Genomic DNA, 72089 nt, shown 5'->3' with positions numbered 1-72089 from the left:
TTCCCGGTCAATTACGGGCTATTCCAGGCTGCCGGCAGCTGATGCGTTTCTCTGACGATCTCTCGGGCCGAGCACTAGCCCGCCGCCTCCTCTGTCCCCTCCTCCTCCTTTCGCGTAAGCAGTAATCAGGGAGACTAGAAACAAAGTTACCGCTATCAAAGCCGTCAAAACCACTGCCTTTGATTATCGTTGAGATTGGAGTTTTTTACTGTCACCTCTTCATAGGGGGTCTTCTCTGTGCTTTCCCGCAATGCGATCTACAGTAAATTGCCGCCTCGGTGTTCCGTAACAGCTTCTGCAGCGCGGACTTTCCGAAGAAGGGGAGCTCAGTAAGGGGGCTCATCTCTCGCACATCCGACTAGCGGCCGCCATCTTTGCCCAAGGTTACTCCCCCCAGTCTGAAGCAGCCATCCTAAGTCCAGGCCACATCCTAAGGGGTAGCAGCTCCCCGACCGATGTTGATGATATTACACCAACCTGGACAAACATCAGACAGGTCATCAACACCATCTAGCGAATGAGGAATGATGGTGCGCCGGGGCCCAACGGGATACCTGCGCCGGTCTTTAAACAGGCATCAGAGTTCTTGGGCGACACTCTTAACACCGCTGTTCAACTACACTTATCTGACCGCTATAATCCCCGACTCCTGGAGGGGTTCTATACTGTTTCCAATCTTTAAAAAGGTGAACGCTCAGAGCCTTTGAACTATAGACTCATCGCCCTGCTCGACTTGGAGGCCAACGTATATGCACACCTACTACTTAGCGATCTAGAAAAATGGGCAGAAGAGGAAAATATAGTACCTACGTACCAAACTGGCTTTAGGTCTAAGGCATCTACAATGGATAATGTCCTGGCGTTAGCACATCTCTCAGTCAAGGCAACCTTGAAGAACCATCCCCCACTATTCTGCTGCTTTGTGGACTACAGCACAGCATTCGACAAAGTGGACAGAAAACGCCTTTGGTGGAAATTAGAAAAGTGGGGGATTCCACCAAAACTTTTAAAGGCAATTATGTCATTATATGAGGCCACTTGGGTGCGGGTTAAAACAAGCACTCGCACTGTCACTCGCAAAATAGCCACAGCAAATTGGCTGAAGCAGGGGTGTGTGCTCGCCCCCATCCTATTTAATCTATATACCGCGGATTTGGGTGAGTCCCTAAAAGGTGCCAGTCTAGCTGCCCCCAGACTAGGAAGACTGAGGCTACCAGTTTTACAGTATGCTGATGATACAGCCATTATGGATCACATGAAGATAGGCCTACAAAGAGCTTTAACAGCCCTAAACAGCTTTAACATCGCCAACAGCCTGACAGTCAACAAAGGGAAAACTAAGGTGATTATCTTCGGATCCTACCATCAGAAACGGCAAGCACAGTGGCAGCTGGGAAATGATCAAATTCACTCTGTGGCCTCTTATAACTATCTGGGGGTCTGGTTCTCGGAACGGGCCAAAGCAAATATCCATCTCAATCAGCTGGCCTCGAAAGCCAACAAGGTAACACATTTGCTAAGACAACTAAGCCAGAACCTCATCAGCCCCACTGCAAGTCCAATACTGATAGCTTTAAGAGCAAAGCTTCTTCCTGCAATTTCCTACGGACACTTGGCCTTCCCTGGGAAGCTGGACGCCCTTCTTAATTCCGCCCAAGTCAAGGCTTACAAGTCAGTGTTACATATACCAAGGTCTGCATGAAGAACTAGGCTGAAACTGGAGCTTGGCCTAGCAAGGCCAGATGTGATCAACCAGGGGGAGCTTATCAAGTTATATCTAAGGGTACTAAAGGCCCCAGCTTACTCCTTAAAACAGCATTTGAGATCTATTTTTGAAGACCCAGTATCGACATGGCACACTAGGCTGGTAAAAGCAACTGAAGCTCTTAAATTAGTGGAAGAAAATCTCACGCGGCAGGATATCCCGCTGAACGTTTGGAAGAGAGCCATTAACAAACAAGTATATGAAATCTCTTTCGAACTCGATTACAACTCCCTTCGTCGAAGCTCTACTTTGGAACCGCTAAATAAGTCATACCTAGTGGGCAAAGCACAACCATACCTAAGCGAGGCCATTTCAACACCGGCCCGAACCAAAATACTAACCATGAGGCTGGTCACACTTGGGATAGTAAATTTTAACCCCGCTTGGGCCAATAGAGGGGACCCTACATCCTGTAGGCTATGTACATACAAAAGGGAATCCTGGCTGCACCTACTTTGCTGCTGTCCTTATTTCAAGAACGATCGCCGGCGACTGTTGCGCCCGATCTGCCTCAATCAAAGCAGAACAACATGTTCGGAAGCATCAGTCCTGTGTTTGTCAACCACCACCACTATGACATTAGCAAGACTGGCGAAATTTGTTCACTAAAAGCCCACAACTATAGCACCTCGTCATTCAGGAAGTTGACTCCAAATGCAACGGATCAGAGTTGAAGTGAACTTGCTATGTAGTATTATTGACAATGTCACTTATACGCCCACCTACGTAAGAAAGTAAAGACTTATTCCCATGCCTATAAGGCCGGGAAAGGCCAACCAAATGGGACCAAGACTGGGGGTGCCGTACCCTTCTCGGTTATTTTTTTTATCAATCTTTTAACCATTACAGACGAGCACCTTTCTTTTTTTTTTTAAACAACCAAAAGAATGTTATTGTTCTCTGCATTTTCTATTTCTACTGTAAAGATTTTAATTAATTGTACAGTTAATAAACAAACAAACAAAACTCCAACTCCACCCTTTAACTCCACCCTCCAACTCCACGCTCCAACTCCAACTCCACCCTCCACCCTCCAACTCCACCTCCACCCTCCAACTCCTACTCCACCCTCCAACTCCACCCATCCAACTCCACCCTCCAACGCCACCCTTCAACTCCAACCTCCAACTCCACCCTCCAACCTCCAACTCCACCCTTCAACTCCACCCTCCAACTCCAACTCCACCCCCAACTCCACCCTCCAACTCCACCCTCCAACTCCACCCTCCAACTCCAACTCCACCCTCCAACTCCAACTCTACCCTCAACTCCAACTCTATCCTCCAACTCCAATTTCACCCTCCAACTCCACCCTCCAACTCCACCCTCCAACTCCACCCTCAAACTCCAACTCCAACTCCACCCTCCAACTCCACCCTCAAACTCCACCCTCCAACACCACCCTCCAACTCCAACCTCCACCCTCCAACTCCACCCTCCAATTCCAACCCCACTCTCCAACTCCAACTCCACCCTCCAACTCCAATTCCACCCTCCAACTCCACTCTCCAACTCCAGCTCCACCCTTCAACTCCACTCTCCAACTACAACTCCACCCTCCAACTTCACCATCCAACTCAACCCTCCAACTCCAACCTCCATTTCCACCCTCCAACTCCACCCTCCAACTCCGACTCCACACTCCATCTCCAGCCTCCAACTCCAACTCCAGCCTCCAACTCCAACTTCCCCCTCCAACTCCACTCTCCAACTCCAAATCCACCCTCCAACTCCACCCTCCAACTCCACCCTCCAACTCTAACTCCATCCTCCAACTCCACCCTCCAACCCCACCCTCCAACTCCAACTCCAGCCTCCAACTGAACCCTCCAACTCCAACTCCATCCTCCAACTCCAACTCCACCCTTCATTTCCACCCTCCAACTCCAACTCCACCCTCCAACTCCAACTCAACCCTCCAACTCCACCCTCCAACTCCACCCTCGAACTCGAACTCCACCCTCCAACTCCACCCTCCAACTCCAACTTCACCCTCCAACTCCATCCTCCAACTCCACCCTCCAACTCCAACTCCACCCTCCAATTCCACCTCCAACTCCACCCTCCAACTCCACCCTCTAACTTCAACTCCACCCTCCAACTCCACCCTCTAATTCCACCCTCCAACTCCAACTCCACCCTCCAACTCCAACTCCATCCTCCAACTCTACCCTCCAACTCCACCCTCAATCTCCACCCCCCAACTCCACCCTCCAACTCCACCCTCCAAATCCACCCTCCAACTCCACCCGCAAATTCCACCCTCCAACTCCAACTCCACCATCCAACTCCACCCTCCAACTACAACTCCACCCTCCAACTCCACCCTCCAACTCCACCCTCCAACTCCACCTGCACCTGCACCCAACACCTCCACCCTCTAACTTCACCCTCCAACTCCACCCTCCAACTGCACCCTCCAATTCCACCCTCCAACTCCACCCTCCAACTCCACCCTTTAACTGCACCCTCCAACTCCACCCTCCAACTCCACCCTCCAACTCCACCCAACTCCACCCTCCAACTCATCCCTCCACCCTCCAACTCCACCCTCCAACTCCACCCTCCACCCTCCAACTCCAACTCCACCCTCCAACCTCCACCTCCACCCTCCACCTCCACCCTCCAACTCCACCCTCCAACTCCACCCTCCAACTCCACCCTCCAACTGCACCCTCCAATTGCACCCTCCAACTCCACCCTCCAACTCCACCCAACTCCACCCTCCAACTCCACCGTCCAACTCCACCCTCCACCGTCCAACTCCACCCTCCAACTCCACCCTCCAACTCCACCCTCCAACTCCACCTGCACCTCCACCCAACACCTCCACCCTCCAACTCCACCCTCCAACACCACCCTCCAACTCCAACCTCCACCCTCCAACTCCACCCTCCAATTCCAACCCCACCCTTCAACTCCAACTCCACCCTCCAACTCCAATTCCACCCTCCAACTCCACTCTCCAACTCCAGCTCCACCCTTCAACTCCACTCTCCAACTACAACTCCACCCTCCAACTTCACCATCCAACTCTACCCTCCAACTCCACCCTCCATTTCCACCCTCCAACTCCACCCTCCAACTCCGACTCCACACTCCACCTCCAGCCTCCAACTCCAACTCCAGCCTCCAACTCCAACTTCACCCTCCAACTCCACTCTCCAACTCCAAATCCACCCTCCAACTCCACCCTCCAACTCCACCCTCCAACTCCAACTCCATCCTCCAACTCCACCCTCCAACCCCACCCTCCAACCCCAACTCCAGCCTCCAACTGAACCCTCCAACTCCAACTCCATCCTCCAACTCCACCCTTCATTTCCACCCTCCAACTCCAACTCCACCCTCCAACTCCAACTCAACCCTCCAACTCCACCCTCCAACTCCACCCTCGAACTCGAACTCCACCCTCCAACTCCACCCTCCAACTCCAACTTCACCCTCCAACTTCACCCTCCAACTCCATCCTCCAACTCCACCCTCCAACTCCACCCTCCAACTCCAACTCCACCCTCCAATTCCACCTCCAACTCCACCCTCCAACTCCACCCTCTAACTTCAACTCCACCCTCCAACTCCACCCTCTAATTCCACCCTCCAACTCCACCCTCCAACTCCAACTCCATCCTCCAACTCTACCCTCCAACTTCACCCTCAATTTCCACCCCCCAACTCCACCCTCCATCTCCACCCTCCAAATCCACCCTCAAACTCCACCCGCCAATTCCACCCTCCAACTCCACCCTCCAACTCCAACTCCACCGTCCAACTCCACCCTCCAACTACAACTCCACCCTCCAACTCCACCCTCCAACTGCACCCTCCAATTCCACCCTCCAACTCCACCCTCCAACTCCACCCTTTAACTGCACCCTCCAACTCCACCCTCCAACTCCACCCTCCAACTCCACCCAACTCCACCCTCCAACTCATCCCTCCACCCTCCAACTCCACCCTCCAACTCCACCCTCCACCCTCCAACTCCAACTCCAACTCCAGCCTCCAACTGAACCCTCCAACTCCAACTCCATCCTCCAACTCCAACTCCACCCTTCATTTTCACCCTCCAACTCCAACTCCACCCTCCAACTCCAACTCAACCCTCCAACTCCACCCTCCAACTCCACCCTCGAACTCGAACTCCACCCTCCAACTCCACCCTCCAACTCCAACTTCACCCTCCAACTTCACCCTCCAACTCCATCCTCCAACTCCACCCTCCAACTCCACCCTCCAACTCCACCCTCCAATTCCACCTCCAACTCCACCCTCCAACTCCACCCTCTAACTTCAACTCCACCCTCCAACTCCACCCTCTAATTCCACCCTCCAACTCCACCCTCCAACTCCAACTCCATCCTCCAACTCTACCCTCCAACTCCACCCTCAATTTCCACCCCCCAACTCCACCCTCCAACTCCACCCTCCAAATCCACCCTCCAACTCCACCCGCCAATTCCACCCTCCAACTCCACCCTCCAACTCCAACTCCACCGTCCAACTCCACCCTCCAACTACAACTCCACCCTCCAACTCCACCCTCCAACTCCACCCTCCAACTCCACCTGCACCTCCACCCAACACCTCCACCCTCCAACTTCACCCTCCAACTCCACCCTCCAACTGCACCCTCCAATTCCACCCTCCAACTCCACCCTCCAACTCCACCCTTTAACTGCACCCTCCAACTCCACCCTCCAACTCCACCCAACTCCACCCTCCAACTCATCCCTCCACCCTCCAACTCCACCCTCCAACTCCACCCTCCACCCTCCAACTCCACCCTCCAACCTCCACCTCCACCCTCCACCTCCACCTCCACCCTCCAACTCCACCCTCCAACTCCACCCTCCAACTGCACCCTCCAATTGCACCCTCCAACTCCACCCTCCAACTCCACCCTCCAACTCCACCCTCCAACTACACCGTTCAACTCCAACTCAACCCTCCACCCTCCAACTCCAACTCCACCCTCCAACTCCACCCTCCAACTCCATCACTCAGGAACACCACCACATCACTCAGGGACACCAACACATCACTCAGGGGCACCACCACATCACTTATGGGCACCACTCAGGGGCACCACCACATTACTCAGGGGCACCACCATATCTCTTAGGGACACAACCACATCACTCAGGAACAACACCACATCACTCAGGAACACCACCAAATCACTCGGGAACACCACCACATCACTCCGGGACACCACCACATAACTCGAGGACACCACCACATCACTCGGGGGCACCACCACATCACTCTGGGAACACCACCACATCACTCGGGGACACCACCACATCACTCGGGGACACCACCACATCACTAGGGGACACCACCACATCACTCAGGGACACCACCACATCACTCGGGGACACCACTACATCACTCTGGGACACCACCACATCACTCTGGGACACCACCACATCACTCGGGGACACCACCACATCACTCGGGGACACCACCACATCACTTGTGGACACCACCACATCACTCGGGGAAACCACCACATCACTCGGGGACACAACCACACCACTCAGGGACACCACCACATCACTCAGGGGCACCACCACATCACTTAGGGACTCCACCACATCACTCAGGGGCACCATCACATCACTCAGGGGCACCACCACATCACTCAGGGGCACCACTCAGGGGCACCACCACATCACTCAGGGATACCACCACATCACTCGGGGACACCACCATATCACTCGGGGACACCACCACATCACTCGGGGACACCACCACATCACTTGTGGACACCACCACATCACTCGGGGAAACCACCACATCACTCGGGGACACCACCACATCACTCAGGGACACCACCACATCACTCAGGGGCACCACCACATCACTTAGGGACTCCACCATATCACTCAGGGGCACCATCACATCACTCAGGGGCACCACCACATCACTCAGGGGCACCACTCAGGGGCACCACCACATCACTCAGGGATACCACCACATCACTCGGGGACAACACCATATCACTCAGGGACACCACCACATCACTAAGGAATACCACCACATCACTCGGGGACACCACCACCTCACTCAGGGACACCACTACATCACTAAGGAACACCACCACATCACTCGGGTACACCACCACATCACCCGGGAACACCACCAAGTCACTCGGGGACACCATCACATCACTCGGGAAACCACCACATCACTCAGGAACACCACCACATCACTCAGGGACACCACCACATCACACAATAACACCACCACATCACTCGGGGACACCACCACTTCGCTCGGGGGCACCACCACTTCACTTGGGGACACCACCACATGTAAATGTAAATGTGTAAATGTAAATGTAGTATACTTGTAAAGCGCACAGCTGCCCCAGCAACGGGGCGTCCCGGCGCTGTATAACTCTGGGGAACCCGTCCTGGCTTTCCCTGTGGGATGGTCCCTTGCTGGGAGTCCCCAAGGTGGAGCCAGGCATCCCCGGAATTGGTGGGGCCGTTGTGGAGATTAGGCAAGCTAATGCCCAGAGTTGCCGAGTGGAACCCCTGATTAGAGTAAGCACCGAAGCGAGAATTATCGAGTCCGCTGACCAAGGTCCACGACCCTGCCGCGTCGGGAATTGAACCCTGGTCCCAGGCTGACTTCTGCTCTCAGGCCTGCCGCCTCTAACCATTGAGCCACACTACTCCACTCGGGGACACCACCACATCACACTGGGACACCACCACATCACTCTGGGACACCACCACATCACTATGGGACACCACCACATCACTCTAATACACCACACATCACTCTAATACACCACCACATCACTCAGGGGCACCACTCAGGGGCACCACCACATCACTCAGGGACACCACCACATCACTCGGGGACACCACCATATCACTCAGGGACACCACCACATCACTCAGGGACACCACCACATCACTAAGGAATACCACCACACCACCACATCACTCAGGCACACTACCACATCACTCGGGGACACCACCACATCACTCGGGGACACCACCACATCACTTGGGGACACCACCACATCACTCAGGGAAACCACTGCATCACTCAGGCACACTACCACATCACTCGGGGACACCACCACATCACTTGGGGGCACCACCACATCACTCAGGGATACCACCACATCACTCGAGGACACCACCACATCACTCAGGGACACCACCACATCACTAAGGAATACCACCACATCACTCGGGGACACCACCACCTCACTCAGGGACACCACCACATCACTCGGGGACACCACCACATCACTCGGGACACCACCACATCACTCAGGAACACCACCACATCACTCAGGGACACCACCACATCACACAATAACACCACCACATCACTCGGGGACACCACCACTTCACTCGGGGGCACCACCACTTCACTTGGGGACACCACCACATCACTCGGGGACACCACCACATGTATGTATGTATGTATGTTTAAAATATTTTATTACGCGCTCTGCTACTACAGAGTATCCTGGCGCGATATGTGAGCTAGAACAGAGCCTGACCAGAGGGAGAGGAAGAGCAACTAGATACTGAGTTTAAAAAGGTGGGTTTTTAACCCTTTCTTAAATTCTGTCAGTGTCACTGACGCTCGCAGAGAGAGCGGCAGGGTGTTCCAAGATCGGGCTGTTTGGACAGAAATGGACTGACCACCCAATCTCACATATCTGAATTTCGGCATGTCCATCAGGAGGAGATTAGCTGATCGAAGTGCACGGCGAGGGGTATAGAAAATGAACCTTTTGTGCAAATATTGTGGTCCCTGTTGGTGCAGGGCACGAAAGGCCAGGACCAAAGATTTGAACACAATACGATGGGCCACTGGAAGCCACATCACACTGGGACACCACCACATCACTCTGGGACACCACCACATCACTCTAATACACCACACATCACCCTAATACACCACCACATCACTCAGGGGCACCACTCAGGGGCACCACCACATCACTCAGGGACACCACCACATCACTCGGGGACACCACCATATCACTCAGGGGCACCACCACATCACTCAGGGACACCACCACATCACTAAGGAATACCACCACACCACTCTGGGACACCACCACATCACTCAGGCACACTACCACATCACTCAGGGACACCACCACATCACTCGGGGACACCACCACATCACTTGGGGACACCACGACAACACTCAGGGACACCACCACCTCACTCAGGGACACCACCACTTCACTCGGGGACACCACCACATCACTTGGGGACACCACCACAACACTCAGGGACAACACCACCTCACTAAGGAACACCACCACATCACTCGGGGACACTACCACATCACTCAGGGACACCACTACATCACTAAGGAACACCACCACATCACTCGGGGACACCACCACATCACTCGGGAACACCACCACATCACTCGGGGACACCACCACATCACTCGGGAACACCACCACATCACTCAGGGACACCACCACATCACTCGGGGACACCACCACATCACTCGGGGACGCCACCACATCACTCGGGGACACCACCACTTCACTCGGGGACACCACCACATCACTCGGGGACACCACCACATCACTCTGGGACACCACCACATCACTCTAATACACCACACATCACTCTAATACACCACCACATCACTCAACCCAACCACATCATCACTCAGCACCACAACAGTACTGTCCTTGCTTGCTACCTACAAGCATTGCCATAGCTTATAGGACTCGCATTAGGAAAGTGTAAGCTATTGGCTTTGTGAATAACAATGCTATTATTTTATATATTTTCACTTTTTGTGACGCAGCAGTGTCGTAAAAATATTGCCATGTTGCGCCATATTTACGTAGTGACGCATCTAGGTAGATGTGTCACTTCGTAAACCCCTGCACTACATTATACCTGCGCCAGATATAATGTATGCAGGGTGGGCGTAACCTCGCAAGAAAGGGTTGTAGGATTGGCGCAGCGAAATCTATGAGATTTCGCTGTGCCACTTCTAGGACGCCAATGCGTCAAAACCTTACGACTGCCTCGTGGAAGCCGTAAGGGTGACGCAGGCCCTTTCACATGGGGCTTGTCCCATGTTAAAGGAACATTGCTGGGGTTGCGTCAGGTTTCTGACACAACTCCAGCAATGTGCCACTTTTTGCGCTGACAGATACGTCAGTTATACGGACATATCTGTCATTCCTTGCGACATGATGCGTCATATTATAAATATGATGCATCATTAGTGTCGCAAGGAGGGTGCACTGAGAAGTGGCGCATCGCTGCTTTCACGCAGCGATGGTCCACTTCTCATAAATGAGGCCCCCGATGTTTTCATGGCTCTTCTCAAACACAGGCTCTTTGAACTACTTCCACTGAACTATTTTCTATTCTTGGCCTGTTGTTAATTTGTTGTTGGGGGGAGGCGCAAAAAAAGTGTTCGGAACAGATGGTCATTCAACCTGCTGCCGCTCAGCATAGCCCACATGTCAATTGTCACCTATGCCAACTGCAATTCTTTGCAAAGGGTGGCACTCTAAAGGAATTTTAGTTTACATGTTTAAGCCACGCCCTAATTATATAGGCCGCGCCCCTTTCAGGCACCCCACATGTTTTTTCATCCCACTTAAAACTCTGCCTCTCTGTAAATCCGAATGACTATTTCTGCATTGTGGTATGTAGTTCTTTTAAATGTAATGAGAGCCTGGGCGCATCGGATTATTTCCCGATTAAAGCGCTGCTCTTTCGGTGGAATCAAATCACGGAACTTCATGATTAAAGGTTTATTTACAAGAAATTGTGTCATTAGTTTAATCTTCCAAAACTGCCCACTAGGTATATGGCTACATTTTACTATTACTAACTGTCATTTCTTTTAAAGATGTTAAAAAGTGCCGAGCCAGCCAGGAGTCGAACCTAGAATCTTATGCTCCGTAGGCAGACGCGTTATCCATTGCGCCACTGGCCCGCTGCTGTCTGGCGTGGACGGATGGGGTACTAGACCCACACATATGCGGTCTGGTATATGGCTGGCAATGTGCACGCTAGAGAGGTTCAACAAGCTGGAGAAATTATAGCGCTTTCACATAGCGCTTTCTCATTAAGGAGTGAAGATAGTAGCAAGAGTCGAATACTGAGGTGTCTAAAGGGATCACTCACAGAATGTACGGCCAAAGAAAGTCACAACAACTTTGACATGCTTCTTTCTGCTCAATTGGGCAATTGTATATTTTGTCCGCGGCTCTGATTGGGTCAAAGTCTTTTCGATTTGGTCAGGCAGCCAATTCAGAACTGGCGACTTAACTAGTTCTTTTCCGCTTCAGTGCAAGTCCACAGGGCGGTGTTGGCGGGAAATACAAGTGTTTGCGCACAACATAATACATCGCAGCTGGAAAGAACAACTGTTCCGCAGACACAATAAATGTATTTTTTGTTCTAGAACCGTGGCCACGCACCAGTATCTCAGATGTCCCGTTATTCTGCCCAGTTTCAATGGAATAAGTCACTTGCAGCTGCGTCCGCGACAGCCATTATGAAGGCCCGTGCCTTCGAGACCACGCTGGTAAAGGTGCTTTTTCAAAAATTCACTAGCATTTGTTGTTCCATGAAAATATTGGACCCTTTGGCAAATCGACAGATATCTGTTTTACAGTTAAAAACAGACCTCTCGAGAAACTCTGAATGGCCCACTTTTAAATAAAAAATATTGGCGTTAAATTCCTAATATGTAATTTAATTCAAATGCCTAGCTGTTTGTGTAACGAAGTTTATTATAATATCACACAGGACGGAACTTCATGGTCTAACAGGAGTTATGTAGTTTCTTCTAATGTTTATAGATCATTGTAGTGTTTATATTATTGGTTGAAAAAATTTATTCCTATATTCGAGCCAGCCAGGAGTCGAACCTGGAATCTTCTGCTCCGTAGGCAGACGCGTTATCCATTGCGCCACTGGCCCTGTGAAGTTCAGATAGTCGAAAGACAAATTATGGCCTAGTCTCAAGAGAGGTGATATGAACTCGTGTTACAGTAAGGGTGTAGCGATGCATTCTACAAAAGAAAACACACAGTTCTAGGAGCTAAGTACAATATCAACTCACTTCAAGTCACAGCTCTGAAGCCACCCTATAGGTTTGTGGAGCTTCAGAGCCCTGCTCTCTCTACTGCTTTGCAGAGATGAATGCTGGAGCCTGACATTTTACAATTCCTTCCGTTATATATAACAATATATAACATTTTGCAGTACTACATTACAACTATGAACAAACTACTATATGCTATACACAAACCCATGGCTCTGTGCTTAGCATAGTGTGCCGCCTGACTGGTATTTTGCTGCTTCTGTCATTGCATTTAGATATTCCACTAACATTACACCAACAACAAGCAAGGGTTATTGGCTTTGTCATTGGTTGTTAGCTGCATAAGATAAATAAGCCCCACTGGCTCGACCTCAGTTCTACAGTCTTTCAGATACCGTGGCCTGCCAGAAAGCATCCTGTTGGCCATGCACCTGTGGTCACACAATGAAGGGAGCAGGCGCTGTAAGTATTGGTTGGGTACTTCCTTTGGTAATGACTAGGCCACTGACGCCAGAAGCGCCAGCACACATCCCACTGATATGTAAGCACGTGGGCTACTTTTCTATAGTGCAACTCTAGCTACAAGGCAATGTAGTGCTGCACAGGAGCAGAGCTTAATTTGTATTAAAAAAATGCAAATGCCAGTGGCCAACATTTTTCTTAGGAACCACTCTACCCAGTTCCACCACTGGCATGGGATGTTAATTGATAAGCGCTTCCATATAGACTGACTCAAGCTGTACTTTGATTATGGTTGACAACAGGGCACTTAATATATTCAACCACTTAGAAATGGGTGTCTCTAGGTGGCAAGGGTTTCCACCTTTGTTCAAGTAGGGACCCTTCCTTCTAGTCAGGATAAGGGAGTTACACTCTTAAAATAACCCCTGCTCACCCCCTTAGTAGCTTGGCACCAGCAGTCAGGCTTATCTTAGAGGCAGTGCTTAAAGCATTTGCACATAACCAAGAGTAACAGAGTGAAAGCACTACAAAAGGACATCACATCAGTTTAGAAAAATATCCAATATTTTTATATACTTTAGACAAGACCAAAAATGATAAAAACAATCGACAAAAGAGTACTTAGAAATATTCAATCATCAAAATAGAGTTGAAATATGGTTCCTAGAAGTCGATAACTCGTGTCTGGGGTTATCACTGCGTTTTAGCATGCTAATGACCTGGCAGAAGTGTGAGGCCAGCCCTGGAGGGCTTATTCAAATTGCTAGGTCTTAATTTTCTTACCGGATAAAAGAAGAAAGGAGGAGTCTATGATGTGTCGAGGGATGTCATTCCAGGCTTTAGGAGCCAAGTTTGGGAAGGCCTGACCCTACCATGATCTGCTTTTGTGCATGCCTGGGACGTGTGCTAGTGAGAGTCAGGTAGAGCAGAGGTGTCTATAAGATTTTTGGAAATGAATGTGGGTGTGCTGGTAGGCAGGGCGTATGTTGTGGAGTGCTTTGTGTGTGTGAGTGAGGAGTAGTTTGAAGTCTACACACTTGTGTATTGGGAGCCACTAGAGCTCCCTAAGGCGAAATGTGATATGGGCTCAGCATGGGAGTTTGGGGAGAACACTTGCTTCTGCGTTGTGGATGGTCGGAATTCTCCTTGTGAGCTGGTTGGTTATTCCTGCGTATAGGATATTTACATAGTACAGCCTGCTGCTGAGGGCTTTGGTGATCGCTTTCTTGGTGCTAACCAGTTGCCACTTGAAAATCTTCTACAGCATCCTCAGGGTGGGTGTTGAAGCAGGATGAGTCAACTGTGTCGTAGCCATGTCCAGTTTATCTAAATGATTCTGAGATTTCTTGCTTGTGAGCTGGGTCAGCGATCCATAGGCCACCAGGTGGAGTTCTATCAGGGCTTGAAACATCCACTCGCATTGTCAAGCAAGATTTATTCAGGACAAGCCTTTTTTTAGGGACTACTCACCCTTTCTGGCCAGTCGAAAATCCTCTAATTTCAGAGAAGACAAACTGACTTTTGACCTCTGTCTCTGAAAGCAGAGAAAATGTGACAAGATAACAATATTTAAAGGCATCTTTATTGCTCACAAAGTGAAAGAGGAATAAAAATGGCATTAAATCACATTATCTTATCACATTTGTTGGCTTTCAGAGAAACAGAGGTCAAAAGTCAGCTTATCTTATTACATTTATTTTTCTTTCGGTGACTTTAGTTAGAGGATTTTGTAAAGTGAACTGCATGACAATTGAACGTGCAAAGCATGTTAAATGAAAGGCTGTAAGATGTCAGGCTTTTTCTAACAACATTGATTCCTTGACCTCTGGTCAATGGTAGCACTCCTCCCAGCAGCGCCGCTTGTAAGCTGGTTCCCCGGAGCCTTGTGCCTCTCTCCCCTGGGTTCGAGGCTGCTCTGCTCCTTCCTGGTATTTGCCGCCTCTCCCCCCTATTGCTGCGTGACTGCTGCCTGCATTGTGCTTCATTCACTGTCCCTGTACTTTGCCTCTGTCCCTGAAATCACTTCCACTCCCCGCCGCTACAACCCCACCCCCCTACTGCCTCTTGCCTGCTCCCTGCCGCCCGCCTGTTTTGCTGCCGTTCCCCGCCACCTCCCGCCGCTGCTTCCCTGAGGCCCTGCCCCCCGCACCCTATTGGACACCAAGCTCCTGCCTCCCAGCTGCTCCTCCCTCCTTATCCCCCTCTTATGGAGGACGCTAAGACAAGCCCGTCTGCGCCCATCCACGTCTGGACCTCGACCAGCGCCAGAACCTTTGGACCCGCGAACGCCACAACACCAGACTCCGCTACGACGCCAGCAACCTGTACGCACTCAACGCCAGCCGAAAGCACACCTGCTTCCGAGCCACCCCGAAACAGACTCAGGGACCTTTCTCCTGCCACACCTGCAGCTTCACCTGCAACAGAACCACCAAACCACCAATGACTGGACCCAACCACCTCCGCTGCATACTCCTCAACACCCGCTCCGCACGCAAACACGCCATCGAGCTCTGGGATCTGCTCGACACCTCCGCCCCAGATGTGGCCTTCCTGACCGAGACCTGCTGGAACGACTCCTCGGCGCCTGACATCCCCATTGGCATCCCGGACGGCGACAAAATCACACGCAGGGATCGCGCCAACGGAATAAGAGGAGGAATAGCCATCGTCCACAAGTCCACCCTCAAGGGGGCCACCCACGCAGACGACACCCTCAACACCACTGAACACCTGCACTTCCGGATCCACACCGACCCCAACACCACCCTCAGAGGAACACTTATCTACAGACCCCCCGGACCCGTAGCTCAATTCAGCGACTCCATCGCTGACCACGCCAGTACCCACGCACTCGCCTCCATGGACTACATCCTCCTCGGGGACCTGAATTTCCACCTCGAGAACAACAAGGATGCCAACTCCACCACCCTGATCGCCAACCTCGCCAACCTTGGCCTCAGACAATTCGTCACCGCACCCACCCACGCCGTTGGCCACGCACTGGACCCCATCTTCTGCACAGGCACCCACGTCACCTTCGACCACACAACTGAACTCCACTGGACCGACCACCGCTGCATCCATTTCACCTTCAATAAACCGACCACGCACCACCGCACCCAACAGCTACCTCGCCGCTGCTGGAGCAAAGTCACTGAAGACCAGCTGATCACCACCCTCGCCCAAAACCCACCCACCGACCCCACCAACCCAGACACCGCAGCCCGCAATCTCAGACAGCGGATCGACGACTGCGCCAACACCCTCGCCCCACTCAAGAAACCCACCAACAACCACGCCAGCAAGAGAGCCACCTGGTACACCGATGAGCTGCAGACCTCCAAACGTGCATGCTGGAAACTGGAGAAGATATGGCTCCACGAATGCACTCCGGACAACCACACAGCCTACAAGGACGCCGCCCGCAGACATCACCACCTCATCAGATTAGCCAAGAGATCCTCCTTCAAAGACCACCTGGAAAACAACGCACACGACAGCAAAGAGCTCTTCAGCATCGTAAAGGAAATCTCCGACCCCAGCGCTAACGCCAATAACATACCGCCCTCACAAGAACTGTGCAACTCACTATCCATCTTCTTCCACCGCAAGATCGCTGACATCCATGACAGCCTCAACACCATGACCGCTCGACGACGCCAGACCCCACCTGCCCTGTGAACACCACCAGCGCCAACCGCCTGACCTCCTGGTCCAACTTCAACGACGACGAGACACGCAAGGTCATGAACTCAATCCACTCAAGATCTCCGTCAGACCCATGCCCACACCACGTATTCAACAAAGCAGATGCTGCCATCGCACCCCAACAACGGAAGGTCATCAACATCTCCTTTGAAACAGCGACAATCCTGGAAAGCTGGAAACACGCCGAAATCAACGCCCTCCTCAAGAAGCCCAAGGCGGACCCCAAGGACCTCAAGAACTTCCGGCCCATCTCCCTGCTTCCTCGAGAAAATCATCAACATGCAACTGGCCCGCCACCTGGAAGACAACAACATCTTGGACCCGTCCCAGTCTGGGTTCAGACGAAACCATAGCACCGAGAAAGCCATCATCGCCTCCACAGACGACATCAGGTGCCAACTCGACAACGGCGAAACATCAGCCCTCATCTTCCTGGACCTGTCAGCCGCCTTCGACACGGTCTGCCATTGCACTCTAAAGACACGCCTCCTAGAAGCCGGAATCCAAGAGAAGGCCCTGACTGGACCACGTCCTTCCTCTCCAGCAGAACCCAGAGCGTCCGCCTCCCGCCCTTCCGATCCGAGGCTACCAACCTCATCTGCGGCGTCCCCCAGGGCTCATCCCTCAGCCCGACGCTGTTCAACATCTACATGGACCCCCTCGCACAAGTGGCCCGCCAACACGACCTCAACATCATCTCCTATGCTGACGACACCCAGCTCATCCTCTCCCTCACCAAGGACCCGCACACCGCCAAAACCAACCTCCACGAGGGAATGAAGGCCATCGCCGACTGTATGAGGAACAGCCGTCTGAAACTGAATTCGGACAAGACGGAGGTACTCATCCTCGGACCCACCCCCTCAGCCTGGGATGACTCCTGGTGGCCGACCACACTGGGAACAGCACCGACACCCACGGACCATGCACGCAACCTAGGATTCATCCTCGACTCCTCCCTCCCCATGTCTAAACCGGTCAACACCGTCTCTTCCTCCTGCTACAACACCCTCCGCATGCTCCGCAGGATCTACAAGTGGATCCCAACCGAAACAAGAAGAACGGTGACACAGGCCCTCGTCAAGAGCAGACTGGACTATGGCAATTCACTCTACACAGGAATCCCAGCCAAACACCTACGACGACTACAACGCATCCAAAACGCCTCCGCCCGACTGATCGTCAATGTCCTCTGCTGCAGCCACATCACCCCTCACCTGAGAGACCTACACTGGCTCCCGGTCGACAAGAGGATCACCTTCAAGCTCCTCACCCACGCACACAAAGCACTCCACAATGCCGGACCAGCCTACCTGAACAGCACATTCAGCTTGTACACCCCCACCCGCCAGCTCCACTCTGCCAGCCTCGCCCTCGCCGCTGTCCCCCGCATCAATGAACAACCGCCAGCAGCAGATCCTTCTCCTACCTCGCCGCCAAGACCTGGAACACCCTCCCTACCCACCTACGGCAGACCCAAGACCTACTCGCCTTTAGAAGACTCCTCAAGACCTGGCTCTTCGAGCAGTAGCGGCAACCCCTCCCCTCAGCGCCGTGAGACCCTCATGGGTAAGTACCGTGCTTTACAAGTACTCTGATTGATTGATTGATTGAAATAGCTAAGTCAACTATTCAAACATTTCAAATATATTTCACTAGTTATGAAGACCCATTTTTGTAATTATGTGGTGAAAACATATTTTTAAAGGATCAAAACAAATTAGAACACTTTACAAATGTTAAATATTTTTGCTGAAACCCAATTTCCAAAAATTGTTTATACGCTATTATCAGTAAAACTACATGTTAGTGGGAAGTTTGGTGGTTATTGCATTGGAATTTGTTTTACTTTACTCTCATGATACCATGTTGAATTTCGAGATTTGTTTTGTCCACAACATTGATGAAGATGCAACATAAAGACTGGTCCTTTGTCACAAATGCGTACTATGCAGTGTAATGCAGTTTACACACAGCCTTGATCTTGTGAGTCCTTTTCAAACACTGCCTTTATGGTAAAACCTAAGTCTGCTAACTCTGCCCATTCATTAAAAGAGGTCCTACTTTCAGCTTTGTTTTGCTATAGAACTTTATTTTGCTTTAGTAGTTTCTTTTAAGAACACAGTCGCTAAACTATTACCTATACTCTTCTAACAAAAAGCCTGCTTGTTAAACGTTATCTGAGTTTTCATTTTAACACAGGCCCTCAGTTTCACATCCATTTTCATAGCCCCATAAAATCTACCTGTTGACTGATTGCTTTATCATTTCAAGAAACATAACATTTAGAGGGGTTTTCACCACCAGCCGTCAGTGCACTCTTTCACCAGGCACAAACACCACCAGCCGTCAGTGCATGCTTCCACCAAACACTCAAAACCACACTCACAACCACACTCACACACACAAATACACACTCACAACCACAACCACACACACACTCACAACCACACTCACAACCACACTTACAACCACACACACAACCACGCACACAACCACACCGTCAGTGCACACTTTCACCAGACACAGACACCATAAGTCGTCATTGCATGCTTTCACCAGGCACAAACACCACCAGCCGTCAGGGCACGCTTTCACTGGGCACAAACACCACCAGCCGACAGTGCACGCTTCCACCAGGCACACACCACCAGACGTCAGTGCACGCTTTCACAAGGCACACACACTACCAGCCATCAGTGCACGCTTTCACCAGGCACACACATACCACCAGACGTCAGTGCATGCTTTCACCAGCAACACACACACCACCAGCCGTCAGTGCACGCTTTCACCAGGCACACACACACCACCAGCCGCCAGTGCATGCTTTTACCAGGCACACACACACACCACCAGCCATCAGTGCACGCTTTCACCAAGAACACACACACACCAACAGCCGTCAGTGCACACTTTCACCAGGCACACACACCACCAGTTGTCAGTGCATGCTTTCACCAGGCACACGCACCACCAGCCGTCAGTGCATGCTTTCACCAGGCACACACACCACCAGCCGTCAGTGCACGCTTCCACCAGGCACACACACCACCAGTTGTCAGTGCATGCTTTCACCAGGCACACGCACCACCAGCTGTCAGTGCAAGCTTTCACCAGGCACACACACCACCAGCCATCATTGCACACTTCCACCAGGCACACACACCACCAGCCAGCAGTACACACTTCCACCAGGCACACACACCACCAGCCATCAGTGCACACAGCAATTGTTAACGCATCCACAGTTAACTATTGTAGCAAACTCAGTATGGCGCACTTTACTTTTAAACATATTCATCTAAAGCGCAGCATGCCACCATTCCTACAATAATAAATACACTTTTTTGGCCTACAATTTAGAGATTTTGTTGCAATTGGTGTTGCAATATTTAGCAATGCCAATAGCTCAAACTTAATTAATGCGAGACCTATCGCATTGCAAATGCTTGTTATGATTTTTTTAGTTTAGCCCTGGCCTATGTTGAAACATCTTTACAGAATACCAGCACTTTGGTTTTGTCCATGTTCAGCTTGAGGCAGTTGGACTTCATCTAGGTGGCCACTACCGTCATGCATGTGGTGAACTTGTTCCTAGTGTTTGATGCTTGTCCAAGAGGGACAGTATCAGTTACGTTTGTGAGGATATTTTTGTTGCAAGTCTGGACGATGTGGTCCACTGAACTCATGAATATTTTGAAAAGTGTTGGGCTGGGCAAGGAGCCCTGTGGTACTGCAAATGAGTTTCTCTGCTTCAAAGCCCACAGCTCAATTGTCACCTATGCCAACTGCAATTCTATGCAAAGGGTGGCACTCTAAAGGAATTTCTGTTTACATGTTTAAGCCACGCCCTAATTGTATTGGCCGCGCCCCTTTCAGGGACCCCAGATTTTTTTCATCCCACTTTAAACTCTGCCTCGCTGTAACTAGGTAGCCCGATCGCAGGCAACTATTTCAGTATTGTGGTATCGATTTCTTTTAAAAGTAATGAGAGCCTGGGCACATTGGATTCTTTCCCGATTAAAACGCTGTTCTTTCTGTGGAAGAAAATTATGGTACCTCATGATTAATGATATATTTACAGGAAAACGTGTCATTAGTTTAATCTTCCATAAACGCCCACTAGGTATATGGCTATATTTTACTATTAACTGTGACTTCTTTTAAAGATGTGAAAAGGAGACTTGAATCGAGCCAGCCAGGAGTCGAACCTGGAATCTTCTGCTCCGTAGGCTGACGCGTTATCCATTGCGCCACTGGCCCGCCGATGAACTTCTTAGAGAGGGGTGAGAATATGGAGCTGCTTATCCCAGGGTATCGGTAGAGAGTGATACTGAAAGCTTTGGAGTGTTAGCATGAGCATGTCATTCAAAGTCAAACGGGGAACGCTACAGTAGCACAGGGTGAACTCCCAGAATGTAGGCGTCATGGGGAGAGTGAAGAGCTTTAACAAGCTTCTGCATGGAAGAGCAACCAGCGGGGAGACTGGGAGCATTGGGACAGAGAGAACTGGCGACGTGACTAGTTCTTTTCCGCTTCAGTGCAAGTGCACAGGGCGGTGTGGCGGGAAATACAAGTGTTTGCGCACAACATTATTCATCGCAACTGGAAAGAACGACTGTTCCGTAGACACAATACATGGGTTATTTCTTTTTCTGGAATCGTGGTCACGCACCAGTATCTCAGATGCTCCGTTATTTTGCCCAGTTTCAATGGAATAAGTCACTTGCAGCTGCATCCGTGACAGCCATTATGAAGGCCCGTGCCTTCGAGACCACGCTGGTAAAGGTGCTTTTTCAAAAATTCACTAGCATTTGTTGTTCCTTGAAAATATTGGTCCCTTTGGCAAATCGACAGATATCTGTTTTACAGTTAAAAACAGACCTCTCGAAAACTCTGAATGGCCCACTTTTAAATAAAAAAAATATTGGCGTTAAATTCCTATTATGTAATTTAATTCAAATGCCTAGCTGTTTGTGTACCGAAGTTTACAGATCCGTTTATTATAATATCACCCAGGACGGAACTTCATGGTCTAAGAGGAGTGATGTGGTTTCTCTCACGTTTATAGATCATTGCAATGTTTATATTATTGTTTGAAAAAAGTGATATCCACTATCGAGCCAGCCAGGAGTCGAACCTGGAATCTTCTGCTCCGTAGGCAGAATCGTTATCCATTGCGCCACTGGCCCGTCGTGGCCCTATTGGTCAGAGAAAAGATGATAACCACGTCACAAGAAAGGTGATACAAGCTCGTGTGACACGGCTGTAGCGATGCACTCTGGAGCCAGCCTATAGGTCTGAGGAGCTTCAGAGCCTGCCTGCTCACTCTACTGCTTTGCAGAGATGAACGTAGCCTTCGAGGGGGAAGGGCTTCTTGGCTTTGCCTCCTCTAACTGCAAAAATGCGGCTGGAGCATGACATCTTACAATTCCTTCTGTTATATATAACAATATATAACATTTTGCAGTACTACATTACAACTACGAACAAACTACTATACACCAACCCATGGCTCTGTGCTTAGCATAGTTTGCCGCCTGACTGGTATTTTGCTGCTTCTGTCATTGCATTTAGATATACAACAACTAACATTACACCTACAACAAGCAAGGATTATTGGCTTTGTCATTGGTTGTTAGCTGCATTAGATGAATAAGCCCCACTGGCTCGACCTCAGTTCTACAGTCTTTCAGATACAGTGGCCTGCCAGGAAGCATCCTGGTGGCCATGCGCCTGTGGTCACACAATGAAGGGAGCAGGCGCTGTAAGTATTGGTTGGGCACTTCCTTTGGTAATGACTAGGCCACTGAAGCCAGAAGCGCCAGCACACATCCCACTGATATGTAAGCACGTGGGCTACTTTTCTATAGTGCAACTCTAGCTACAAAGCAATGTAGTGCTGCACAGGAGCAGAGGTTAATTTGTATTAAAAAAATGCAAATGCCAGTGGCCAACATTTTTCTTAGGAAGCACTCCACCCAGTTCCACCACCGGCATGGGATGTTAATTAATAAGCGCTTCCATATAGTCTGACTAAAGCTGTACTTTGATTATGGTTGACAACAGGGCACTTAATATATTCAACCACTTAAAACAATCTGCCCCTGTTCGAAATGCGTGCCTCGAGGGGGCAATGGTTTCCACCTTTGTCCAAGTAGTGACCCTTCCTTCTAGTCAGGATAAGGGAGTTACACTCTTAAAATAACCCCTGCTCACCCCCTTAGTAGCTTGGCACCAGCAGTCAGGCTTATCTTAGAGGCATTGTTTAAAGCATTTGCACATAACCAACAGTAACACAGTGAAAGCACTACAAAAGGACATCACACCAGTTTATAAAAATTTCCAATATTTTTATATACTTAAGACAAGACCAAAAATGATAAAAATCGACAATAGAGTACTTAGAAATCTTCAATCATCAAAATAGAGTTGAAATATGGTTCCTAGAAGTCGATAGCTCGTGTCTGGGGTTATCACTGCGTTTTAGCATGCTAATGACCTGGCAGAAGTGTGAGGCCAGCCCTGGAGGGCTTATTCAAATTGCTAGGTCTTAATTTTCTTACTGGACAAAAGAAGAAAGGAGGAGTCTATGATGTGTCGAGGGATGTCATTCCAGGCTTTAGGAGCTAAGTTTGAGAAGGCCGGACCCTACCATGATTTGCTTTTGTGCATGCCTGGGACGTGTGCTAGTGAGAGTCTGGTAGAGCAGAGGTGTCTATAAGATTTTTGGAAATGAATGTGGGTGTGCTGGTAGGCAGGGCGTATGTTGTGGAGTGCTTTGTGTTTGTGAGTGAGGAGTAGTTTGAAGTCTACACACTTGTGTATTGGGAGCCACTAGAGCTCCCTAAGGCGAAATGTGATATGGGCTCAGCATGGGAGTTTGGGGAGAACACTTGCTGCTGCGTTGTGGATGGTCGGAATTCTCCTTGTGAGCTGGTTGGTTATTCCTGCGGATAGGATATTTACATAGTACAGCCTGCTGCTGAGGGCTTTGGTGATCGGTTTATTGGTGCTAACCAGTTGCCACTTGAAAATCTTCTACAGCATCCTCAGGGTGGGTGTTGAAGCAGGATGAGTCAACTGTGTCATAGCCATGTCCAGTTTATTTACAATGATTCTGAGATTTCTTGCTTGTGAGCTGGGTCAGCGATCCATAGGCCACCAGGTGTAGTTCTATCAGGGCTTGAAACATCCACTTGCATTGTCAAGCAAGATTTATTCAGGACAGGCCTTTTTTTAGGGACTACTCGCCCTTTCTGGCCAGTCGAAAATCCTCTAATTTCAGAGAAGACAAACTGACTTGTGACCTCTGTCTCTGAAAGCAGAAAAAATGTGACAAGATAACAATATTTAAAGGCATCTTTATTGCTCACAAAGTCAACGAGAAATAAAAATGGCATTAAATCACATTATCTTATCACATTTGTTGGCTTTCAGAGAAACAGAGGTCAAAAGACGGTGGCAGTGTCTTCACACCGCTAGCTTGCTGAACGAGGTGAATCCCATTTGAGTGACTGGCTGAGCGTTTCTCACATAACAGCGCTTTTTAGAAACTTTCTTTTTTAAACTACTTGTGCACGATTTTAGCAAGAGTGCAACTCAAAACTGTTTAATACTTATTTTAAAATATTGTAAATATCACCGGAGTGCTGGTCCCAATCACTGTTCCTGCCCGCCTCGGTCCGACTCGGTAATTCATTACCGTTGTGCGGAGGGCGGACAGGTGAGGGCAAGGCACTTCCGGGAGCGGTCAGCGCTCTAGCTCTGAACAGGGGGCTATTTAGGCGGAGCCTCTCGACAGCGCAGCTGCGGTAGAAGACGGTGGCAGTGTCTTCACACCGCTAGCTTGCTGAACGAGGTGAATCCCATTTGAGTGACTGGCTGAGCGTTTCTCACATAACAGCGCTTTTTAGAAACTTTCTTTTTTAAACTACTTGTGCACGATTTTAGCAAGAGTGCAACTCGAAACTGTTTAATACTTATTTTAAAATATTGTAAATATCACCGGAGTGCTGTTCCCAATCACTGTTCCTGCCCGCCTCGGTCCGACTCGGTAATTCATTACCGTTGTGCGGAGGGCGGACAGGTGAGGGCAAGGCACTTCTGGGAGCGGTCAGCGCTCTAGCTCTGAACAGGGGGCTATTTAGCCATCGCCTTACAGGAAGCGCGCAGCGATTGCGCGCAGCCTCATCACAGCCGAAGACCAGCCTAAGAGCTGCCCGTCTGCTCCCGTCCGCGTCAGGACGCGTCGACGTGGCGGCGGTATTCGCACCATGCCACCCATTTGCGCCGCTACACGCATCAGGTATGAGGCCTCTTCCATTCTACAACTGAGACAGCCTACATCCCCTTGTTACACGGATGATAAGAGGCCCTGTTTTGACGGACCCTTCTCATGTCGAAAATGCCACTACTCTTCCATGAAATTCACTAACTTACACAAAACGAGTATGACACCTGATGATCTGCATTGTATCCTCATTAACGTGCGTTCTATGCCCAAACACCAAATAGAGATCTGGGATCTGATATACTCCCTGACTCCAGACATTTGCTTTATCACTGAAACCTGGTTAAAGCCCCACACGATATCCGCCATTTCCCTAGGAGTGCCATTAGGATATAAACTCCACCATTCAGACCGCCCTGATAAAATAGGTGGCGGCATCGCTATTATCTATAGAGACTACCTCAAATTGGATATCCTAGATAAACAATGCTGCAAAGATTTGGAAATAATGGTCTATAGAATTACTTTTCCTAATAGAAAGACTAGTAAGGGAGCACTTATATACAGACCTCCGCTCATATGCCCCAGATTTTCTATATCTCTTTTAGAGATTTTAGGCCCTCACATACGAGCTAATGAGGATTTCCTTCTCCTTGGAGATTTTAATATACACACCGACCAACCTGAATCCACGGGGGCCAAGAGTCTGTCTGTTGACCTGGCAACTATTGGCCTCACACAAAGGAACCAGGGCCCCACACACGAAGGTGGACACTGTATTGACCTGATATACACCAACTTTGACAATATATCTTGTCTTGAACCTACCCAGTTAGATTGGTCTGATCATTATTTATTACAATTCACCATTTTTAAAGTCAATAAAGGCCCTCATAAAAAATCCTCACCCCCTACTATGCGCAGACAGTGGCACAAACTTACACTGGAGGCATTACAAAAGGTATGGGAAAAACCTAATATTAAGGACACTGAGGAAGTAGAACATAGTCAAACTATGTTTCAGCAATCCCTTACGGTAGCTATTGATAAAATTGCTCCTTTGAAAACTTTTAAACAATTTCCTGTGGCCAAGCAAGAAAAATGGTACACTGAGGCTCTCAGAAAAGAGAAGCAAGAATGTAGGCGGATAGAGAAGAGATGGAGAAAATCACACTCAGAGGATAACAAGAAGGCACATCGTGCAGCCCAAACAAATTATTACAAACATATCAAAGCTGCCCGCAAAAATAACATTGCCCAACAGCTTGCGGAAGCTGGCAATTCCGCTAAAGAACTCTATAGAATCCTTGAAACTTTTGTCAAGCCTACAGCCTGCGTAAGTCCAGATGACTTCTCACAAAGTATGTGCGAAGAAGTCTCTTTATACTTCGAAAATAAAATAGACTCCATTTATGACAAAATCTTAGCATCCCAAATTGGCAATGATACTCGGATTGTTGTCCCCTCCACCGACAGCACTAAACTCACGTTGACCACATTCCCTCCTATCAATACTGAAGAGCTATCCACACTGATGACCCATGTAAAATCTGGGTCTCCGGATGACCTCATCCCTGTTAAAACCCTAACTTCCCTCAGCACCTTGTTAGGTCCATACATCCAAGATGTAATTAATCAGTCTCTGAAGAAGGGATATGTTCCAACTGAATGGAAAAGAGCGGTGGTGAACCCCATCCGCAAGAACGCGGCTCTCCCCTGGACGGAGCTTTCCAACCTCCGGCCCATCTCCCTCCTACCGTACCTCAGCAAGCTGGCCGAGAAACATGTCAACGCACACCTCTCCAACTACATCGAGGCAGCGGGCGGCCTAGACCATTCACAATCTGGTTTTAGGCCCAACCATAGCACCGAATCAGCCCTCTTGTCAGTGACAGATAACATCAGAATGTCACTTGACAAGGGTAGCTCAGTGATTCTGGTGCTATTGGATTTGTCCGCTGCCTTCGACACGGTGTCGCACAAAATCCTTCTCGACCGCTTGAAAGGAGTGGGGGTAAAAGGGACCGCCCTTGCGTGGCTTGATAGCTTTCTTGCAGATAGACAACAGGGTGTCAAATTAGGCTCCCACAAATCTATCTGTAGGCAGCTCACTAAGGGAGTGCCACAGGGCTCATGCCTGAGCCCCACGTTATTCAACGTATATGTGGCCCCCTTAGCGGAAATTATAAGATCTTACGGGTTCTCCCCAATCTCCTACGCTGACGACACTCAGCTGTTATTTCCCTTCCAAACTATTACACCTGCAGTCATGCAATCCTTTCAAAATGGCATGAGAGCCGTGGCAGGTTGGATGGCCCAGAACTTCCTCCAATGCAATGTGACTAAAACCGAAGTCATGTTGTTTGGAGGGGCCACCCTGCTTTGGTCCCCGGATTGGTGGCCACTTGAGCTAGGACCTGTTCCTGCGCCCAAACAGACCATCAAAAACTTGGGAGTACGCCTGGACCAAACACTGATTTTAAAAGACCATGTCAGTCAAGTCACGGGAACATGTTTCCGAATAATTGGTCTCTTACGGCGCATTTTCCCCTTCCTGCCAGACATCCACAGGAAAACGCTGGTACAGGCACTAGTACTCGGGCGGATAGACTATTGCAATGGTCTACTCATCTCCGCTAATCAAGAACAACTATGCAGACTGCAGGTGGTACAGAACACCGCTGCGAGACTCATCTTGAATGCCCCCCCCGTACACCGTCACGCCCCCTCCTTTCCCACCTTCACTGGCTTCCAGTGCAACAACGGGTCAATTTCAAACTTTGCTGCATAATGCATAAATGCATCTATGGGTCGGGTCCTAAATACTTAAAAGACATTTTTGCTCTTTACTCTCCTGGACGTGCTTTGCGCTCCAGCAACACCATGTTGATGCATGTACCTTAAGTCACCAGAGCGAGACAAGGTGGCCGAGCACCCTCTTTTAAAGGCCCCCTGTTATGGAACTCCCTCCCACCACAACTGAGATACATCTCTAATCTACTCTCTTTTAGGAAAAAATTAAAAACATTCCTATTTACCCAAGATTAACTCACTTTGCCCCTCACTCTGCCATCCCCCTCAATAAGCATTCGACTCATACAGAAGCTACGCGCGGAGATACCCCTTCGGGGCTGATTCAGGCGCGCTACAAGAATATAAATAAATAAAATAAAAAGTCAGCTTATCTTATTACATTTATTTTTCTTTCTGTGACTTTAGTTAGAGGATTTTGTAAAGTGAACTGCATGACAATTGAACGTGCAAAGCATGTTAAATGAAAGGCTGTAAGATGTCAGGCTTTTTCTAACAACATTGATTCCTTGACCTCTGGTCAAAGGTAGCACTCCTCCCAGCAGCGCCGCTTGTCAGCTGGTTCACCCGAGCCTTGTGCCTCTCTCCCCTGGGTTCGAGGCTGCTCTGCTCCTTCCTGGTATTTGCCGCCTCTCCCCCCTATTGCTGCGTGACTGCTACCTGTATTGGTCTGTATTGTGCTTCATTCACTGTCCCTGTACTTTGCCTCTGTCCCTGTAATCACTTCCACTCCCGGCCGCTACGACCCCACCCCCCTACTGCCTCTTGCCTGCTCCCTGCCGCCCGCCTGTTTTGCTGCCATTCCCCGCCACCTCCCGCCGCTGCGTCCCTGAGCCCCCCCCCGCACCCCATCGGACACCATGCTCCTGCCTCCCAGCTGCTCCTCCCTCCTTATCCCCCTCTTATGGAGGACGCTAAGGCAAGCCCGTCTGCACCCATCCATGTCTGGACCTCGACCAGCGCCAGAACCTTTGGACCCGCGAACGCCACAACACCAGACTCCGCTACGACGCCAGCACCCTGTACGCACTCAACGCCGGCCGAAAGCACACGCGCTTCTAAGCCACCCCGAAACAGACTCAGGGCCCTTTCTCCTGCCACACCTGCAGCTTCACCTTCGACAGAACCACCAAACCACCAAGGACTGGACCCAACCACCTCCGCTGCATACTCCTCAACACCCGCTCCGCACGCAAACACGCCATCGAGCTCTGGGATCTGCTCGACTCCTCCGCCCCAGACGTGGCCTTCCTGACCGAGACCTGCTGGAATGACTCCTCGGCGCCCGACATCGCTATTGGCATCCCGGACGGCTACAAAATCACACGCAGAGATCGCGCCAACTGTATCCGAGGAGGAATAGCCATCGTCCACAAGTCCACCCTCAAGGTCGCCACCCACACAGACGACACCCTCAACACCACCGAACACCTGCACTTCCGGATCCACACCGACCCCAACACCACCCTCAGAGGAACACTCATCTACAGACCCCCCGGACCCCTAGCTCAATTCAGCGACTCCATCGCTGACCTCACCAGCACCCACGCACTCGCCTCCACCGACTACATCCTCCTCGGGGACCTGAATTTCCACCTCGAGAACAACAGTGATGCCAACTCCACCACCCTGATCACCAACCTCGCCAACCTTGGCCTCAGACAATTCGTCACCGCACCCACCCACGCCGCTGGCCACGCACTGGACCCCGCATAATGTTGAGAATGAACCCAGAGTTTCATGTGATACTGTGCGCACATTTTTGTGGATAGATCCTTTCCACATCATGATTAGATCCTTTTCAAACAGTGCCTTTATGGTAAAACCTAAGTCTGCTAACTCTGCCCATTCATTAAAAGAGGTCCTACTTTCAGCTTTGTTTTGCTATAGAACTTTATTTTGCTTTAGTAGTTTCTTTTAAGAACACAGTCGCTAAACTATTAACCATACTCTTCTAACAAAAAGCCTGCTTGTTAAACGTTAACTGAGTTTTCATTTTAACACAGGCCCTCAGTTTCACATCCATTTTCATATTTATTTATTTATTTATTTAAGCTTTTACCGCGCACAGCTACCCACAGTGGGTTTCCCGGCGCCAGGGACAGACTGAAGAAGAAAGGACTAGGCAGCACCTGACTTGAAGCCACAATCAACATTTAACTGCGCTTAAACAGGAGGGTCTTCAAAGCCTTACGGAAATGTAGTAGGTTGGTCTCTGACTTTAGTGCTAATGGGAGGGAGTTCCAGTACTTCGGGCCTAGAACAGAAAAGGAGCGACCTCCCATTCTTGCCAACTTAAATCTTGGCACTATGAAATTGCCAGTGTCCGAGGACCTTAGTGGGCGCGAGGGTATGTAAGGTGTTACCAACCCTTGGATATAAGTTGGAGCACTACCCTGCCTGGCCTTGAACATATAACAGAGCGCCTTGAATTTAACACGTTCGGGAACGCTCAGCCAATGGAGGTCATGCAACGCGCCAGCAGCTGAAGTGCGTCTAGGGACGTTCTTCAACAAGCGCGCCGCCGCATTTTGTACGACCTGGAGCACATGTATGGTGGCTTTATCTGCGCCCAGGTAAAGAATATTGCCATAGTCCAGGCGTGATGTTACAAGTGCCTGGACTACGGTTCTGCGAGAGGAGAGAGGAAGCATCCACAGAATCTTATGAAGCCACCGCAGGGTTGAGAAGCAGATGGCTGCAACCTTAGTGGCCTGTTGCTTCATGGTTAGCCTGTCGTCAATGATGACGCCCAGGTTACGAACTGCAGTGGATGGCATGGGCGCATTGCCAAGTTCAGTGGGCCAATGATGGGGGCCCCAAAGATGTTTGTTCCGACCCAGAATGACCACCTCTGTCTTCTCCCCATTCAGCTTGAGACAATTTCGCCGCATCCAGTCGGCCACGAGAATGAGGCCAGACTTGAGTGCGGAGGTGTTATTCTCGTCTCTCCCTGATAGGGAGAAGACAATCTGGGTGTCATCTGCATAGGAGAACAGGGTTAGCCCAGCCTGTTCAACTATGGACGCCATAGCCCCGTAAAATCTACCTGTTGACTGATTGCTTTACCATTTCAAGTAACATAAACTTTAGAGGGGTTTTCACCACCAGCCGTCAGTGCACTCTTTCACCAGGCACAAACACCACCAGCCGTCAGGGCACGCTTCCACCAAACACTCACAACCACACTCACAACCACACTCATACACACAAACACACACTCATAACCACACATTCATAACCACACACACACACTCACAACCACACTCACAACCACACACACAACCACGCACACAACCACACCGTCAGTACACACTTTCACAAGACACAGACACCATAAGTCGTCAGTGCATGCTTTCACCGGGCACAAACACCACCGGTCGTCAGGGCACGCTTTCACCGGGCACAAACACCACCAGCCGTCAGTGCACGCTTCCACAAGGCACACACCACCAGACGTCAGTGCACGCTTTCACCAGGCACACAACCACTACCAGCCATCAGTGCACGCTTTCACCAGGCACACACACACCACCAGCCTCCAATGCACGCTCTTACCAGGCACACACACACACCAACAGCCGTCAGTGCACGCTTTCACCAGGCACCCACACCACCAGCCGTCAGTGCACACTTCCACCAGGCACACACACCACCAGTTGTCAGTGCATGCTTTCACCAGGCACACGCACCACCAGCCATCAGTGCACGCTTTCACCAGGCACACGCACCACCAGCCGTCAGTGCACACTTCCACCAGGCACACAAACCACCAGCCGGCAGTACACACTTCCACCAGGCACACACACCACCAGCCATCAGTGCACACATCAATTGTTAACGCATCCACAGTTAACTATTGTAGCAATCACAGTATGGCGCACTTTACTTTTAAACATATTCATCTAAAGCGCAGCATGCCACCATTCCTACAAAAATAAATACACTTTTTTTGGCCTACAATTTATAGATTTTGTTGCAATTGGTGTTGCAATATTTAGCAATGCCAATAGCTCAAACTTAATTAATGCGAGACCTATCGCATTGCAAATGCTTGTTATGATTTTTTGAGCGCTGGCCTACGTTGAAACATCTTTAAAGAATACCAGCACTTTAGTTTTGTCCATGTTCAGCTTGAGACAGTTGGACTTCATCTAGGTGGCCACTACCGTCATGCATGTGGTGAACTTGTTCCTAGTGTTTGATGCTTGTCCAAGAGGGACAGTATCAGTTACGAGTGTGAGGAAATTTTTTTTGCAACTCTGGACGATGTGGTCCACTGAACTCATGAATATTTTGAAAAGTGTTGGGCTGGGCAAGGAGCCCTGTGGTACTGCAAATGAGTTTCTCTGCTTCAAAGCCCACAGCTCAATTGTCACCTATGCCAACTGCAATTCTATGCAAAGGGTGGCACTCTAAAGGAATTTCTGTTTACATGTTTAAGCCACGCCCTAATTGTATTGGCCGCGCCCCTTTCAGGGACCCCAGATTTTTTTCATCCCACTTTAAACTCTGCCTCGCTGTAACTAGGTAGCCCGATCGCAGGCAACTATTTCAGTATTGTGGTATCGATTTCTTTTAAAAGTAATGAGAGCCTGGGCACATTGGATTCTTTCCCGATTAAAACGCTGTTCTTTCTGTGGAAGAAAATTATGGTACCTCATGATTAATGATATATTTACAGGAAAACGTGTCATTAGTTTAATCTTCCATAAACGCCCACTAGGTATATGGCTATATTTTACTATTAACTGTGACTTCTTTTAAAGATGTGAAAAGGAGACTTGAATCGAGCCAGCTAGGAGTCGAACCTGGAATCTTCTGCTCCGTAGGCAGACGCGTTATCCATTGCCCCACTGGCCCGCCGATGACCTTCTCAGAGAGGGGTGAGAATATGGAGCTGCTTATCCCAGGGTATCGGTAGAGAGTGATACTGAAAGCTTTGGAGTGTTAGCATGAGCATGTCATTCAACGTCAAACGGGGAACTCTGCAGTAGCACAGGGTGAACTCCCAGAATGTAGGCGTCATGGGGAGAGTGAAGAGCTTTAACAACCTTCTGCCTGGAAGAGCAATCAGCGGGGAGACTGGGAGCATTTGGACAGAGAGAACTGGCGACGTGACTAGTTCTTTTCCGCTTCAGTGCAAGTGCACAGGGCGGTGTGGGGGGAAATACAAGTGTTTGCGCACAACATTATTCATCGCAACTGGAAAGAACGACTGTTCCGTAGACACAATACATGTGTTATTTCTTTTTGGGTTTCGCCTGCCGAAGGCTGCGCTCTGCGCAGCTTTTCAGGGCAGGTGAAATCCTATGTTGACCATAAGGACTTCGGGAACGTCCCCCGGCTCTCATTGGCTAGCTCCATAAATGGATGCTAGCCATTGGGTGCCGGATCTGTCCGTCAAGGCCGGACCAGATTCGGGGGCGTTCCCGAGATTTTTTCCCTGGGCGGAGTTACGTTTTTTCCCGTTCCCTCCCCTTTCACTGAAAGTGATTTCAGATGCGCTGTCCATTCCCACCCCCTCCGTGTGCCTCCCCGCCCCCCCTCGCTGTCCTGTGCACGTTTTCCGCCTCCCTCCCGCCGTCCGTGTCCTCTCCCGCCGTCCGTGTCCTCTCCCGCCCTCCTCCCGCCGTCCGTGTCCTCTCCCGCCCCCTGTGTCCTCGTAGGTGCTTGTTCTAGAATCGTTGCCATGCACCAGTTTCTCAGATGCTCCGTTATTTTGCCCGGTTTCAATGGAATAAGTCACTAGCAGCTGCATCCGTGACAGCCATTATGAAGGCCCGTGCCTTCGAGACCACGCTGGTAAAGGTGCTTTTTCAAAAATTCTCTAGCATTTGTTGTTCCATGAAAATATTGGTCCCTATGGCAAATCGACAGATATCTGTTTTACAGTTAAAAACAGACCTCTCGAAAACTCTGAATGGCCCACTTTTAAATAAAAAAAATATTGGCGTTAAATTCCTATTATGTAATTTAATTCAAATGCCTAGCTGTTTGTGTACCGAAGTTTACAGATCCGTTTATTATAATATCACCCAGGACGGAACTTCATGGTCTAAGAGGAGTGATGTGGTTTCTCTCACGTTTATAGATCATTGCAATGTTTATATTATTGTTTGAAAAAAGTGATATCCACTATCGAGCCAGCCAGGAGTCGAACCTGGAATCTTCTGCTCCGTAGGCAGACGCGTTATCCATTGCGCCACTGGCCCGTCGTGGCTCTATTGATCAGAGAAAAGATGATAACCACGTCACAAGAAAGGTGATACAAGCTCGTGTGACACGGCTGTAGCGATGCACTCTGGAGCCAGCCTATAGGTCTGAGGAGCTTCAGAGCCCTGCTCTCTCTACTGCTTGCAGAGATGAATGCTGCCTTCGAGGGGGAAGGGCTTCTTGGCTTTGCCTCCTCTAACTGCAAAAATGCGGCTGGAGCATGACATCTTACAATTCCTTCTGTTATATATAACAATATATAACATTTTGCAGTACTACATTACAACTACGAACAAACTACTATACACCAACCCACGGCTCTTTGCTCAGCATAGTTTGCCGCCTGACTGGTATTTTGCTGCTTCTGTCATTGCATTTAGATATACAACAACTAACATTACACCTACAACAAGCAAGGATTATTGGCTTTGTCATTGGTTGTTAGCTGCATAAGATGAATAAGCCCCACTGGCTCGACCTCAGTTCTACAGTCTTTCAGATACAGTGGCCTGCCAGGAAGCATCCTGGTGGCCATGCGCCTGTGGTCACACAATGAAGGGAGCAGGCGCTCTAAGTATTGGTTGGGCACTTCCTTTGGTAATGACTAGGCCACTGACGCCAGAAGCGCCAGCACACATCCCACTGATATGTAAGCACGTGGGCTACTTTTCTATAGTGCAACTCTAGCTACAAAGCAATGTAGTGCTGCACAGGAGCAGAGGTTAATTTGTATTAAAAAAATGCAAATGCCAGTGGCCAACATTTTTCTTAGGAAGCACTCCACCCAGTTCCACCACCGGCATGGGATGTTAATTAATAAGCGCTTCCATATAGTCTGTCTAAAGCTGTACTTTGATTATGGTTGACAACAGGGCACTTAATATATTCAACCACTTAAAACAATCTGCCCCTGTTCGAAATGCGTGCCTCGAGGGGGCAATGGTTTCCACCTTTGTCCAAGTAGTGACCCTTCCTTCTAGTCAGGATAAGGGAGTTACACTCTTAAAATAACCCCTGCTCACCCCCTTAGTAGCTTGGCACCAGCAGTCAGGCTTATCTTAGAGGCATTGTTTAAAGCATTTGCACATAACCAACAGTAACACAGTGAAAGCACTACAAAAGGACATCACACCAGTTTATAAAAATATCCAATATTTTTATATACTTAAGACAAGACCAAAAATGATAAAAATCGACAATATAGTACTTAGAAATCTTCAATCATCAAAATAGAGTTGAAATATGGTTCCTAGAAGTCGATAGCTCGTGTCTGGGGTTATCACTGCGTTTTAGCATGCTAATGACCTGGCAGAAGTGTGAGGCCAGCCCTGGAGGGCTTATTCAAATTGCTAGGTCTTAATTTTCTTACCGGACAAAAGAAGAAAGGAGGAGTCTATGATGTGTCGAGGGATGTCATTCCAGGCTTTAGGAGCTAAGTTTGAGAAGGCCTGACCCTACCATGATTTGCTTTTGTGCATGCCTGGGACGTGTGCTAGTGAGAGTCTGGTAGAGCAGAGGTGTCTATAAGATTTTTGGAAATGAATGTGGGTGTGCTGGTAGGCAGGGCGTATGTTGTGGAGTGCTTTGTGTTTGTGAGTGAGGAGTAGTTTGAAGTCTACACACTTGTGTATTGGGAGCCACTAGAGCTCCCTAAGGCGAAATGTGATATGGGCTCAGCATGGGAGTTTGGGGAGAACACTTGCTGCTGCGTTGTGGATGGTCGGAATTCTCCTTGTGAGCTGGTTGGTTATTCCTGCGGATAGGATATTTACATAGTACAGCCTGCTGCTTAGGGCTTTGGTGATCGGTTTATTGGTGCTAACCAGTTGCCACTTGAAAATCTTCTACAGCATCCTCAGGGTGGGTGTTGAAGCAGGATGAGTCAACTGTGTCGTAGCCATGTCCAGTTTATTTACAATGATTCTGAGATTTCTTGCTTGTGAGCTGGGTCAGCGATCCATAGGCCACCAGGTGTAGTTCTATCAGGGCTTGAAACATCCACTTGCATTGTCAAGCAAGATTTATTCAGGACAGGCCTTTTTTTAGGGACTACTCGCCCTTTCTGGCCAGTCGAAAATCCTCTAATTTCAGAGAAGACAAACTGACTTGTGACCTCTGTCTCTGAAAGCAGAAAAAATGTGACAAGATAACAATATTTAAAGGCATCTTTATTGCTCACAAAGTGAACGAGAAATAAAAATGGCATTAAATCACATTATCTTATCACATTTGTTGGCTTTCAGAGAAACAGAGGTCAAAAGACGGTGGCAGTGTCTTCACACCGCTAGCTTGCTGAACGAGGTGAATCCCATTTGAGTGACTGGCTGAGCGTTTCTCACATAACAGCGCTTTTTAGAAACTTTCTTTTTTAAACTACTTGTGCACGATTTTAGCAAGAGTGCAACTCGAAACTGTTTAATACTTATTTTAAAATATTGTAAATATCACCGGAGTGCTGGTCCCAATCACTGTTCCTGCCCGCCTCGGTCCGACTCGGTAATTCATTACCGTTGTGCGGAGGGCGGACAGGTGAGGGCAAGGCACTTCCGGGAGCGGTCAGCGCTCTAGCTCTGAACAGGGGGCTATTTAGGCGGAGCCTCTCGACAGCGCAGCTGCGGTAGAAGACGGTGGCAGTGTCTTCACACCGCTAGCTTGCTGAACGAGGTGAATCCCATTTGAGTGACTGGCTGAGCGTTTCTCACATAACAGCGCTTTTTAGAAACTTTCTTTTTTAAACTACTTGTGCACGATTTTAGCAAGAGTGCAACTCGAAACTGTTTAATACTTATTTTAAAATATTGTAAATATCACCGGAGTGCTGGTCCCAATCACTGTTCCTGCCCGCCTCGGTCCGACTCGGTAATTCATTACCGTTGTGCGGAGGGCGGACAGGTGAGGGCAAGGCACTTCCGGGAGCGGTCAGGGCTCTAGCTCTGAACAGGGGGCTATTTAGCCATCGCCTTACAGGAAGCGCGCAGCGATTGCGCGCAGCCTCATCATAGCCGAAGACCAGCCTAAGAGCTGCCCGTCTGCTCCCGTCCGCGTCAGGACGCGTCGACGTGACGGCGGTATTCGAACCATGCCACCCATTTGCGCCGCTACACGCATCAGGTATGAGGCCTCTTCCATTCTACAACTGAGACAGCCTACATCCCCTTGTTACACGGATGATAAGAGGCCCTGTTTTGACGGACCCTTCTCATGTCGAAAATGCCACTACTCTTCCATGAAATTCACTAACTTACACAAAACGAGTATGACACCTGATGATCTGCATTGTATCCTCATTAACGTGCGTTCTATGCCCAAACACCAAATAGAGATCTGGGATCTGATATACTCCCTGACTCCAGACATTTGCTTTATCACTGAAACCTGGTTAAAGCCCCACACGATATCCGCCATTTCCCTAGGAGTGCCATTAGGATATAAACTCCACCATTCAGACCGCCCTGATAAAATAGGTGGCGGCATCGCTATTATCTATAGAGACTACCTCAAATTGGATATCCTAGATAAACAATGCTGCAAAGATTTGGAAATAATGGTCTATAGAATTACTTTTCCTAATAGAAAGACTAGTAAGGGAGCACTTATATACAGACCTCCGCTCATATGCCCCAGATTTTCTATATCTCTTTTAGAGATTTTAGGCCCTCACATACGAGCTAATGAGGACTTCCTTCTCCTTGGAGATTTTAATATACACACCGACCAACCTGAATCCACGGGGGCCAAGAGTCTGTCTGTTGACCTGGCAACTATTGGCCTCACACAAAGGAACCAGGGCCCCACACAGGAAGGTGGACACTGTATTGACCTGATATACACCAACTTTGACAATATATCTTGTCTTGAACCTACCCAGTTAGATTGGTCTGATCATTATTTATTACAATTCACCATTTTTAAAGTCAATAAAGGCCCTCATAAAAAATCCTCACCCCCTACTATGCGCAGACAGTGGCACAAACTTACACTGGAGGCATTACAAAAGGTATGGGAAAAACCTAATATTAAGGACACTGAGGAAGTAGAACATAGTCTAACTATGTTTCAGCAATCCCTTACGGTAGCTATTGATAAAATTGCTCCTTTGAAAACTTTTAAACAATTTCCTGTGGCCAAGCAAGAAAAATGGTACACTGAGGCTCTCAGAAAAGAGAAGCAAGAATGTAGGCGGATGGAGAAGAGATGGAGAAAATCACACTCAGAGGATAACAAGAAGGCACATCGTGCAGCCCAAACAAATTATTACAAACATATCAAAGCTGCCCGCAAAAATAACATTGCCCAACAGCTTGCGGAAGCTGGCAATTCCGCTAAAGAACTCTATAGAATCCTTGAAACTTTTGTCAAGCCTACAGCCTGCGTAAGTCCAGATGACTTCTCACAAAGTCTGTGCGAAGAAGTCTCTTTATACTTCGAAAATAAAATAGACTCCATTTATGACAAAATCTTAGCATCCCAAATTGGCAATGATACTCGGATTGTTGTCCCCTCCACCGACAGCACTAAACTCACGTTGACCACATTCCCTCCTATCAATACTGAAGAGCTATCCACACTGATGACCCATGTAAAATCTGGGTCTCCGGATGACCTCATCCCTGTTAAAACCCTAACTTCCCTCAGCACCTTGTTAGGTCCATACATCCAAGATGTAATTAATCAGTCTCTGAAGAAGGGATATGTTCCAACTGAATGGAAAAGAGCGGTGGTGAACCCCATCCGCAAGAACGCGGCTCTCCCCTGGACGGAGCTTTCCAACCTCCGGCCCATCTCCCTCCTACCGTACCTCAGCAAGCTGGCCGAGAAACATGTCAACGCACACCTCTCCAACTACATCGAGGCAGCGGGCGGCCTAGACCATTCACAATCTGGTTTTAGGCCCAACCATAGCACCGAATCAGCCCTCTTGTCAGTGACAGATAACATCAGAATGTCACTTGACAAGGGGAGCTCAGTGATTCTGGTGCTATTGGATTTGTCCGCTGCCTTCGACACGGTGTCGCACAAAATCCTTCTCGACCGCTTGAAAGGAGTGGGGGTAAAAGGGACCTCCCTTGCGTGGCTTGATAGCTTTCTTGCAGATAGACAACAGGGTGTCAAATTAGGCTCCCACAAATCTATCTGTAGGCAGCTCACTAAGGGAGTGCCACAGGGCTCATGCCTGAGCCCCACGTTATTCAACGTATATGTGGCCCCCTTAGCGGAAATTATAAGATCTTACGGGTTCTCCCCAATCTCCTACGCTGACGACACTCAGCTGTTATTTCCCTTCCAAACTATTACACCTGCAGTCATGCAATCCTTTCAAAATGGCATGAGAGCCGTGGCAGGTTGGATGGCCCAGAACTTCCTCCAATGCAATGTGACTAAAACCGAAGTCATGTTGTTTGGAGGGGCCACCCTACTTTGGTCCCCGGATTGGTGGCCACTTGAGCTAGGACCTGTTCCTGCGCCCAAACAGACCATCAAAAACTTGGGAGTACGCCTGGACCAAACACTGATTTTAAAAGACCATGTCAGTCAAGTCACGGGAACATGTTTCCGAATAATTGGTCTCTTACGGCGCATTTTCCCCTTCCTGCCAGACATCCACAGGAAAACGCTGGTACAGGCACTAGTACTCGGGCTGATAGACTATTGCAATGGTCTACTCATCTCCGCTAATCAAGAACAACTATGCAGACTGCAGGTGGTACAGAACACCGCTGCGAGACTCATCTTGAATGCCCCCCCCAGTACACCGTCACGCCCCCTCCTTTCCCACCTTCACTGGCTTCCAGTGCAACAACGGGTCAATTTCAAACTTTGCTGCATAATGCATAAATGCATCTATGGGTCGGGTCCTAAATACTTAAAAGACATTTTTGCTCTTTACTCTCCTGGACGTGCTTTGCGCTCCAGCAACACCATGTTGATGCATGTACCTAAAGTCACCAGAGCGAGACAAGGTGGCCGAGCACCCTCTTTTAAAGGCCCCCTGTTATGGAACTCCCTCCCACCACAACTGAGATACATCTCTAATCTACTCTCTTTTAGGAAAAAATTAAAAACATTCCTATTTACCCAAGATTAACTCACTTTGCCCCTCACTCTGCCATCCCCCTCAATAAGCATTCGACTCATACAGAAGCTACGCGCGGAGATACCCCTTCGGGGCTGATTCAGGCGCGCTACAAGAATATAAATAAATAAAACAAAAAGTCAGCTTATCTTATTACATTTATTTTTCTTTCTGTGACTTTAGTTAGAGGATTTTGTAAAGTGAACTGCATGACAATTGAACGTGCAAAGCATGTTAAATGAAAGGCTGTAAGATGTCAGGCTTTTTCTAACAACATTGATTCCTTGACCTCTGGTCAAAGGTAGCACTCCTCCCAGCAGCGCCGCTTGTCAGCTGGTTCACCCGAGCCTTGTGCCTCTCTCCCCTGGGTTCGAGGCTGCTCTGCTCCTTCCTGGTATTTGCCGCCTCTCCCCCCTATTGCTGCGTGACTGCTACCTGTATTGGTCTGTATTGTGCTTCATTCACTGTCCCTGTACTTTGCCTCTGTCCCTGTAATCACTTCCACTCCCGGCCGCTACGACCCCACCCCCCTACTGCCTCTTGCCTGCTCCCTGCCGCCCGCCTGTTTTGCTGCCGTTCCCCGCCACCTCCCGCCGCTGCGTCCCTGAGCCCCCCCCCGCACCCCATCGGACACCATGCTCCTGCCTCCCAGCTGCTCCTCCCTCCTTATCCCCCTCTTATGGAGGACGCTAAGGCAAGCCCGTCTGCGCCCATCCATGTCTGGACCTCGACCAGCGCCAGAACCTTTGGACCCGCGAACGCCACAACACCAGACTCCGCTACGACGCCAGCACCCTGTACGCACTCAACGCCGGCCGAAAGCACACGCGCTTCCAAGCCACCCCGAAACAGACTCAGGGACCTTTCTCCTGCCACACCTGCAGCTTCACCTTCGACAGAACCACCAAACCACCAAGGACTGGACCCAACCACCTCCGCTGCATACTCCTCAACACCCGCTCCGCACGCAAACACGCCATCGAGCTCTGGGATCTGCTCGACTCCTCCGCCCCAGACGTGGCCTTCCTGACCGAGACCTGCTGGAATGACTCCTCGGCGCCCGACATCGCTATTGGCATCCCGGACGGCTACAAAATCACACGCAGAGATCGCGCCAACTGTATCCGAGGAGGAATAGCCATCGTCCACAAGTCCACCCTCAAGGTCACCACCCACACAGACGACACCCTCAACACCACCGAACACCTGCACTTCCGGATCCACACCGACCCCAACACCACCCTCAGAGGAACACTCATCTACAGACCCCCCGGACCCCTAGCTCAATTCAGCGACTCCATCGCTGACCTCACCAGCACCCACGCACTCGCCTCCACCGACTACATCCTCCTCGGGGACCTGAATTTCCACCTCGAGAACAACAGTGATGCCAACTCCACCACCCTGATCACCAACCTCGCCAACCTTGGCCTCAGACAATTCGTCACCGCACCCACCCACGCCGCTGGCCACGCACTGGACCCCGCATAATGTTGAGAATGAACCCAGAGTTTCATGTGATACTGTGCGCACATTTTTGTGGATAGATCCTTTCCACATCACGATTAGATCCTTTTCAAACAGTGCCTTTATGGTAAAACCTAAGTCTGCTAACTCTGCCCATTCATTAAAAGAGGTCCTACTTTCAGCTTTGTTTTGCTATAGAACTTTATTTTGCTTTAGTAGTTTCTTTTAAGAACACAGTCGCTAAACTATTAACCATACTCTTCTAACAAAAAGCCTGCTTGTTAAACGTTAACTGAGTTTTCATTTTAACACAGGCCCTCAGTTTCACATCCATTTTCATAGCCCCATAAAATCTACCTGTTGACTGATTGCTTTACCATTTCAAGTAACATAAACTTTAGAGGGGTTTTCACCACCAGCCGTCAGTGCACTCTTTCACCAGGCACACGCACCACCAGCCGTCAGTGCACACTTCCACCAGGCACACAAACCACCAGCCGGCAGTACACACTTCCACCAGGCACACACACCACCAGCCATCAGTGCACACATCAATTGTTAACGCATCCACAGTTAACTATTGTAGCAATCACAGTATGGCGCACTTTACTTTTAAACATATTCATCTAAAGCGCAGCATGCCACCATTCCTACAAGAATAAATACACTTTTTTTGGCCTACAATTTATAGATTTTGTTGCAATTGGTGTTGCAATATTTAGCAATGCCAATAGCTCAAACTTAATTAATGCGAGACCTATCGCATTGCAAATGCTTGTTATGATTTTTTGAGCCCTGGCCTACGTTGAAACATCTTTAAAGAATACCAGCACTTTAGTTTTGTCCATGTTCAGCTTGAGACAGTTGGACTTCATCTAGGTGGCCACTACCGTCATGCATGTGGTGAACTTGTTCCTAGTGTTTGATGCTTGTCCAAGAGGGACAGTATCAGTTACGAGTGTGAGGATATTTTTGTTGCAAGTCTGGACGATGTGGTCCACTGAACTCATGAATATTTTGAAAAGTGTTGGGCTGGGCAAGGAGCCCTGTGGTACTGCAAATGAGTTTCTCTGCTTCAAAGCCCACAGCTCAATTGTCACCTATGCCAACTGCAATTCTATGCAAAGGGTGGCACTCTAAAGGAATTTCTGTTTACATGTTTAAGCCACGCCCTAATTGTATTGGCCGCGCCCCTTTCAGGGACCCCACATTTTTTTCATCCCACTTTAAACTCTGCCTCGCTGTAACTAGGTAGCCCGATCGCAGGCAACTATTTCTGTATTGTGGTATCGATTTCTTTTAAAAGTAATGAGAGCCTGGGCACATTGGATTCTTTCCCGATTAAAACTCTGTTCTTTCTGTGGAAGCAAATTATGGTACTTCATGATTATTGATATATTTACAGGAAAACGTGTCATTAGTTTAATCTTCCATAAACGCCCAGTAGGTATATGGCTATATTTTACTATTAACTGTGACTTCTTTTAAAGATGTGAAAAGGAGCCTTGAATCGAGCCAGCCAGGAGTCGAACCTGGAATCTTCTGCTCCGTAGGCAGACGCGTTATCCATTGCGCCACTGGCCCGCCGATGAACTTCTTAGAGAGGGGTGAGAATATGGAGCTGCTTATCCCAGGGTATCGGTAGAGAGTGATACTGAAAGCTTTGGAGTGTTAGCATGAGCATGTCATTCAAAGTCAAACGGGGAACGCTACAGTAGCACAGGGTGAACTCCCAGAATGTAGGCGTCATGGGGAGAGTGAAGAGCTTTAACAAGCTTCTGCCTGGAAGAGCAACCAGCGGGAAGACTGGGAGCATTGGGACAGAGAGAACTGGCGACGTGACTAGTTCTTTTCCGCTGCAGTGCAAGTGCACAGGGCGGTGTGGCGGGAAATACAAGTGTTTGCGCACAACATTATTCATCGCAACTGGAAAGAACGACTGTTCCGTAGACACAATACATGGGTTATTTCTTTTTCTGGAATCGTGGTCACGCACCAGTATCTCAGATGCTCCGTTATTTTGCCCAGTTTCAATGGAATAAGTCACTTGCAGCTGCATCCGTGACAGCCATTATGAAGGCCCGTGCCTTCGAGACCACGCTGGTAAAGGTGCTTTTTCAAAAATTCACTAGCATTTGTTGTTCCATGAAAATATTGGTCCCTTTGGCAAATCGACAGATATCTGTTTTACAGTTAAAAACAGACCTCTCGAAAACTCTGAATGGCCCACTTTTAAATAAAAAAAATATTGGCGTTAAATTCCTATTATGTAATTTAATTCAAATGCCTAGCTGTTTGTGTACCGAAGTTTACAGATCCGTTTATTATAATATCACCCAGGACGGAACTTCATGGTCTAAGAGGAGTGATGTGGTTTCTCTCACGTTTATAGATCATTGCAATGTTTATATTATTGTTTGAAAAAAGTGATATCCACTATCGAGCCAGCCAGGAGTCGAACCTGGAATCTTCTGCTCCGTAGGCAGACGCGTTATCCATTGCGCCACTGGCCCGTCGTGGCCCTATAGGTCAGAGAAAAGATGATAACCACGTCACAAGAAAGGTGATACAAGCTCGTGTGACACGGCTGTAGCGATGCACTCTGGAGCCAGCCTATAGGTCTGAGGAGCTTCAGAGCCCTGCTCTCTCTGCTGCTTGCAGAGATGAATGCTGCCTTCGAGGGGGAAGGGCTTCTTGGCTTTGCCTCCTCTAACTGAAAAAATGCGGCTGGAGCCTGACATCTTACAATTCCTTCTGTTATATATAACAATATATAAAATTTTGCAGTACTACATTACAACTACGAACAAACTACTATACACCAACCCAGGGCTCTGTGCTTAGCATAGTGTGCCGCCTGACTGGTATTTTGCTGCTTCTGTCATTGCATTTAGATATACAACAACTAACATTACACCTACAACAAGCAAGGATTATTGGCTTTGTCATTGGTTGTTAGCTGCATAAGATAAATAAGCCCCACTGGCTCGACCTCAGTTCTACAGTCTTTCAGATACAGTGGCCTGCCAGGAAGCATCCTGGTGGCCATGCGCCTGTGGTCACACAATGAAGGGAGCAGGCGCTGTAAGTATTGGTTGGGCACTTCCTTTGGTAATGACTAGGCCACTGACGCCAGAAGCGCCAGCACACATCCCACTGATATGTAAGCATGTGGGCTACTTTTCTATAGTGCAACTCTAGCTACAAAGCAATGTAGTGCTGCACAGGAGCAGAGGTTAATTTGTATTAAAAAAATGCAAATGCCAGTGGCCAACATTTTTCTTAGGAAGCACTCCACCCAGTTCCACCACCGGCATGGGATGTTAATTAATAAGCGCTTCCATATAGTCTGACTAAAGCTGTACTTTGATTATGGTTGACAACAGGGCACTTAATATATTCAACCACTTAAAACAATCTGCCCCTGTTCGAAATGCGTGCCTCGAGGGGGCAATGGTTTCCACCTTTGTCCAAGTAGTGACCCTTCCTTCTAGTCAGGATAAGGGAGTTACACTCTTAAAATAACCCCTGCTCACCCCCTTAGTAGCTTGGCACCAGCAGTCAGGCTTATCTTAGAGGCATTGTTTAAAGCATTTGCACATAACCAACAGTAACACAGTGAAAGCACTACAAAAGGACATCACACCAGTTTATAAAAATATCCAATATTTTTATATACTTAAGACAAGACCAAAAATGATAAAAATCGACAATAGAGTACTTAGAAATCTTCAATCATCAAAATAGAGTTGAAATATGGTTCCTAGAAGTCGATAGCTCGTGTCTGGGGTTATCACTGCGTTTTAGCATGCTAATGACCTGGCAGAAGTGTGAGGCCAGCCCTGGAGGGCTTATTCAAATTGCTAGGTCTTAATTTTCTTACCGGACAAAAGAAGAAAGGAGGAGTCTATGATGTGTCGAGGGATGTCATTCCAGGCTTTAGGAGCTAAGTTTGAGAAGGCCTGACCCTACCATGATTTGCTTTTGTGCATGCCTGGGACGTGTGCTAGTGAGAGTCTGGTAGAGCAGAGGTGTCTATAAGATTTTTGGAAATGAATGTGGGTGTGCTGGTAGGCAGGGCGTATGTTGTGGAGTGCTTTGTGTTTGTGAGTGAGGAGTAGTTTGAAGTCTACACACTTGTGTATTGGGAGCCACTAGAGCTCCCTAAGGCGAAATGTGATATGGGCTCAGCATGGGAGTTTGGGGAGAACACTTGCTGCTGCGTTGTGGATGGTCGGAATTCTCCTTGTGAGCTGGTTGGTTATTCCTGCGGATAGGATATTTACATAGTACAGCCTGCTGCTGAGGGCTTTGGTGATCGGTTTATTGGTGCTAACCAGTTGCCACTTGAAAATCTTCTACAGCATCCTCAGGGTGGGTGTTGAAGCAGGATGAGTCAACTGTGTCGTAGCCATGTCCAGTTTATTTACAATGATTCTGAGATTTCTTGCTTGTGAGCTGGGTCAGCGATCCATAGGCCACCAGGTGTAGTTCTATCAGGGCTTGAAACATCCACTTGCATTGTCAAGCAAGATTTATTCAGGACAGGCCTTTTTTTAGGGACTACTCGCCCTTTCTGGCCAGTCGAAAATCCTCTAATTTCAGAGAAGACAAACTGACTTGTGACCTCTGTCTCTGAAAGCAGAAAAAATGTGACAAGATAACAATATTTAAAGGCATCTTTATTGCTCACAAAGTGAACGAGAAATAAAAATGGCATTAAATCACATTATCTTATCACATTTGTTGGCTTTCAGAGAAACAGAGGTCAAAAGTCAGCTTATCTTATTACATTTATTTTTCTTTCTGTGACTTTAGTTAGAGGATTTTGTAAAGTGAACTGCATGACAATTGAACGTGCAAAGCATGTTAAATGAAAGGCTGTAAGATGTCAGGCTTTTTCTAACAACATTGATTCCTTGACCTCTGGTCAAAGGTAGCACTCCTCCCAGCAGCGCCGCTTGTCAGCTGGTTCACCCGAGCCTTGTGCCTCTCTCCCCTGGGTTCGAGGCTGCTCTGCTCCTTCCTGGTATTTGCCGCCTCTCCCCCCTATTGCTGCGTGACTGCTACCTGTATTGGTCTGTATTGTGCTTCATTCACTGTCCCTGTACTTTGCCTCTGTCCCTGTAATCACTTCCACTCCCCGCCGCTACGACCCCACCCCCCTACTGCCTCTTGCCTGCTCCCTGCCGCCCGCCTGTTTTGCTGCCGTTCCCCGCCACCTCCCGCCGCTGCGTCCCTGAGCCCCCCCCCCCCGCACCCCATCGGACACCATGCTCCTGCCTCCCAGCTGCTCCTCCCTCCTTATCCCCCTCTTATGGAGGACGCTAAGGCAAGCCCGTCTGCGCCCATCCACGTCTGGACCTCGACCAGCGCCAGAACCTTTGGACCCGCGAACGCCACAACACCAGACTCCGCTACGACGCCAGCACCCTGTACGCACTCAACGCCGGCCGAAAGCACACGCGCTTCCAAGCCACCCCGAAACAGACTCAGGGACCTTTCTCCTGCCACACCTGCAGCTTCACCTTCGGCAGAACCACCAAACCACCAAGGACTGGACCCAACCACCTCCGCTGCATACTCCTCAACACCCGCTCCGCACGCAAACACGCCATCGAGCTCTGGGATCTGCTCGACTCCTCCGCCCCAGACGTGGCCTTCCTGACCGAGACCTCCTGGAATGACTCCTCGGTGCCCGACATCGCTATTGGCATCCCGGACGGCTACAAAATCACACGCAGAGATCGCGCCAACTGTATCCGAGGAGGAATAGCAATCGTCCACAAATCCACCCTCAAGGTCGCCACCCACACAGACGACACCCTCAACACCACCGAACACCTGCACTTCCGGATCCACACCGACCCCAACACCACCCTCAGAGGAACACTCATCTACAGACCCCCCGGACCCCTAGCTCAATTCAGCGACTCCATCGCTGACCTCACCAGCACCCACGCACTCGCCTCCACCGACTACATCCTCCTCGGGGACCTGAATTTCCACCTCGAGAACAACAGTGATGCCAACTCCACCACCCTGATCACCAATCTCGCCAACCTTGGCCTCAGACAATTCGTCACCGCACCCACCCACGCCTCTGGCCACGCACTGGACCCCGCATAATGTTGAGAATGAACCCAGAGTTTCATGTGATACTGTGCGCACATTTTTGTGGATAGATCCTTTCCACATCACGATTAGATCCTTTTCAAACAGTGCCTTTATGGTAAAACCTAAGTCTGCTAACTCTGCCCATTCATTAAAAGAGGTCCTACTTTCAGCTTTGTTTTGCTATAGAACTTTATTTTGCTTTAGTAGTTTCTTTTAAGAACAGAACACAGTCGCTAAACTATTAACCATACTCTTCTAACAAAAAGCCTGCTTGTTAAACGTTAACTGAGTTTTCATTTTAACACAGGCCCTCAGTTTCACATCCATTTTCATAGCCCCATAAAATCTACCTGTTGACTGATTGCTTTACCATTTCAAGTAACATAAACTTTAGAGGGGTTTTCACCACCAGCCGTCAGTGCACTCTTTCACCAGGCACAAACACCACCAGCCGTCAGGGCACGCTTCCACCAAACACTCACAACCACACTCACAACCACACTCATACACACAAACACACACTCATAACCACACATTCATAACCACACACACACACTCACAACCACAATCACAACCACACACACAACCACGCACACAACCACACCGTCAGTACACATTTTCACAAGACACAGACACCATAAGTCGTCAGTGCATGCTTTCACCGGGCACAAACACCACCGGCCGTCAGGGCACGCTTTCACCGGGCACAAACACCACCAGCCGTCAGTGCACGCTTCCACCAGGCACACACCACCAAACGTCAGTGCACGCTTTCACCAGGCACACAACCACTACCAGCCATCAGTGCACGCTTTCACCAGGCACACACACACACCACCAGCCGCCAATGCACGCTCTTACCAGGCACATACACACACCACCAGCCGTCAGTGCACGCTTTCACCAAGAACACACACACACCAACAGCCGTCAGTGCACGCTTTCACCAGGCACACACACCACCAGCCGTCAGTGCACACTTCCACCAGGCACACACACCACCAGTTGTCAGTGCATGCTTTCACCAGGCACACGCACCACCAGCCGTCAGTGCACGCTTTCACCAGGCACACGCACCACCAGCCGTCAGTGCACACTTCCACCAGGCACACAAACCACCAGCCGGCAGTACACACTTCCACCAGGCACACACACCACCAGCCATCAGTGCACACATCAATTGTTAACGCATCCACAGTTAACTATTGTAGCAATCACAGTATGGCGCACTTTACTTTTAAACATATTCATCTAAAGCGCAGCATGCCACCATTCCTACAAAAAGAAATACACTTTTTTTGGCCTACAATTTATAGATTTTGTTGCAATTGGTGTTGCAATATTTAGCAATGCCAATAGCTCAAACTTAATTAATGCGAGACCTATCGCATTGCAAATGCTTGTTATGATTTTTTTAGCCCTGGCCTACGTTGAAACATCTTTAAAGAATACCAGCACTTTAGTTTTGTCCATGTTCAGCTTGAGACAGTTGGACTTCATCTAGGTGGCCACTACCGTCATGCATGTGGTGAACTTGTTCCTAGTGTTTGATGCTTGTCCAAGAGGGACAGTATCAGTTACGAGTGTGAGGATATTTTTGTTGCAAGTCTGGACGATGTGGTCCACTGAACTCATGAATATTTTGAAAAGTGTTGGGCTGGGCAAGGAGCCCTGTGGTACTGCAAATGAGTTTCTCTGCTTCAAAGCCCACAGCTCAATTGTCACCTATGCCAACTGCAATTCTATGCAAAGGGTGGCACTCTAAAGGAATTTCTGTTTACATGTTTAAGCCACGCCCTAATTGTATTGGCCGCGCCCCTTTCAGGGACCCCACATTTTTTTCATCCCACTTTAAACTCTGCCTCGCTGTAACTAGGTAGCCCGATCGCAGGCAACTATTTCTGTATTGTGGTATCGATTTCTTTTAAAAGTAATGAGAGCCTGGGCACATTGGATTCTTTCCCGATTAAAACGCTGTTCTTTCTGTGGAAGCAAATTATGGTACCTCATGATTAATGATATATTTACAGGAAAACGTGTCATTAGTTTAATCTTCCATAAACGCCCAGTAGGTATATGGCTATATTTTACTATTAACTGTGACTTCTTTTAAAGATGTGAAAAGGAGCCTTGAATTGAGCCAGCCAGGAGTCGAACCTGGAATCTTCTGCTCCGTAGGCAGACACGTTATCCATTGCGCCACTGGCCCGCCGATGACCTTCTCAGAGAGGGGTGAGAATCTAAAATTTGCTAGCATTCGCGACAAGAATTTTCAATTCTATTAAGGACACGGAGGCGAGGATTATGCTTCTCAATCTTTACTGCATAAAACACAGCAGCCAATGAAAATGTATATTTTCAGTAAACATTAACACAAAAACTTCATTACCCATGAACACACATGAGTATAGGCACGCCCCCACAGTCCATAAGAACCCCTTGCGTGCTCCCATCATCCTCTTTCTTTGAGGCGAAACAAGTCCAACAAAACTTGAACAGTCACAATCCTCCAACGTGGAAGAACAGCTTCAGGCGGAACATCCTGACCTCCGGAGTCGATCAGTCCGACTTCTTATCAGATCCTGAAATAAAGGAAACAACACCACCGTAATTCTTGCATAACAGGGTGGGTAAGCTTAATACATACAGTACATTAAGCCGGGTGGGATAATCCTCGCCTCCGTGTCCTTAATAGAATTGAAAATTCTTGTCGCGAATGCTAGCAAATTTTAGATTCTATTACAGGACCGGCGGCTTCAGATTATGCTAGTTTAACGCTGAGTAAATACCACTGAAGTAATATCTCCCACTGGCTTATAATAAAACGTCTTAAACGTTGAATCAGAGGACCAATCTGCACAACGCATTATATCTTGGATACTTGATCCTAAACCATAAGATTTTGACGCCATCGCGCCTCTCACAGAATGAGCACCAAAAATTGTTGTATCAACACCTGCTTCCTTCATAATGAACCGAAGCCATCTAGCAATAGTGGCAGCCACCACCGGTTTAAAGGGCTTTTGAATAGCAATCAACAATTGGGAACAGCCCTGCGGCCGCAAGGCCTTTGTACATTCCTCGTAAGTCTTTAAACATTGGACTACACATAGTTTTTCATTTTCAGGAAAAGCATTATAAGATATATGTCGAGACAATGTTTTAGTACGACCTGTAATATGAAAAGAAACCCCTTCCGGGGTAAACACTCTACCTGTTACGTCGAGCGCTCTGATATCTGAAGATCTTCTGCAAGATGATAAGCAAAGCAACATGGCTAGTTTAGCCCATAATTGCTTCCTGGACAGGAGGGAATTAACCGGCCAACTGTTGAGTAAGGAAATTACAACCGAAACATCCCACAAACCCGTATACTTGGGTTTGGGACGGTTGGCCTCCCTGATGCTCTTCAACAACTTACAAACAACCGGATGCATGCCTACTGGCCTACCATCCACCCGGGCATGTCCCGCCGAGATGGCCGAGCGAAAGTTGTTGACCGAACGATACGCTAGACCATCCGCCGCCTTCTCAGATAGGAAGTTCAAAACTTGGGATAACTCTGTCCCCACGGGATCCAGATGCCGTCCCACGCACCAATCCACCCAGTTCTTCCAGGCAGCGGAATATCGCTTCCTGGTGGAAGGTGCCCAAGCCTGTTTGATAAAGTCAGCAGTCTTGTCCGAAATGCCTGGCAGCTGCCACTGTTCCCGGAAAGCCTCCATGCCATCAGGGTTAATCTGCCCTCCAACAGCAACGGGTGCTGTTCCTGACGAGGGCCCTGCAACAACCACTTCAAATCCGGCAATAGCCGGGGGCGGTCGCAGCTCCACTGCAGCAGTTTGGGGAACCACGCTTGTGATGTCCACCACGGAGTCACCATGACAATTTCCGCCCCTTGTCGTATCACTTGAGTCATCACTCTGGGAATCAACAGAAAGGGGGGAAAGGCATACTGGAGTCCTAGCGACCAATCTTGCAGAAATGCATCCGTCGCCGTCGCCATCGGATCCGGTCTCCAACTGAAGAACCGGAGAATTTGGTACGTCAACCTGGAGGCAAACAGGTCCGTCTTAAACGGACCCCAAATCAACTGTAACCAGAGAAAGACTTGGGGAAGCAGCTTCCAGTCGCTGTAATCCCTCAGGTGCCTGGAGTTCCAGTCCGCCACCTGGTTGGCCTGTCCCGGAATGTACTCCGCTATGACTGATATCTGGTTCTGAAGACAGTAATGCCAGAAATCTTTCGCTATTTGGACAAGAAGAGACGACCTCGTGCCGCCCAACTTGTTGATATACCTCACTGCGGACACATTGTCCAGACGCAGGAGGATGCAACATGACGTCTGCCTCGGGGATAACGTGCGGACCGCGAACGATCCCGCCAATAGTTCCAAACAATTTATGTGAAGTTCTAGGTCTTGGGACGACCATCTGCCGCCTGTGGAACCTCTCCACAGCGCGCGCCCCAGCCCCACCTGCTGGCGTCTGACTCGATCACCACGTCCGGACGCGACCCGAAGATCGCCCTGCCGTTCCAGGCGTCCACGTGGCCCAGCCACCATTGGAGTTCGTCCCGAACCTCGTCCGTAAGCGGGACCGAGTCCGTATACGAGAGACCCTTCTGAAGGTGCCTGATCTTCAGGCGTTGGAGGGCTCTGTAGTGTAAAGGACCTGGGAAAATCGCCTGGATTGAGGACGCCAGGACCCCTACAATCCTGGCTAGGGCTCTGAGCGTGACCAATTGGCTGTCCAGTAACTTCGATATCTCCTTCTTCAGCTCCCTCAACTTCGCCTGTGGAAGACACAGTTGCGCCGTGAGGGAGTTGATCGTGAACCCCAGAAAATCTATTACCTGAGCAGGGATCACCACGGACTTCTTCAGATTTATCACAAACCCCAGGCGTTGCAACAAGGAAGTAGTCATGGTCAGTTGTTGTTGCAACACAGCCCGATCCTGTGCCATGATCAGGATGTCGTCTAGATAAATGATCATTCGCACACCCCTTTCTCTGAGGTAGGCTACCACTGGTTTCATGACCTTGGTGAAACACCAGGGAGCCGAGGAGAGACCGAAAGGAAGAGCCAAATACTCGTACCAACGGCCGTTCCAAAGAAACTGCAGGAACCTGCGATGCGGAGGAAAAATTGGAATAGAAAGATATGCATCTTTCAGATCCAACCGCACCATCCAATCTCCTTCCTGTAACAAATCCGCTAACATGTGAATACCCTCCATTTTGAAATGGTTGCACATTAGATACTGGTTGAAGTCTCTGAGGTTGAGCACTAGCCTGTTGCCACCTCCTTTCTTTTGGACTATAAAGACATTGCTGGAGAAGCCGCGAGGGCTCTTCAGACACGGAGCAATCGCGCCCTTCCTCAGCAAGTCTGCCACCCCTGCGTCTATAAAACTGTGATCTAGTTGGGAAAAATGGAGAGGTGGCGGGGTGGACGCCTGCGCAGGAGGAGAATAGAACTCCAGCTGGAACCCCTGAATGGTCTGCAAGACCCAAGCGACCTGAGTCAACAACTGCCAATGCAGAAGACAATGCTGCGTGCGACCCCCCCAAAGGAAGAAGAGACACATCTGTGACACTCACCGGAACTTTGATGGGCCTTGAAACTCGCCCTGTTGTTTCCCGACTGGAAACGTCCTTTATTGAAGCCTCTTCGAGATGGATAGAAGGTTCCACCGCGGGTAGAGTCCCACTCACCCCGGCCGCGGCCAAAATCCCCTCTCTGGGAGCCTCTCTGGAACCCTCGGCCTGACGAGCGACCCCCGCCTAGCCCGGCCCTGTTGAAAACACCCTGCGTGAGGGCGCGCTTGATACCGCTCTGGGCTTTATCCAATGCGGTGAAAGTACCGACATACTTGGTGACATCTTTAAAGAAACGGTCTCCAAAGAGACAACCACCAGCCAGAGGACCCGGCTCTGCCTCCGCCAGTTCCGTCAAATTGCTGTCCATTCGCATTAGCAAGGACTTGCGCCTTTCCGAAGAGACGGCGCAATTTGCGTTGCCCAGAAAGCAAATCGCGCGCTGAGTCCACTCAGCCAAGATGTCTGGGTCCACCGGATTCGCCCCTTCCTTGGCCGCCAGGGCCATCTCCAAGATCTTTGCCAGGGGGCCAATAACATCAAGCATTTTGTCCTGACAGCCCCGCCAGGCTCTGTCCAGCCCTCTTTTAGGGTCCTTGGAAAATTTCTTTAGGAATGTCAGCATACTTGCGTCGATTTCCGGTGTGTCAGCGACATTGTCCGGAATATTTGGACGCGGGCACTCCGACCGCAGTCGGTTGCGAACCTCCCGAGTGAAACTCTTCCGGAGATGGTCGTGAATATAATCAGAGACGTCCGCTGGCGGGACCCAGTCCGAAGACCGAGGGTGAACGATGTCGGAAGGATCAAAGTGGAAGGCCTTAGGGGCCTTGTCTTCCACCGTTTTGGGAGCCGGTTTGGCCTTCTTATGGGGCGGAGGCTGTTCCTCCGAGGAATCAGTATCCATAGTGGTATCCGTATTAGTGGTGGTGGTATCCGTGTCCACCACAATCTGGCGCTTACTTTTCGCCTTGCCGCCAGAACGTGGTTGAGTTGGGGCGTCTCGATCCGGCAATGAAGCCATGGACTGCGCATGTGGCCACATTTGGCGCTCGTTCGAAACTGAAGTAGAGGTGGAGGGAATAGCTCGCTTCTGCTTCTTGTGCTTATCATAACCGTGGCGCTTAGCAAAGCCTTCCAACTGCTTGCGTATGGGGCGCAGGGCCACTGCGAGTGCCTGCTGCACAGTCTGGGGGACCTTCGTCTCCATGGCTCGATTAACTGAAGCTTGGACCGAGGCATCCAATGCTTCGACAATATTATCCTCAAGGACAGCCTCCTGCTGCCCGTCATTTGTTTCCTCCCCATCTGCCTCCCCCTCTTCGGGGTACTTAGCCCAATCCTCCATGGTGCTTAATTGACACAGGTAACACAGGGAATTTAACCCTGGCAGAACTTGGGGGTGGTGGGGGGGGGTCAGCCCACTGCACACAAGGAGATAATAACACTCAACTGTACCCAAACCCCCTCAGCAAAGCTGTAATCTGCAAGGTCAGAGACGTAGGTCCTTAAAGTATACAGAGTGTGTGCTCACTCTGGACCCAGAATTATTACAACCAGTACTGGCGCTAAAACGAGAGGCAAGCCGGTGTGTGGAACGTGCAAAACGCGCGTTCCAGTAAGCCTAGGTAACGTGCCGAGGCGCGCCGCCCAAAACGCTACCAAATCCTACTAAAAACAAGCCCAATTGGACAGCCGTGAGCCACCCGGCCTTTACACAGGGCGCATTAGGGAGCTCCTGCGCGCCCTCAGGCTGCCGGTAACGGGCCCAACTGACGTTCGCGGCGGCCCCTCGCCGGTCAAAGACCGTCCTGATCGCGCTGAACGCGCGCGCTCCACAGCGGGAGCTGCCCCAGGCAAAAGCCGGCCCAACACGAGCGCTGCGCGAGGTGAGCGTTCGCGAGCAGCCTCGCACCACAATATCGCTAAAATACACAATAACGCAATAAACACACCAGACAGCACCTATGTCCTCAATTATGCAGCGGAGTGAACCGCATTAACTCCCATATATTCACAAACAATCCCCAAGCACCCCCAAACCAACAAGCAGAGTGAGGGGACAGAGAAGGTGCACTTAACTCTGGCTTGTGAGCAGCAAAGAAAGAGGATGATGGGAGCACGCAAGGGGTTCTTATGGACTGTGGGGGCGTGCCTATACTCATGTGTGTTCATGGGTAATGAAGTTTTTGTGTTAATGTTTACTGAAAATATACATTTTCATTGGCTGCTGTGTTTTATGCAGTAAAGATTGAGAAGCATAATCTGAAGCCTCCGGTCCTGTCATAGAATATGGAGCTGCTTATCCCAGGGTATCGGTAGAGAGTGATACTGAAAGCTTTGGAGTGTTAGCATGAGCATGTCATTCAAAGTCAAACGGGGAACGCTACAGTAGCACAGGGTGAACTCCCAGAATGTAGGCGTCATGGGGAGAGTGAAGAGCTTTAACAACCTTCTGCCTGGAAGAGCAATCAGCGGGGAGACTGGGAGCATTTGGACAGAGAGAACTGGCGACGTGACTAGTTCTTTTCCGCTTCAGTGCAAGTGCACAGGGCGGTGTGGCGGGAAATACAAGTGTTTGCGCACAACATTATTCATCGCAACTGGAAAGAACGACTGTTCCGTAGACACAATACATGTGTTATTTCTTTTTCTAGAATCGTTGCCATGCACCAGTATCTCAGATGCTCCGTTATTTTGCCCAGTTTCAATGGAATAAGTCACTAGCAGCTGCATCCGTGACAGCCATTATGAAGGCTCGTGCCTTCGAGACCACGCTGGTAAAGGTGCTTTTTCAAAAATTCACTAGCATTTGTTGTTCCATGAAAATATTGGTCCCTTTGGCAAATCGACAGATATCTGTTTTACAGTTAAAAACAGACCTCTCGAAAACTCTGAATGGCCCACTTTTAAATAAAAAAAATATTGGCGTTAAATTCCTATTATGTAATTTAATTCAAATGCCTAGCTGTTTGTGTACCGAAGTTTACAGATCCGTTTATTATAATATCACCCAGGACGGAACTTCATGGTCTAAGAGGAGTGATGTGGTTTCTCTCACGTTTATAGATCATTGCAATGTTTATATTATTGTTTGAAAAAAGTGATATCCACTATCGAGCCAGCCAGGAGTCGAACCTGGAATCTTCTGCTCCGTACGCAGACGCGTTATCCATTGCGCCACTGGCCCGTCGTGGCTCTATTGGTCAGAGAAAAGATGATAACCACGTCACAAGAAAGGTGATACAAGCTTGTGTGACACGGCTGTAGCGATGCACTCTGGAGCCAGCCTATAGGTCTGAGGAGCTTCAGAGCCCTGCTCTCTCTGCTGCTTGCAGAGATGAATGCTGCCTTCGAGGGGGAAGGGCTTCTTGGCTTTGCCTCCTCTAACTGAAAAAATGCGGCTGGAGCCTGACATCTTACAATTCCTTCTGTTATATATAACAATATATAACATTTTGCAGTACTACATTACAACTACGAACAAACTACTATACACCAACCCACGGCTCTGTGCTTAGCATAGTTTGCCGCCTGACTGGTATTTTGCTGCTTCTGTCATTGCATTTAGATATACAACAACTAACATTACACCTACAACAAGCAAGGATTATTGGCTTTGTCATTGGTTGTTAGCTGCATAAGATGAATAAGCCCCACTGGCTCGACCTCAGTTCTACAGTCTTTCAGATACAGTGGCCTGCCAGGAAGCATCCTGGTGGCCATGCGCCTGTGGTCACACAATGAAGGGAGCAGGCGCTGTAAGTATTGGTTGGGCACTTCCTTTGGTAATGACTAGGCCACTGACGCCAGAAGCGCCAGCACACATCCCACTGATATGTAAGCACGTGGGCTACTTTTCTATAGTGCAACTCTAGCTACAAAGCCATGTAGTGCTGCACAGGAGCAGAGGTTAATTTGTATTAAAAAAATGCAAATGCCAGTGGCCAACATTTTTCTTAGGAAGCACTCCACCCAGTTCCACCACCGGCATGGGATGTTAATTAATAAGCGCTTCCATATAGTCTGACTAAAGCTGTACTTTGATTATGGTTGACAACAGGGCACTTAATATATTCAACCACTTAAAACAATCTGCACCTGTTCGAAATGCGTGCCTCGAGGGGGCAATGGTTTCCACCTTTGTCCAAGTAGTGACCCTTCCTTCTAGTCAGGATAAGGGAGTTACACTCTTAAAATAACCCCTGCTCACCCCCTTAGTAGCTTGGCACCAGCAGTCAGGCTTATCTTAGAGGCATTGTTTAAAGCATTTGCACATAACCAACAGTAACACAGTGAAAGCACTACAAAAGGACATCACACCAGTTTATAAAAATATCCAATATTTTTATATACTTAAGACAAGACCAAAAATGATAAAAATCAACAATAGAGTACTTAGAAATCTTCAATCATCAAAATAGAGTTGAAATACGGTTCCTAGAAGTCGATAGCTCGTGTCTGGGGTTATCACTGCGTTTTAGCATGCTAATGACCTGGCAGAAGTGTGAGGCCAGCCCTGGAGGGCTTATTCAAATTGCTAGGTCTTAATTTTCTTACCGGACAAAAGAAGAAAGGAGGAGTCTATGATGTGTCGAGGGATGTCATTCCAGGCTTTAGGAGCTAAGTTTGAGAAGGCCTGACCCTACCATGATTTGCTTTTGTGCATGCCTGGGACGTGTGCTAGTGAGAGTCTGGTAGAGCAGAGGTGTCTATAAGATTTTTGGAAATGAATGTGGGTGTGCTGGTAGGCAGGGCGTATGTTGTGGAGTGCTTTGTGTTTGTGAGTGAGGAGTAGTTTGAAGTCTACACACTTGTGTATTGGGAGCCACTAGAGCTCCCTAAGGCGACATGTGATATGGGCTCAGCATGGGAGTTTGGGGAGAACACTTGCTGCTGTGTTGTGGATGGTCGGAATTCTCCTTGTGAGCTGGTTGGTTATTCCTGCGGATAGGATATTTACATAGTACAGCCTGCTGCTGAGGGCTTTGGTGATCGGTTTATTGGTGCTAACCAGTTGCCACTTGAAAATCTTCTACAGCATCCTCAGGGTGGGTGTTGAAGCAGGATGAGTCAACTGTGTCGTAGCCATTTCCAGTTTATTTACAATGATTCTGAGATTTCTTGCTTGTGAGCTGGGTCAGCGATCCATAGGCCACCAGGTGTAGTTCTATCAGGGCTTGAAACATCCACTTGCATTGTCAAGCAAGATTTATTCAGGACAGGCCTTTTTTTAGGGACTACTCGCCCTTTCTGGCCAGTCGAAAATCCTCTAATTTCAGAGAAGACAAACTGACTTGTGACCTCTGTCTCTGAAAGCAGAAAAAATGTGACAAGATAACAATATTTAAAGGCATCTTTATTGCTCACAAAGTGAACGAGAAATAAAAATGGCATTAAATCACATTATCTTATCACATTTGTTGGCTTTCAGAGAAACAGAGGTCAAAAGTCAGCTTATCTTATTACATTTATTTTTCTTTCTGTGACTTTAGTTAGAGGATTTTGTAAAGTGAACTGCATGACAATTGAACGTGCAAAGCATGTTAAATGAAAGGCTGTAAGATGTCAGGCTTTTTCTAACAACATTGATTCCTTGACCTCTGGTCAAAGGTAGCACTCCTCCCAGCAGCGCCGCTTGTCAGCTGGTTCACCCGAGCCTTGTGCCTCTCTCCCCTGGGTTCGAGGCTGCTCTGCTCCTTCCTGGTATTTGCCGCCTCTCCCCCCTATTGCTGCGTGACTGCTACCTGTATTGGTCTGTATTGTGCTTCATTCACTGTCCCTGTACTTTGCCTCTCTCCCTGTAATCACTTCCACTCCCCGCCGCTACGACCCCACCCCCCTACTGCCTCTTGCCTGCTCCCTGCCGCCCGCCTGTTTTGCTGCCGTTCCCCGCCACCTCCCGCCGCTGCGTCCCTGAGCCCCCCCCCCCGCACCTCATCGGACACCATGCTCCTGCCTCCCAGCTGCTCCTCCCTCCTTATCCCCCTCTTATGGAGGACGCTAAGGCAAGCCCGTCTGCGCCCATCCTCGTCTGGACGTCGACCAGCGCCAGAACCTTTGGACCCGCGAACGCCACAACACCAGACTCCGCTACGACGCCAGCACCCTGTACGCACTCAACGCCGGCCGAAAGCACACGCGCTTCCAAGCCACCCCGAAACAGACTCAGGGACCTTTCTCCTGCCACACCTGCAGTTTCACCTTCGACAGAACCACCAAACCACCAAGGACTGGACCCAACCACCTCCGCTGCATACTCCTCAACACCCGCTCCGCACGCAAACACGCCATCGAGCTCTGGGATGTGCTCGACTCCTCCGCCCCAGACGTGGCCTTCCTGACCGAGACCTGCTGGAATGACTCCTCGGCGCCCGACATCGCTATTGGCATCCCGGACGGCTACAAAATCACACGCAGAGATCGCGCCAACTGTATCCGAGGAGGAATAGCCATCGTCCACAAGTCCACCCTCAAGGTCGCCACCCACACAGACGACACCCTCAACACCACCGAACACCTGCACTTCCGGATCCACACCGACCCCAACACCACCCTCAGAGGAACACTCATCTACAGACCCCCCGGACCCCTAGCTCAATTCAGCGACTCCATCGCTGACCTCACCAGCACCCACGCACTCGCCTCCACCGACTACATCCTCCTCGGGGACCTGAATTTCCACCTCGAGAACAACAGTGATGCCAACTCCACCACCCTGATCACCAACCTCGCCAACCTTGGCCTCAGAGTGACAATTCGTCACCGCACCCACCCACGCCGCTGGCCACGCACTGGACCCCGCATAATGTTGAGAATGAACCCAGAGTTTCATGTGATACTGTGCGCACATTTTTGTGGATAGATCCTTTCCACATCACGATTAGATCCTTTTCAAACAGTGCCTTTATGGTAAAACCTAAGTCTGCTAACTGCCCATTCATTAAAAGAGGTCCTACTTTCAGCTTTGTTTTGCTATAGAACTTTATTTTGCTTTAGTAGTTTCTTTTAAGAACACAGTCGCTAAACTATTAACCATACTCTCCTAACAAAAAGCCTGCTTGTTAAACGTTAACTGAGTTTTCATTTTAACACAGGCCCTCAGTTTCACATCCATTTTCATAGCCCCATAAAATCTACCTGTTGACTGATTGCTTTACCATTTCAAGTAACATAAACTTTAGAGGGGTTTTCACCACCAGCCGTCAGTGCACTCTTTCACCAGGCACAAACACCACCAGCCGTCAGGGCACGCTTCCACCAAACACTCACAACCACACTCACAACCACACTCATACACACAAACACACACTCATAACCACACATTCATAACCACACACACACACTCACAACCACACTCACAACCACACACACAACCACGCACACAACCACACCGTCAGTACACACTTTCACAAGACACAGACACCATAAGTCGTCAGTGCATGCTTTCACCGGGCACAAACACCACCGGCCATCAGGGCACGCTTTCACCGGGCACAAACACCACCAGCCGTCAGTGCACGCTTCCACCAGGCACACACCACCAGACGTCAGTGCACGCTTTCACCAGGCACACAACCACTACCAGCCATCAGTGCACGCTTTCACCAGGCACACACACACCACCAGCCGCCAATGCACGCTCTTACCAGGCACACACACACACCACCAGCCGTCAGTGCACGCTTTCACCAAGAACACACACACACCAACAGCCGTCAGTGCACGCTTTCACCAGGCACACACCACCAGCCGTCAGTGCACACTTCCACCAGGCACACACACCACCAGTTGTCAGTGCATGCTTTCACCAGGCACACGCACCACCAGCCGTCAGTGCACGCTTTCACCAGGCACACGCACCACCAGCCGTCAGTGCACACTTCCACCAGGCACACAAACCACCAGCCGGCAGTACACACTTCCACCAGGCACACACACCACCAGCCATCAGTGCACACATCAATTGTTAACGCATCCACAGTTAACTATTGTAGCAATCACAGTATGGCGCACTTTACTTTTAAACATATTCATCTAAAGCGCAGCATGCCAACATTCCTACAAAAATAAATACACTTTTTTTGGCCTACAATTTATAGATTTTGTTGCAATTGGTGTTGCAATATTTAGCAATGCCAATAGCTCAAACTTAATTAATGCGAGACCTATCGCATTGCAAATGCTTGTTATGATTTTTTGAGCCCTGGCCTACCTTGAAACATCTTTAAAGAATACCAGCACTTTAGTTTTGTCCATGTTCAGCTTGAGACAGTTGGACTTCATCTAGGTGGCCACTACCGTCATGCATGTGGTGAACTTGTTCCTAGTGTTTGATGCTTGTCCAAGAGGGACAGTATCAGTTACGAGTGTGAGGATATTTTTGTTGCAAGTCTGGACGATGTGGTCCACCGAACTCATGAATATTTTGAAAAGTGTTGGGCTGGGCAAGGAGCCCTGTGGTACTGCAAATGAGTTTCTCTGCTTCAAAGCCCACAGCTCAATTGTCACATATGCCAACTGCAATTCTATGCAAAGGGTGGCACTCTAAAGGAATTTCTGTTTACATGTTTAAGCCACGCCCTAATTGTATTGGCCGCGCCCCTTTCAGGGACCCCACATTTTTTTCATCCCACTTTAAACTCTGCCTCGCTGTAACTAGGTAGCCCGATCGCAGGCAACTATTTCTGTATTGTGGTATTTATTTCTTTTAAAAGTAATGAGAGCCTGGGCACATTGGATTCTTTCCCGATTAAAACGCTGTTCTTTCTGTGGAAGCAAATTATGGTACCTCATGATTAAAGATATATTTACAGGAAAACGTGTCATTAGTTTAATCTTCCATAAAGGCCCACTAGGTATATGGCTATATTTTACTATTAACTGTGACTTCTTTTAAAGATGTGAAAAGGAGCCTTGAATCGAGCCAGCCAGGAGTCGAACCTGGAATCTTCTGCTCCGTAGGCAGACGCGTTATCCATTGCGCCACTGGCCCGCCGATGACCTTCTCAGAGAGGGGTGAGAATATGGAGCTGCTTATCCCAGGGTATCGCTAGAGAGTGATACTGAAAGCTTTGGAGTGTTAGCATGAGCATGTCATTCAAAGTCAAACGGGGAACTCTGCAGTAGCACAGGGTGAACTCCCAGAATGTAGGTGTCATGGGGAGAGTGAAGAGCTTTAACAACCTTCTGCCTGGAAGAGCAATCAGCGGGGAGACTGGGAGCATTGGGACAGAGAGAACTGGCGACGTGACTAGTTCTTTTCCGCTGCAGTGCAAGTGCACAGGGCGGTGTGGCGGGAAATACAAGTGTTTGCGCACAACATTATTCATCGCAACTGGAAAGAACGACTGTTCCGTAGACACAATACATGTGTTATTTCTTTTTCTAGAATCGTTGCCATGCACCAGTATCTCAGATGCTCCGTTATTTTGCCCAGTTTCAATGGAATAAGTCACTAGCAGCTGCATCCGTGACAGCCATTACCTCCTCGTCCTGTCTTCCTCGCCACAGTAATTACCCATGAGCCTCCGGCTCCACACAGAACTCCAAGTAAAAAACAGCGCTCTAGTCTCCCTCTCCCTCCTCCAAGATGGCCCCCAGTGGCTCCAGCCAATCCCATAAAGGGACACAGAAGCACCAACACGACCTGTTCTTTTTTTCTGCACTTCTCCGAGTGCTGTGTTCCCTGCTGGTCAGGTGAGTGAATGTTGTTGTTTCTTTGAAAGAAAAGGCTGGGGTCTTGCTTGAGCAGCCCCTTTTGGCTCTGGGTATTTCGGTGGGGGATGTGTTATCGTTTTTGTTGTTGTTTCTGGATTCGATATGTTTATTTATTTGTATTTTTCATGCTTTTATCCCCCATTCGTTTGCCTCCGCGCTCCGTGTCCTGCTGTAGCGGACCTTGGGGGCGTTGGTTTGTTTGTGCTCGGTCGCTTTGGACCTCACGCTATGTAGGGGCTCCTGTGGTCCTGCTGAGCGGGGCCGTTTTCGGGACTGCTCTTTCCGGGCCGCGCGTCGTGCTGAGCTGACTTGGCGCGGCCAGGTGCGGTGGTGTTCGAAACCGGCGGGTTCCTCTTCCCCTCCGCTTCCCTTCTGACGTGTCTGAGCACCGTTCTTCGGTGACGTTGTTCCTGTAGTGATATGTGTGGACTCCACCGTGGGTTTTGGCTTTAGGTCGAAGCGCGCCGGTATGCATGCGCTCTTATTCTTTTGCAGGGCGTGTATTATGGTGATTGGGACGGTTGCCTAGCGACCTCGGATCCTTTTCTTACCGAACGTGTGGATTTCACGTATGCCTGTGTTTGTTCGATTCTGTGGAATGGACATGGAGCATGTTACTTCTGCCATGCCTGCTCTTGGGCCCTTCTCTGTGACTTCTCCTTCTGGGATGGTGTTTCCCTCTATGGAGTTATTGCAGCGCACAATTGTTTCTGCTGTGACTGCTGCTTTTACGGAGTCGTGGGCCGGTGCCTGCTCTATGTTGGGCCGGTGTTGGTGACGTTCCTTCTGTCGGTTCGGCTACTGAGGAGGAGGTTGATGTTATGGACGCTTTGTGCCAGGGGCCGTTCTTACGTTGGTCCTTGGGCACATTCGCGAGCTCTTTGTACTTCCTGATTCTGTGTCTCCTCTTTATGATGTTTTGTTCTCTCACGCTGGGTCTGGTGGCTCAGTGGACTAGAGCAACCACTGCGGGGGTCTGTGTTTGACCTCATGGTCGCAGGTTCAGATCCCCGCAGGTCCTCTCAGGCTTTCATCCTTTTGAGGTTGATAATATGTGTACCATTGGTTGGGTTGCAATTAACATCTGTTATTCAGTGCCAGGACTCCGTCGAGTGATCATGCGCTTTACTGATGTTTCTGTCTTGTTATGTTATGGTTCAACGATGCGCACTTTTTGCAGCTGCGATTTTCTGTCAGGGCTGCTGCCTGTTCCTCTTGCTCGATCCTGTCTTTGCTTGGAGATTTCATTCTCTGGCTAATTTCTTGGATCGAGGGGGGGTGTTGTTTCTTCTACTATGGAGATGTTTGGCCGGCGTGTACGCCTGCTGTCTGGTGTTTCCTTTGATTCGTTGGGGGCGGCGGCTTCTGCAGCTGGGTCGTCTGTCGCTGACAGGCGTCAGTTGTGGCTTCATTCCGGTACGGCTGATGCTGCGCAGTGGCTTCTCCTGCTGAGGGTCCCTTGTTGGGTTGTTTTTTGTTTGTTCCTCCTTTGAATGACATGGTGAGGTACACTGCGATGGGCCGTGGGCTCGTTGCTCCTGTGCGTACTGGTCGCTTCCGTGCCTGTGATTCCCAACTTGCTTTTGGTCATTCTGGGTGGGGCCGTGCTGGTCAGCCTTTTTCGTGGGCGGGGGCGTAGCCTGGGTGCTCCTTCCTTTGGCGGATTCCAGTTCTCTGGTGCTTCTGTCTCCTCCACTCCCGCTTCCGATTCGTGACTGGAGTGTTGGTCCGGTTGGGGGTCGCCTCACTTGATTCATGGACTCTTGGCGGATGACTGTCAGCCCGATGGGTTCATCAAGTGATTTCGGCGGGTTTCCTTCTTGCCGTTACCCGGACTCCCCCGGACTGTTTCAGTTTCGCGCCTTGTCCCTGTGTCCCTCGTGGGAGGTTGGCACTTTTGAGGGCATCGATTCCCTGGTGACCACTCATGCGGTGATTCCTGTGCCCAGCGATCAGTTGAGGTTGTGCGTGTCTTCCGTCCCATTTTTGTGTCCACACGCACCGGGGTTCTGCGACCTGTGATGGTCCTGGAGTGGGTCGGTCCTTCGTCCCTCGCCCCTGTTTCGAACGGGTTTCCCTGTGGTTGATCCTTCCTCTGGTGTCTCTGGTCAGTTCCGGGCGTCCTTGGACTTGGGAGGTGCTTGTCTGCTTGTGCCTGTTCATCCCGTCTCTCGGCGGTTTCTCCGGTTTTGCGTCCTGGGTCGTCATTACCGGTTCCGAGTTTTGCCTTTTGGACTCTGCTCTTCTACCGGGTTCTTTACTGTGATTCTGGCCCCTGTTTTTGGACACCTGCATGGGGATGGCGTTTGTATTTCTTCCTTTTCTGGATGACATTTTGCTTTCTGCTTCTTCTCTTTCTGAGGCGGAGTTGCATGTCCGGGGTGTGTGCCATGTCCTGGGGCATCACGGTTTCCTCGTTACTGTGCCGATGTCCTCCCTGGTTCCTGCACGGGACTTGACTTTCATTGGGCACTGTTCGAGACTCCTTTGGGGATGGTGTTACTGCCCCTCCCCGGATTCTGTCCCTGATGTCTGCAGTTCGTTCTCTGTTGTTGTGGCATTTTCGTCCCGTGTACCTGTGGTTGGGGGTTCGAGGTCTGGTTCGGCGTCTTTTTTGACGGGGGCGTAGGCTCGCCTCCGCGTGTACCCGGTGGTGTCGCGCATTTGTCGCTTTGGGACCCCTATTCCCTCGTTATGGGTGTTTTTGGTTCCTATATCGGAGGTTGTTCGGGTGGTCCTGGGTTGGTGGTTGGCCAAGGGTCTTCTGTCCTGGCGCCGCTTTTTTTCTGATTGTTCCCACCCGCGTGGTCACTACCGCTGCCCGCCTGCTGGTATGGGGTGCTACTCTGGGGGATTCGACGACTCGGGGAGTTTGGCCTCTTTCTGGGTTATCGTGTTCCTCCACCTACGAGGTGCTGCTGACCGTCCTTTTGGGTCTGCTGGATTTCTCTGATCTTCTTCGGGGTCGTGTGGCTCCGGTCGACGGTCCTGGTGGTGCTGTCTTCTGTGATCCTTCTTGGGGGGTGCAGGGTTCTCTCCCTCGGTTGCCTCTGCCTTCGGTTTTTGTGGTTAGGCGGGGGTGGCCCTATCCTACCTGTCTGCCGTTTACCTGCCTGTGGCGGATTGTCGGCACCGGGTGTTTTCCTTCCGTGGGGTCTTTTGTCCCTCACGCGGTTGCTGTTCGGGTGCTTGCGGGAGATGTTTGGCTGTCCGTTTGTGGACCTGTTTGCCTCCCGGTGCTGTGCCAGGCCCCTCTGCTTCTGCTCGTTTTTGACTTGCCGGGTTGCCTGGAGGGTGGACGCCCTGTCGTCCTTTTGGCCTGTTCTATGCTCCCTGTTCCCGTTGGTCTTGCAGGGGATCGAGAAGGGGGGTCGTTTCTCCTTCTGGTTGCTCCGGGGTGGTGCTGTCAATCTTGATATCCCCCGTTGCTGGATTTGGCTGAGTCTATGGGCTGGACGTTGCCGTTCGTGCCCTTTCTACTGATGGTTCCTCTTCTTCCTCTGCCTCTGTTCCGGTCCCTGGGTCTGCGGGCCTGGCTCTTGTGTGGGGATCGCTGTTGGATGCGGGTTGTTCTTTTGCGATTGCTGGCGTCGTTACGCTGTCTCAGAGGCCTTCTACTCTTGTGTCCTATGCTGAGCATTGGGTTGACTTTGCCTCTTGGTGTTTGTGTCACGGGTCTGTCGTTGGTTTCTTTGGACCCTACTCGTCTTCTGGATTTTTGGATGATGGTTTCCTTTTGGGCTTCACCATTTCCACTCTCGGGGCTCGTTGGGCCGCCTTTCGGGCATTCCATGTCCTGCCTTTGGTTGGTTGGTTTGTCCTTTGATGTCTCGACTTTTTTAGGTTGCTTTCTTGGCATCGTCCCCGTCCTTTCTTCTGTTCTCCTCCTTGGGACCTTCCTCTGGTGTTGCATTCCTTGCATTCGGCTCCTTTCGGGCCTTTGGTGTCGGTGGTCATGGAGTTCTTGACACTCACGGTGGTGTTTCTTGTGACTCTTGCCTCTGCCTGGCGTCTTGGTGTGCTGGATGCCTTCCTGCGGTCTGCTCCGATTTTGGTCCTTTGTCTGATCGTGGGTTCTTGCGCCCTCGTCCTACTATTGTTCCTGCGGTGGTTTAATTTTCACCGTTCTGCTGGAGTGGTTCTTCGGCTTCTTTGTCCTGGTCCTTCCTCGACAGGGGATTGCCTTCTCCTTCTGTTGGATGTGCGTGGTGCTTGTTGGTTTCTTCATCTCGCACTTCTTCCTTTGGTGTGGTTGCCACTTTCTTTGTCATTTTGGTTTGTCTCGCCAGGACCTGTGGCCCTCCTTGTCCACTGTCGGTCGTGGGATTCAGGGTGCCATGCTGTTGGCTTTTGGTTCTGTTTCTGCCCTTCCCCCTCTTCCTGTTCGGGGTCGGTCCAACGGTTCTGTTTCGGTATCGTGGGCCACTTTTTCGGGTGTGTCCATGGTGGGTGTTTGCCGGGCTGCCACTTGGTCATCCCCGCTTAATTTCATGTCCCATTGTCGCATTCGGATTGGGGGTGGAGGTTCTGTTTTCCTTTGCCTCTTCTGTACTTCGTACTTCGGCTGGGATTCCTTGAGGTGTATGTTTCTGTGGGATTTTTATGCCTCTTGTGCTTGCAGGATGTTTCTCTGCATGTTTCTGTGGCGTGTTTTCCTTGCATGAAGCTGATTGCTTTGGTATCGGCTCATGGGTAATTACTGTGGCGAGGAAGACAGGACGAGGAGGTAATGCCCCGGTTACTTACCGGTAATCTTCATTACTCCGAGTCCATGTCTTCCTCGCCACAGTATAGTTTCCCTTCCCTCCCGGCCCTGGTGGTGGCTTCATGTCTGCGGCTTGGTTCTTCAGGTCGTGTTGGTGCTTCTGTGTCCCTTTATGGGATTGGCTGGAGCCACTGGGGGCCATCTTGGAGGAGGGAGAGGGAGACTAGAGCGCTGTTTTTTACTTGGAGTTCTGTGTGGAGCCGGAGGCTCATGGGTAATTACTGTGGCGAGGAAGACATGGACTCGGAGTAATGAAGATTACCGGTAAGTAACCGGGGCATTATGAAGGCCCGTGCCTTCGAGACCACGCTGGTAAAGGTGCTTTTTCAAAAATTCACTAGCATTTGTTGTTCCATGAAAATATTGGTCCCTTTGGCAAATCGACAGATATCTGTTTTACAGTTAAAAACAGACCTCTCGAAAACTCTGAATGGCCCACTTTTAAATAAAAAAAATATTGGCGTTAAATTCCTATTATGTAATTTAATTCAAATGCCTAGCTGTTTGTGTACCGAAGTTTACAGATCCGTTTATTATAATATCACCCAGGACGGAACTTCATGGTCTAAGAGGAGTGATGTGGTTTCTCTCACGTTTATAGATCATTGCAATGTTTATATTATTGTTTGATAAAAGTGATATCCACTATCGAGCCAGCCAGGAGTCGAACCTGGAATCTTCTGCTCCGTAGGCAGACGCGTTATCCATTGCGCCACTGGCCCGTCGTGGCTCTATTGATCAGAGAAAAGATGAGAACCACGTCACAAGAAAGGTGATACAAGCTCGTGTGACGCGGCTGTAGCGATGCACTCTGGAGCCAGCCTATAGGTCTGAGGAGCTTCAGAGCCCTGCTCTCTCTACTGCTTGCAGAGATGAATGCTGCCTTCGAGGGGGAAGGGCTTCTTGGCTTTGCCTCCTCTAACTGCAAAAATGCGGCTGGAGCCTGACATCTTACAATTCCTTCTGTTATATATAACAATATATAACATTTTGCAGTACTACATTACAACTACGAACAAACTACTATACACCAACCCAGGGCTCTGTGCTTAGCATAGTTTGCCGCCTGACTGGTATTTTGCTGCTTCTGTCATTGCATTTAGATATACAACAACTAACATTACACCTACAACAAGCAAGGATTATTGGCTTTGTCATTGGTTGTTAGCTGCATAAGATGAATAAGCCCCACTGGCTCGACCTCAGTTCTACAGTCTTTCAGATACAGTGGCCTGCCAGGAAGCATCCTGGTGGCCATGCGCCTGTGGTCACACAATGAAGGGAGCAGGCGCTGTAAGTATTGGTTGGGCACTTCCTTTGGTAATGACTAGGCCACTGACGCCAGAAGCGCCAGCACACATCCCACTGATATGTAAGCACGTGGGCTACTTTTCTATAGTGCAACTCTAGCTACAAAGCAATGTAGTGCTGCACAGGAGCAGAGGTTAATTTGTATTAAAAAAATGCAAATGCCAGTGGCCAACATTTTTCTTAGGAAGCACTCCACCCAGTTCCACCACCGGCATGGGATGTTAATTAATAAGCGCTTCCATATAGTCTGACTAAAGCTGTACTTTGATTATGGTTGACAACAGGGCACTTAATATATTCAACCACTTAAAACAATCTGCCCCTGTTCGAAATGCGTGCCTCGAGGGGGCAATGGTTTCCACCTTTGTCCAAGTAGTGACCCTTCCTTCTAGTCAGGATAAGGGAGTTACACTCTTAAAATAACCCCTGCTCACCCCCTTAGTAGCTTGGCACCAGCAGTCAGACTTATCTTAGAGGCATTGTTTAAAGCATTTGCACATAACCAACAGTAACACAGTGAAAGCACTACAAAAGGACATCACACCAGTTTATAAAAATATCCAATATTTTTATATACTTAAGACAAGACCAAAAATGATAAAAATCGACAATAGAGTACTTAGAAATCTTCAATCATCAAAATAGAGTTGAAATACGGTTCCTAGAAGTCGATAGCTCGTGTCTGGGGTTATCACTGCGTTTTAGCATGCTAATGACCTGGCAGAAGTGTGAGGCCAGCCCTGGAGGGCTTATTCAAATTGCTAGGTCTTAATTTTCTTACCGGACAAAAGAAGAAAGGAGGAGTCTATGATGTGTCGAGGGATGTCATTCCAGGCTTTAGGAGCTAAGTTTGAGAAGGCCTGACCCTACCATGATTTGCTTTTGTGCATGCCTGGGACGTGTGCTAGTGAGAGTCTGGTAGAGCAGAGGTGTCTATAAGATTTTTGGAAATGAATGTGGGTGTGCTGGTAGGCAGGGCGTATGTTGTGGAGTGCTTTGTGTTTGTGAGTGAGGAGTAGTTTGAAGTCTACACACTTGTGTATTGGGAACCACTAGAGCTCCCTAAGCCGAAATGTGATATGGGCTCAGCATGGGAGTTTGGGGAGAACACTTGCTGCTGCGTTGTGGATGGTCGGAATTCTCCTTGTGAGCTGGTTGGTTATTCCTGCGGATAGGATATTTACATAGTACAGCCTGCTGCTGAGGGCTTTGGTGATCGGTTTATTGGTGCTAACCAGTTGCCACTTGAAAATCTTCTACAGCATCCTCAGGGTGGGTGTTGAAGCAGGATGAGTCAACTGTGTCGTAGCCATGTCCAGTTTATTTACAATGATTCTGAGATTTCTTGCTTGTGAGCTGGGTCAGCGATCCATAGGCCACCAGGTGTAGTTCTATCAGGGCTTGAAACATCCACTTGCATTGTCAAGCAAGATTTATTCAGGACAGGCCTTTTTTTAGGGACTACTCGCCCTTTCTGGCCAGTCGAAAATCCTCTAATTTCAGAGAAGACAAACTGACTTGTGACCTCTGTCTCTGAAAGCAGAAAAAATGTGACAAGATAACAATATTTAAAGGCATCTTTATTGCTCACAAAGTGAACGAGAAATAAAAATGGCATTAAATCACATTATCTTATCACATTTGTTGGCTTTCAGAGAAACAGAGGTCAAAAGTCAGCTTATCTTATTACATTTATTTTTCTTTCTGTGACTTTAGTTAGAGGATTTTGTAAAGTGAACTGCATGACAATTGAACGTGCAAAGCATGTTAAATGAAAGGCTGTAAGATGTCAGGCTTTTTCTAACAACATTGATTCCTTGACCTCTGGTCAAAGGTAGCACTCCTCCCAGCAGCGCCGCTTGTCAGCTGGTTCACCCGAGCCTTGTGCCTCTCTCCCCTGGGTTCGAGGCTGCTCTGCTCCTTCCTGGTATTTGCCGCCTCTCCCCCCTATTGCTGCGTGACTGCTACCTGTATTGGTCTGTATTGTGCTTCATTCACTGTCCCTGTACTTTGCCTCTCTCCCTGTAATCACTTCCACTCCCCGCCGCTACGACCCCACCCCCCTACTGCCTCTTGCCTGCTCCCTGCCGCCCGCCTGTTTTGCTGCCGTTCCCCGCCACCTCCCGCCGCTGCGTCCCTGAGCCCCCCCCCCCGCACCCCATCGGACACCATGCTCCTGCCTCCCAGCTGCTCCTCCCTCCTTATCCCCCTCTTATGGAGGACGCTAAGGCAAGCCCGTCTGCGCCCATCCACGTCTGGACGTCGACCCGCGCCAGAACCTTTGGACCCGCGAACGCCACAACACCAGACTCCGCTACGACGCCAGCACCCTGTACGCACTCAACGCCGGCCGAAAGCACACGCGCTTCCAAGCCACCCCAAAACAGACTCAGGGACCTTTCTCCTGCCACACCTGCAGCTTCACCTTCGACAGAACCACCAAACCACCAAGGACTGGACCCAACCACCTCCGCTGCATACTCCTCAACACCCGCTCCGCACGCAAACACGCCATCGAGCTCTGGGATCTGCTCGACTCCTCCGCCCCAGACGTGGCCTTCCTGACCGAGACCTGCTGGAATGACTCCTCGGCGCCCGACATCGCTATTGGCATCCCGGATGGCTACAAAATCACACGCAGAGATCGCGCCAACTGTATCCGAGGAGGAATAGCCATCGTCCACAAGTCCACCCTCAAGGTCGCCACCCACACAGACGACACCCTCAACACCACCGAACACCTGCACTTCC

General features: G+C 49.5%; 11 non-coding genes across 11 annotated transcripts; all 11 read right to left on the bottom strand.

The window, feature by feature from the left end:
• Positions 1-11661: 11661 nt before the first annotated feature.
• On the bottom strand, positions 11662-11734 carry TRNAR-ACG (transfer RNA arginine (anticodon ACG)). Its single transcript has one exon. It is a non-coding gene; the product is annotated as a tRNA-Arg (tRNA).
• Positions 11735-12653: 919 nt separating this feature from the next.
• Positions 12654-12726, bottom strand: TRNAR-ACG (transfer RNA arginine (anticodon ACG)). The gene has a single exon. It is a non-coding gene; the product is annotated as a tRNA-Arg (tRNA).
• An 8490-nt stretch (positions 12727-21216) lies between these two features.
• On the bottom strand, positions 21217-21289 carry TRNAR-ACG (transfer RNA arginine (anticodon ACG)). The gene has a single exon. It is a non-coding gene; the product is annotated as a tRNA-Arg (tRNA).
• An 856-nt stretch (positions 21290-22145) lies between these two features.
• On the bottom strand, positions 22146-22218 carry TRNAR-ACG (transfer RNA arginine (anticodon ACG)). The gene has a single exon. It is a non-coding gene; the product is annotated as a tRNA-Arg (tRNA).
• Positions 22219-34212: 11994 nt separating this feature from the next.
• On the bottom strand, positions 34213-34285 carry TRNAR-ACG (transfer RNA arginine (anticodon ACG)). Its single transcript has one exon. It is a non-coding gene; the product is annotated as a tRNA-Arg (tRNA).
• Positions 34286-43337: 9052 nt separating this feature from the next.
• TRNAR-ACG (transfer RNA arginine (anticodon ACG)) lies at positions 43338-43410 on the bottom strand. The gene has a single exon. It is a non-coding gene; the product is annotated as a tRNA-Arg (tRNA).
• Positions 43411-44266: 856 nt separating this feature from the next.
• TRNAR-ACG (transfer RNA arginine (anticodon ACG)) lies at positions 44267-44339 on the bottom strand. The gene has a single exon. It is a non-coding gene; the product is annotated as a tRNA-Arg (tRNA).
• Positions 44340-50079: 5740 nt separating this feature from the next.
• TRNAR-ACG (transfer RNA arginine (anticodon ACG)) lies at positions 50080-50152 on the bottom strand. Its single transcript has one exon. It is a non-coding gene; the product is annotated as a tRNA-Arg (tRNA).
• A 6507-nt stretch (positions 50153-56659) lies between these two features.
• Positions 56660-56732, bottom strand: TRNAR-ACG (transfer RNA arginine (anticodon ACG)). The gene has a single exon. It is a non-coding gene; the product is annotated as a tRNA-Arg (tRNA).
• A 5732-nt stretch (positions 56733-62464) lies between these two features.
• TRNAR-ACG (transfer RNA arginine (anticodon ACG)) lies at positions 62465-62537 on the bottom strand. Its single transcript has one exon. It is a non-coding gene; the product is annotated as a tRNA-Arg (tRNA).
• A 6139-nt stretch (positions 62538-68676) lies between these two features.
• Positions 68677-68749, bottom strand: TRNAR-ACG (transfer RNA arginine (anticodon ACG)). Its single transcript has one exon. It is a non-coding gene; the product is annotated as a tRNA-Arg (tRNA).
• Between the last annotated feature and the right edge of the window lie 3340 nt (positions 68750-72089).

Source organism: Lissotriton helveticus, chromosome 5_1 (assembly GCF_964261635.1).
Source record: "Lissotriton helveticus chromosome 5_1, aLisHel1.1, whole genome shotgun sequence".
Lineage (NCBI taxonomy): Eukaryota > Metazoa > Chordata > Amphibia > Caudata > Salamandridae > Lissotriton > Lissotriton helveticus.
Note: the sequence above shows the minus strand (reverse complement) of the source record. Positions and strands in the feature narration are given on the sequence as shown.